Source organism: Neolamprologus multifasciatus, chromosome 5, assembly GCF_963576455.1.
Source record: "Neolamprologus multifasciatus chromosome 5, fNeoMul1.2, whole genome shotgun sequence".
In the NCBI taxonomy this organism is placed as follows: domain Eukaryota; kingdom Metazoa; phylum Chordata; class Actinopteri; order Cichliformes; family Cichlidae; genus Neolamprologus; species Neolamprologus multifasciatus.
In genome coordinates this window covers 10,143,279-10,215,367 of record NC_140443.1, presented here as the reverse complement: position 1 = coordinate 10,215,367, position 72,089 = coordinate 10,143,279, and the positions used below count along the sequence as shown (strand labels likewise).

The 72,089-nt window shown below is 37.7% G+C and overlaps 1 long non-coding RNA gene across 1 annotated transcript; it reads right to left on the bottom strand.

The window, feature by feature from the left end:
* Positions 1 to 18,656: 18,656 nt before the first annotated feature.
* On the bottom strand, positions 18,657 to 58,506 carry LOC146518059 (uncharacterized). The gene is made up of 2 exons (XR_014874178.1): positions 58,044 to 58,506; positions 18,657 to 28,477 (listed from the first exon to the last, which is right to left on the bottom strand). It is a non-coding gene; the product is annotated as an uncharacterized LOC146518059 (long non-coding RNA).
* Between the last annotated feature and the right edge of the window lie 13,583 nt (positions 58,507 to 72,089).

The window sequence follows — 72,089 nt, the reverse complement described above, 5'->3', positions numbered from 1 at the left end:
CCCACAAACCTTAAAGTGCACTTGAAAAGCTCACACAAGAAGGCTAACCTAGCTTACCTTGAGAAGGTAAGGGAGCACACTCAACCCTCATCCCCAGAAAACAGAAGCTAACCCCAGGCAAGGCAGCGTGATGCATCCCGAGACAACAGGACTGGGATATCTACACAACTGTGTGAGTCAATTACCTTCAAAAAGTTTATCAATTCACTTGAACCAAAATTACGAACACCCGGTGCTGCAAGAGTTAATAGTCTCATTGGGGCCAAGATATACGTTTTATAGTTGCCTGGTATCAATGGTTGTTCATCTGCCTTTATTCATTTATTTAAAGAACCCATAGGTGGGAATGTGAGTTGTCTGTCTCTGCGTGTTAGCCCTGCGACAGACAGGCGACCTGTCCAGGGTGCAGGGTATGGTAGCTGGAATAGCAACATACCCAAGGATAAGCAGAAGAGAATGACTGATATGATGAAACTGGGATTTTGTTACACTTAATTATTGCAAACACAACTAAAACTATAACTGAAACTAATCAAAACTAAACTAAAACTAAGGATTTTCAAAAAATAAAAACTAAACTAGCAAACAATTGGTAAAAACTAATTAAAACTGATATAAAATTGAAAATCTGAAGTCAAAACTAAATAAAAATAAAAACTAATGAAAATTGCAAAACTATTAAAACCCTGGTTTGAATAAAATAAGCTAAATCACCACTACGGGTTGTAGCCAAGAACACTGTAAAACAACTGACTGAAGTAATTGTTCACTAGCTTTTTTGTAAAGTGGACAGCTTCAAATTATATAACCATCCATCCGCACCTAAAACCAGTTTCGAATCACCAGTTAACTTAGCAAGCAAGTCTTTGGACACAGTCATATAAAACCATATTTAAAATAAAGAAAACAACGAAAAGTCAACTAATACATCTGTTGAAAAATTACTATTGGAGATATGATAGATTTTAACTGGACTATTACTTGTATAGATGGCGTCAAATGCACCAGTGTGAGGCACATGTGCAGCAGATTCTTGAGATCCCTAATCAAGTAACCTGTCTCAGGTGTGAAACTCACACAGCTGAGGGAGTGAAAAAGTTGACCTTTTGTAGTCAGACAGCACCTTCTCTGCACGTATACATTTCTGTGAGAGCCCACCACTCAGAAAAGTAAAAATGAACTACAATGATGAGGCACACCACTTAGGGAGCGAAAGACGGAGCTGTTCAAGTCTTTTCAAGATGTAAGTGCCACCAAGCTAATAGATAAGTTGACTCTTGCCTCACTAATACAGCTGGAGTTAACCACTCATTCTTTATTGGGTCTTGAAAACAAGCTTTGGCATTTCATATACAGCAGCTGATTGAACTAAAATAAATAGTAAATGTGTCAATATTTGCTGTTTTTAAGTTAGATTTGATTTCTAAGCAGAATTATAGCTCCTAACAGCTCAGATTTGCTCGGAAATCCCTCAAACAGCAGCTACCGAGTCTAACTATTCATCATTTATGGTCTGTTCTTTGATGCAAGTCCTTTTTGCTGAATGGGTGGTGGAGCAACAAACCATTTCCCCTTTAACAAGGAGAGATGGTTGCTAAACCTATTGTACTGTATATATAGCAAATCCTACATTATACAAACACTGCTAAATCGAACAAAGCAATTTTATTTCTGAAACTAAATCTCACATTGGAACAGGAAAGCGAGCCGAGAGTATAAAGTGGTGCCCTTGTTAAAAAAAATGTATACCAGTGCAGCATCTTCATAATTGGTCCTGTAACCTTGTTTTCCGTTATTGTTCAGCATCAAAGTGCCACATGATGCATTGGCTTGTTTGCGTTTTTCTGAAACTTCTGAGGTGAGCGTGGTCAAGGTTGCAGCACTTATTGTATCTGTTATCTAAAGTTCTCTTCATCTCAAGGTTCAACTTAGTATGTGCTAATAATGCTCCACTGACCTTTGCACTGTTTGTTGTTCTTATTTGATTGAAAAAAAAAACAAAACAAAAAGATTGTATCCGTAGGTTTGATGTTAGGCAATCCCTAAGATATCTGCGTATATGGAGAATGGATTTCTGCATCTTGTCCTTGTCACATGACCACATTAAATTATCATCCATGTTCTTGTACTCAGCGCTTTACTGCTAATATGATTAATAGGAAGATCTGGGTTTTCTTTTTCTATGTTTAAAACCCCCCCAAATAAACTGGAATATCTTTCTTGGTAATAAGAAACATCTCTGATCCCTAAATATATAGCCAGAACTGTGCATAGTAAGGAGCACATGTGTCCGATGTATGCATATTTTACTGGAAAACTCTGCAGTTAGAAATCTATATCTCAGTCGTTGCCTGAAGCGTCCTCCCTCTCCATCGCTATGAACATAAAGATGCTGAGCATGCGTGGCTTGTATTTTACAGCAAACGTCTAATTTGCCAAGAAACAAGAGACCAGAATGTGAATGGCAGGAGGACTGAGGCAGGGAACCATCGGACACAGTGTGTGGAAGCTGGTAGGAAGCAGAAACAGGCCTGGGTTTTGGCAGGTTTCAAGTGACAGAATTTGGATGCAGTCGGCTTTAGGCACAGTTGTTGATTTAGAAATAACAGGGATGGCCCTCCTGGGTAACTCCTCTTCTCTTCCCACCCTTGGGCTCCATATGTGAAAATTGCATTGAGTGGGAATTGGCCAAAAAGCTGATTTTAGCCAAGTAGGGGTTCAGGTATGACAAATATCTAACAGATTGCTGTGACTGTTCAGATCTCTGGTTGCATGATGATGATAATAAGCTGTTAAAAATAATACATACACAACCATATACAAAGAAAGTAAGCATAGTAAAGTACTCGGATTAGTCATAAAGCATTATCTAGCTCCTGTGTGAAGGTATAAAATAATAGGTTTGACTTTCACTGTCGTGCTGTTTCCATTAACATTTATAGACATGTGAGGGTTATTTTTCAAAATACTTTTCACCCAGAGTTTTAATTATAAATGCTGTGCGTCTCACACTCAGTATCCTAATGGCATATTAGCCAAACACACTTTCATTTTCATGGCAGAGCAAGGGATTTTTTGACTGCACCTGTTCTGAAAATGTGCACGTAATCAAAGCACATTCAAACATCCTTTTGATATCTGAGGTGGCTCTGAGGGCTTGGGAGCTGGTTCCCACAGGCAGAGTGCAGCACTTTTGAGCCCTAATGATGTAAACCAGTGGAAAAGAGTAAGTCTGCAGTGGCATCAAGGCTTAATTGCTCTTGTACGTAAAGCCATTCTCCTGTTCTAGGACTTAATGAGAGAGATGCCAATGTGTTACAGTCAACTTACCTCTTCATGTGTTACCGTGATGATAATTAGAAATCACTTGGATGTGTACCAGTTTGGAGTGGGCCCAAATCAAACCAACAGATCAATGTCTAAGCAGGCGATGTTTGTGGTTAGACTGGTTGCAGCAATGAAGCTTGAAGAGAGGAGAGCCTGTGGCGATGTAGGCAAAACATGAATTGCGTTGCCTTCCATAGCACATGCACATGCCTCCATGCACCTGTGCACCACTTGCATTTTTAAGTGCACTGGTCTCTGTTCTTCTATACACTCCGTCAATGTGTGTGCATAGTACAGAGCATTGTATCAAGGACACGCTCTAATCTAGTTCTAGACTTTCTTACGATTTCTGTTTAGTCTTAGACAGATTTAGAACTCTATTAAAAATACAGAATATGTCTAATTAAGCTAAACTGAGTTAGTCAAAACACACTGTTAACACGGTGAGAAGCATTTCTGAAAGAGATCACTCTCTGCACCTTTTGCTCTGGACTGTCAATTTCACTCAAACTGCTTATGATGATTGTAGGACATGAAACATTCTTAACCTGCACGTCTTTCTAAAATGTTTTATGTGTACTGGTGTCAAGGTGTACTTTAGCATAAAAAGCTTGTAATTAAATTATTAAAAGACACAGAAACATGTGAAGAAAATCCTTTTTTAATCATTACTGTTTGGGCCAAAATTTGAGATTGAACTGCAGTAAGAATACCCCAAATGTTGCACTTTTACCCTCAGAGATGATCATTTTTTCTGACCCCGAATACAAAAATGAAAACATTGTAGAATTTTGTGCTGTTCAAGTAATTTTTGGTACATTTTGTACAAGTCAAGGAACACAGAACATCAAAAAAAAATCAATGTATTTATGATTTATACTGAGATTTATTCTTAGAGAATTGAGATGAATCTAACTGATGTTAAAATGGGGATCAAAAGAGGGATATGAGGGTCACAAGATTATAAAGACACATAAGCTGCCATTTTAGTGAGTTTTGGAAACTCATGTGAAAGTCCCACACATTCAAATTAGTCTGCTTTAAATGAACAAATAGTCAATCTTATAACTAGATGGCAGCTCTGAGATTTTTTTCTCTCATATAGCAGTAAGTATTTAATGGTTGTGATTATTTTGCATGGAGATCCTGAATATGCTTGACATTTTCACTTTCAGTATATAGTTAAATGAATATATTTCCTTGTATTAGGTCAAACAGAACATTATATTTTCTTATCATGGATGTTTTCTCCAAAAATGTGTTTTAAAAACAAAAAATGGAAGCCTTTGTCATTAAATGATGCAAAATGAAATTGTAGAACAGCTACACCTTCAAATGAAGAACAAACATACATATGAACAGTTCATAAGGGTTGATGAAATGAAAGCATTAACCTTTCAGTAGTTTAGATGAAAAAATGTAAATATCACAAATGTGGATGAAATCATGTTTAAAAAAGACAGTTGATCAGGTGATACAGTCACTGAATTCCACGTCTTATCTTTGACCTCTTTTTTTTGGGCTTGCTTTGACTATATGCATAAGATTCCTTTTCTGCTTGTATCAACTTTGTGTAATGAAGCATTTGGTTGAATCTGAGTATACAAACTGTATGAACATCCATGCTGTTGCTTCTGTTTGTGGCAGTGAAATCGCAGACAAATGCCAGTTACATTGGCAGTCACACATGCCCTAGCTGCAACAGAAGCACCACATTCTTTTACAGATGAGGTGGTATGCTTCAGGTCATGAACTTTTCATTTTTCTTTCTCTCTACACTTTTGTTTATTCGTTACCTTGACAGAAGTTTTACTTTTTTAATTTGTCAGCTGTGCTCCTCATATTTCTGATTTAGATTTACCAGGAGTTTGTATCGTATCATGAAGTCCTGGGGTGTGTACTGCAGGGTTTGGGGTTATCCAAGTAACTTTGGGGTTAACCCTGGGTTTTCTTTCTTCTTATTAGGGCCCTGTCAGGGCCTGGGTCTGTGACCCAGTGTTTTGAATTTATTTGGTGTTGTTGTCTTATGTTAAAATAATGTTTCGTTTGTGTGTTGTTCTTAAGGTTGTAGTTGGGTTGGTTATTTTGACTTATGAGATAATGTTGTCTTAGTTGAATCTTAGTCTGGTTTATGTTTTAGGTCTCTGTGTTTATGGAGTCTCTTTGTGTCCTCTGTGCAGTCTGTCTTGTCCCTCATGTTAAATGTGTAAGTTATGCCCGTGCCATCGACTCCCTTTTCTGTTCCCAGTTACCTCCTTATGTTCCGTCCGTCCCCAGTCTGTCACATGTTTTATGTCTACATGTTCCATTGCCAAGGCTATGTTGCGTGTCTGTGTCTCTCCATGTTTCCTGTGTTATTTCGAAAGGTCTAGTGTTTCTTTCTAGCTTTACTTTAAGTCACAGGATGATTTTCAAGCTTCGGTTCAGATTCATGTTTCATGTCACAGTTTTCATAGTTAATCCTAGCTTCCCCAGTTCAGGTTATAGTTTAGTTTTGCCATTGCCTTTTATTTTTACATTCCTCTATCAGCCATAATTAAAGACTTGCTTTTTGTTAAAACCATTTTCTGTCTCTCAGAGAGATTTTTATTTTTATTTTTTAAATTGCTGTATATAACTTGATTTCTCTATTTTTATATGTAGTTATTGTTTGCTGCAAGCACATTTAGAACAATTATATTATCCTATAAGCATGACTATATGAACCTAAAGCAGGGCACTTATTTGTAAATTGGTGGACTTTACATCAAATTCACACTTTGCCTAGTTTAAGCCTATATTTGAATTCTGTTTTGGTATATGTTCTTTGCTCTGTTAAACACCAATGATGCTGCAGCAGAAAGAATAAAAATTAAAAATGTTTTGTGCACATTTAAATGTTAATATAATGGACTACTCATTACAGTCGATCATGATATTGATAAGTCTGTTAACTAACCACAGTCAGCATTTTTTTTGATTACTTTCCTTTCTGCCTTCAAACAGGCAGAACTTCATTAATTTAGTGGCACTTTTCAAGTCTTACTGACCAAAGCACTTAAAGCACATGTGCATTTATAGTGCTTTTAATACTAAACTACTGTGCATCGCTTTTCCTTTCGCACACACTCACACCCCTGATTTGTCTGCAGCAGCTGTCTTACTTTCACTTTATATTCTAGGTATAACCTCTATATTTTCCCCATAGTACATTTTTATTTTCCTTTGTAAAATAAAACAGAGTTATTTAGCCATAATTGTAATTAGTCAGCGTCACACTTTTCGTATTAATGTGCAAGGAAATAATGAATTAACTCAAGTTGATAACCAGCTTCATACCACCTCCTAGTACAGGCTTCTTGTCATGAGTCTTTTGCTGACAACACTATGGTTTTATTTTCTTTTAAGCCTCATTCACTCCTTTGCAGTGTCACCCTCATACTGACAGCCAAATCCACCTGCAACTTAATGGCAACTGTCAGCTTAGTTACCTAAGCACTAAATAATAGTGTAAAGCTACTGAAATTAAAGCAGAAACATTTTCTTATTATAGAAAATGACATTAAAGCAATTTTTTTCCCATGCCCTGTTTAAGTTATTGTTTCTTGTGAGTTTCAAATGAAATGGTATTTGAATGACTACAGACTGTTATTGTTGCTCTCCACCTATCATTACCTGAACCACTGAAATAATTGGGTATGACTACACCTGGTGGTAGTCCATGACCCAAAGGTACAGGTGCAATTTTCCCATTTCATTGCGAACACATAATAATTATGTTTATCTGATCACTCATAGAGCATCCGTGCAGAAACAAAGCATTTGTGATCATTTATCCTTCCGAATGTCAGCCGTTACAGTGCAGCTGTTAACACTGAAGTGTTTTCCTGTCTCAGCTCTCTGCAGATTGGTTTGAACCCTTTCCATCTGACGATGTACTGTCAAAATACAGTCACATCAGTGATGTGCTTCGTGGATTTACACTTGAGAATTTATCACCTGACTAGCTAGTTTTGCATTATTCATTGAGCAGGGAGAGTGAGACTACAATCTGAATGCAGACAGCGTTGTATTCACACTCAGCCATATGACAGCATTCCCTTCACAATGCCCTTGTTAAAACTCTGCTTTGGGTAACAGGAGGCAAAGACAACCCATAGCCTCATTACAATCCTGGCTGCATTTGTTGAACACTAACAGTGGAGGGGAAAAAATATGAACTGTCATTTTAAATCCCTTTGCAAGAGCTTCCGTTCGTTTACAAGAAGTGGAGTCACTCCAAGTGAACAGCCATTGGATCCTTGAAAACTTGTTCCACCAACAACAAAACTTAAAGTACATTTTTATGTTCAAAAACAACAAAAAATTACTGCACCACATTTCCTGTCTTCCGTATGTTAGTCTGAGCTTGTATTAGAAAAGGATTAGAGGCAGATTCCACTGCTCAGGACACCTTTCATGTAACAAACACAAATTCTACTTCTGTGTTGGGATTCTACAGGGTGGGCCATTTATATGGATACACCGTAATAAAATGGGAATGGTTGGTCCTGTCCTGTTTGTGGCATATTAGTATATGTGAGGGGGCAAACTCCTCAAGATGGGTGGTGGCCATTTAGAAGTTGGCCATCTTGGATACAACTTTTGTTTTTTCAATAGGAAGAGGGCCATGTGACACATCAAACATATTGGTAATGTCACAAGAAAAACAACGGTGTGCTTGGTTTCAACGTAACTTTATTCTTTCACGAGTTATTTACAAGTTTCTGACCACTTATAAAATGTGTTAAATGTGCATTGTGTTAGATTGTCAATGCAACCCTCTTCACACACTGATAGCAACACCGCAGGAGAAATGCCAGCACAGGCATCCAGTATCTGTAGTTTCAGGTGCTGCACATCTCGTATTTTCACACCATAGACAATTTCCTTCAGATGACCCCAAAGATAAAAGTCTAAGGGGTCAGATCGGGAGACCTTGGGGGCCATTCAACTGGCCCACGACGACCAATCCACTTTCCAGGAAACTGTTCATCTAGGAATGCTCGGACCTGGCACCCATAATGTGTTGGTGCACCATCTTGCTGGAAAAACTCAGGGAACGTGCCAGCTTCAGTGCATAAAGAGGGAAACACATCATCATGTAGCAATTTCAAATATCCAGTGGCCTTGAGGTTTCCATTGATGAAGAATGGACCCACTATCGTTGCACCCCATATACCACACCAAACCATCACTTTTGTTGTTGATCTTGGAGGGATCCATCCGATGTGGGTTAGTGTCAGACCAATAGTGGTGGTTTTGTTTGTTAACTTCACCATTCACATAAAAGTTTGCCTCATCACTGAACAAAATCTTCTGCATGAACTGAGGGTCCTGTTCCAATTTTTGTTTCGCGCATTCTGCAAATTCTGTGCGCCGATCTGGGTCATTCTCGTTGAGATGCTGCAGTAGCTGGAGTTTGTAAGGGTGCCATTTGTGAGTAGCTAATATCTGCCAAAGGGATGTTCGACTAATGCCACTCTCCAGTGACATGCGGCGAGTGCTACACTATAGGCTCACGTGTTAACCTCTTCGACATGTCAATGGCTGTGAACAAAGAGAAACTTGTAAATAACTCATGAAAGAATAAAGTTACGTTGAAACCAAGCACACCATTGTGTTTCTTGTGACATTACCAATAAGTTTGATGTCACCACCCATCTTGAGGAGTTTGCCCCCTCACATATACTAATGTGCCACAAACAGGACTTTAATCTCACCAACCATTCCCATGTTATTACGGTGTATCCATATAAATGGCCCACCGTGTGTGTGTGTGTGTGTGTGTGTGTGTATATATGTATGTGTGTATTTTTCAGATGTGCAATGCAATTTCAGATGTATAGTATATACAGCTGCTTGAAAAATAATCATATTTCTTCATGTGTAGATGAGTTGCGTGTCTTATTTATGTGTATTATTGTGTGTTTTCAAATAAATGATTCTTAAAATTAGTTTGTATAATTTCTTTTGCTTTAAACTGATATTTATTTCCATTAATTCCTTGGATTTCATTTTTTTTTTAAAACTTTTTTTAATGTGTGTTCTTTTTCTTGGATCTCTCAGCCAGTTTAATATTTTGCTGTAAGATGGCAACAAAATCTAATACAGTCTATAATTCCTGGCCATGTGGTTCACATGATAGATTATTGCAGTGCAATTTTAACAGATATAGAAATACAGTCTATCCCCCTGATCTTCAACTGCTTGCTGACAAATGGATAAAAACTATAACATACACTATTAAAGCTATTATACAAAGCAATTCATCAAGTTTTATCAGCAGTGACAGCCTGTGTAACGATTGGCTGGCAGAACTGATCTTGTCTGAATAACTGCCTCGTTATACCTTACCAATATTCCCAGGGGATTAGGGGTTTTAGCCCTGTATACATCAATGAAGTATCAGCAGTCTAGAGCAGTCTTGTTAAAATATAATTGGCTATTCTTGTAAGCTCTATTCATACACTCGCTTACCATTAAAGTACCAACTGCCCTCCCAGAATACCTGACATACTAACCTTTTCACAGTTGTCTCTAAATGGCAAAGTTATATATATATATATATATATATATGTGTATATATATATATATATATATATATATATATATATATATATATATATATATAGAAAAAAGAGTCAGAGCAATGTACCTCTGGGCCCAATTTTCATGTATATTGTACCAAACAGATGCCTGTAACTAACAGAGATCTCTTAGGCCATGATTTATTTAGAATGGTTTAAACACTAGGGATGTAATTTTGTGCTAACTAAAATGGCATTTATTGACTATGCAGCTTATTTAATTACAAGAAACCTACTCTAAACCAGTCCAACTGTCCCTCACAATTATAGTTTACCCCTTTTAATGCTACAGTGCTTAGGAATGAACTAATCAGTGCAGTCATTGTCAGAGTTCAGTAGATATAATCCCTTTAATTTGTGTTGTTGTATAATGCTATTCATCGCCATCATTATCATGCTAAAATGTTGCCAGGGAAGGATCGTCATATTCTGTATCTGGTCTATATTAGCTGAACTGACCACTGACTACTGCTAAGAACACACGCAGTCTCAGTCAGGCTAAGAGAAGATCAGCAGATTGTTCTTTTCTTTTGTTGGATCATTATGACAGCTGTGGTCCCAGGCTGTTCGTAGCAAGTCTGACTGACAGGCTCAGTGCTGTGGAGCTGACAGGCTTAGCACGTCCATTGGCAGATACAGATGTCACATGCACCACAGGTCCATCTTGCAGCTGGGAATAGAGTACAGGGCAGCCATTACCAAAGGGCCAGAGAACACACAGGGCAGCTTTACAAAGATACCCAGTGACTTGAAGGCTGAACACATCTTCTTCTTCTTCTTTTTTTTAAGTTGCCATGTGAGTCACAATTGAATTCAAAGTTTAAACTGTGCTGTTTGTTGATGAAAAGCATATTTGAATGATTGCATGCTAAATAAACCCCACACCTATTAGATGCTAGGCATGTCAAATATCCTCCCACAACAACCTTTACAAATGCCAGAAATGAATAAAGACGGGTCTTATCCAAGGATGGCTCAGCAACTATACAGCATGTAAAAAAAGAAGTTGTAAAAGCTGCTCAGTTTAACTGACTTATGTGACCTAATTGGATGTGACAAAGTTCAGCATCTCTTGGGGATAGGATTAAGAACACATTGTGGAATGCAGCCTGTTCGGACAAAATCGATTATGACACTAATCCTTGAAGAATAATGAGTATGATCATTTATCAGAGACGCCGCCGGGGAAAGTCCATTGTATGATGATAAAATGATGCTTGGAGGGGAAATTTGAAATGGTCCATTTACTAATACATGGTAGTAATGATAGAAACCTTCTCTGTGAGGATAATGTGCAGTGCCCTAAAGCACCAGCTTAAGACCTTTTCAACCCACGGGTGAAAAGGCCAATTGAGAAAACCAATTTAACTAATACAGTTGAATCTGTGTGAAATACCTGATGCAAAATACTCGGTGACACAGGTAAGTTGCCTGCTCCTCTGGGAGGATATAAACTCACTTCCCTCAAGCTGCAGTGCTTAAATAATTTAACACATAAAAGACTACGTGAGGGATGTGTTGACTGAAAATCAATTGGATGTCCACAGTCTCATATGTCTCTTTCGCAGCGTTGGCACTAGCACTTCTTTAAAAGGTGCAATAGGTTTTCCCTGCAGGGGCTCTACTCAGAAAGTACTTCAGGAATCCAGCACATAGCAACAGTGCACTTCCTTACAAAATTTAAGAGACAGGTCACTGAAGCTATGACTTTCAGTTATACCAGTCTTTAAAATTTTAACCTTGACTGTGGAAAAACAGAGGCAACAAAGGGACTACTCTGAGCCTTATCATGAACCAGTAGTGAACAAAAAATTTACAAAGCGAGCCCAAAACTTTTGTTTTGTATAATGTTCAGTAATCTCGTTGGATTGTAATTATGGAAGAGGAGTTCATTTGAGAACAATGCTATTTTGGAATAATCCCTTCAGACACTACCACAGACTCATTATAATCCTAAAAGTCATAGAGGCTTTGCAGTTGGGACACAAAACTCCAAGCAAAACAGACTGAAGTAGCCGCGCATTCTTAACTCAGACACACTGGTGCTGCTCAGTTTCTTGATGAAGGTGGTTTGTATTCCCAGTAGGTAGAAATATTCTCAATATTACGCATGTATTTTTCCTTCTTGTGTCAACCTTGCCCAAACCCACAGGAACATCTTGATTATTGTTTTTTTTTTTTTTTTTTATCAAAGTCTCATAAAAATCATAAGGAGCTCTTTCAAATACACAATAATGTCTATTTTGTGTCATTTATGACCCCTAATTTCTTTGCTTCCAAGGTGAAATATTTTCTTGGAAACTGAAGAAGTAGAGAATGAAAGAAGTGTCAGGCTTGCAGCGGATGAACAGTATGTGAAAGTCATATTTTTAAATAAAATCTAGCAAAGACCTGACACAGAACCTGAGAAATGTATCTGACCCTTTTGTTTATTAATCTAAAGTTCACTGAAGAAGCATCATAAATGGTCTTTGTTCAAGGGAGGCTGCAAAGAAGCCATTCTTAAGGATAGGAAATTTGGGAAAAAAGATTGAAGTATGCCAAATTATACAAGAACTGGATTGATATTAAGTGGCAGTGGCATGGAGTGATTAATCCACCATACAATACTACAGTTTCTTTTTGGCATGACTGATCCCAAACACACTCACAATGAGGAAACATCATAACTGGATAGAAAAAAAAAACCCAGTCACAGTTAGTAACTATCAGTCATGGATTGGCCTCCCCAGAGCTCAGACTTCAACTGAGCTTTGAATGTCCTTCAAGAAGTATGAAGAAGTATTCCTGACAACAACTTCAAGAAATGACCAAAGTGAGTTGAGGCTGTGTTGAAGAAAAAGGGTGGGCATACTAAATACTGACTTTAAATTTGCCAGAAATGTACAAACTTTGTTTTTGCCTGATATACTTTATTTCTATGTGCACATTTCGATGCCTCTCTACAGCGATTTTTCCCTTTTTCCATCAATATATAAAGAACTGAGGGGTAGCTCAAGACGTGCTGTACATCATAAACTGCTTTCAGTGTTTTCTCTGCTCAAAATTCTATCACCCTTGTTTTTCTTTGTTTGCAAATATTTATACCTGAATAGAATTTCAAGAAGTCAAAACTCCAACACTACTTACACAGTACTGTATACATGTATAGCAATAGTTTTGTTTTTTTCTTAAATAAATGCATTACAGGTGACATGACAAGAAGGAATCATTTGTAAAAACCAGCAAGAGCCTAGTTCAGCCAGCAGGGCATTTATTTATAAATTCCCTCCATATCAAGGCTTTCTATATGTCTCAGCACAGCCCGAGTCCACGGCTTGTTCAACATGCACCTATAAGAATTTTAGGGCGTTCTGACGCAGATAATCAATCATGTGTTTGAGATTCAGTAATATTTCTGTGGTATGTTGTTTGAGGGTCCTGTAAAATATGGCAATGTAGCATAACACATTGCCATATTTTACAGGACCCTCAATGTGTTATGCTACATTGCCATATTTTACAGGACTTTGATTTTCTTGGGAAGGAAGGATGACAGACTTGCCACCAACATTTCAACATATGTGGTGCAAGTGCAATGAAGGGTCGGTGTTTCAGTTTGCCTGAACGTGTGTCAATATTAGGGGTGGGTTTTTATAATCGATTTATCGATTAAAATCGATTCTGGCTTGGATAACGTAAAATCGATTCATTAAAATCCTGAATCGATTTTTTAATATAAATTTATTTTGTCCGAAATGCCAGAATCTCTGGTGAAATCTCATAAAATTTCAACAACCACCAAACAGCTAAGACAGTAAATGAGAGCAGGAAAACGGATTCTGCACAAAGACTTAAACACACAGCGCAACCGCGGATCAGAATCAGTTAGATGTTGCCTTTCTCACGGTCGGGGCTGAAAACCGACAGCTCGCTGATTCTGATCTGTCGGCGGGTCTGCGCTTTGTGTTCACGCCCTGTTTTGCTTCGATCACGATGCACAGATCTCTCTCTCTCTCTCTCTCTCTCTCTCTCTCTCTCTCTCTCTCTCTCTCTCTCTGCATTATTCGCTTGCTTGTTACGCACAAGTCTACCGTTGTTTACAGCGCTGTCGGCCGTTTTTTTTTTTTTCGTTTTATATACTTCCGAAAAGAAAACCTAATTTCTGCCGTTCAATACTGAACAAATTTAAACTTTTTAAAATTATGCAAAATGCAAAACGCTTAGCCGTGTCTCTAATAAAACTGCTGTAACTTCAGAGGTAATGTTCATGTGTTGATTAATGGTTTTCTTTCGTTTTTGATGTACTGCAGAATATTTTTATAAAATCCCAGGCCAGGAAAATCGCCTTCATGTTTTTATGTGTTTTATCTTCAGCTACTTTGACACAAAGGCATCTGCTGTGACGCTCACACCTTTGATAAAGTCTTGTGTGTGTCAGCTTCCTTTTTATAGATACAAAAATATGTAAATGTACTGATCTGAATTATAATATTTATGACTGTCAAAATTTCCCAGATTCAAATCAAAGTGAATCGAATCGAATCGAATTAAATCGAATCGTGGATCGAATCGATTCGGGGCCTTGTGAATCGGAATTGAATCGATTCTAGAAATCAGTGATGATACCCAGCCCTAGTCAATATGATAAAAAGTTGAAAAAATGAACATGCGAACACAAATAAAACAAATAAACATCAAACATCCAGTTCTAAAAACTGATTTAAAAAATATATTTAGGTGCCTCTAAAATTGTAAAATAAAATAAATAAATGGACGTCTCTCCATTTAGAACCCATGTAAAGAATGTTATATTTAGCTCACAAGCAGGTGTTTAGTTATTGTGGTGTGTTGGGTTATTAGACCAAAAATAAGACCTGGTTTGTTCTATATCTTGGAAACTGTCATGGAAAAATAACATGGAAATGAAGTAAGGCCTTTCCTTTGTTGTTCTCCATCTTTTCCTGCACTCAACATTGAAGCATCATGGATACAGCAGCGTTTGCTAGATGACTCAATTTGTAATAGCACCAAAGCTGAATTCTTGATTTATGAACAGTCAGGGATCTACAAGAGGCTATTAAATATAGGGAACGAGGAGGAGTGAGGTGTATGAATGTAAATTAAAATCCAGGATTTTCCTGTGCAAAGATGCTTTTTTGTATGAGAAGTATTTGAAGTTTATACCATAAATGGATGATTAAAAAGTCATTTTTTTGTATAAAATTTCTAGTGTGACCATCTTGCAGTACAGTCAAAGTGTATTGATGGTGACAGCATAAATTAAGACAATCATTCATGCAGCACCCGGTATGTAAATGTCTGCTGTGTGTGTGTGTGTGTGTGTGTGTGTGTGTGTGTGTACACTGATTATATAAGTGTGTGAGTCAAAGTGAATGAAAGGCAGGCTTATGCTGGTGGGGAACTGTGTGTGTTTATGAAATACATCCAAGCTCAACCTGAGTTTGTTGATTCAACTCCACGAGTTTGGACAGAGACATTTCACAGAGCATAATTCTGCTTTGCAAAGCCACCAAAACTCAGCGAGGCATACTTTCAGGGCCCTGAAAGTTCCACAACGTCAAACACGCTGATCCAAGCATTTCCATCTCAACAATGGTTGTAGTAATTTAAATGATCTGACAGGTACATCCTCTCTCTTGACAGATGCAAGTTATTACAAAGAGTTTGTGATTCACATATGGGCTGAGCTGAGACTATACCAAGTACAGAAGCACAATCCTTTTCATTCACGTATTCCCTTGGATATATACTTTTAGACCCAATTTAAATCTGGTGCTTGTAAGGGGACATACGATAAAACAGATGCTTAAACAAACAGCTGCTTCTTGGTTTTCACCAGCTGCTTAATACAAATGCCATAATGGCCTAAGCAGTCACATGTCGTACTGCGTTTTTCAGTTTAGAATTTGGTGTCAAAATGCATGAAGTGAAGAGAAACTTTTTTTTCCCTACTAACACCACCATAATCCAATTTTTGTGTTATTGCTTACTACAAGATTTCATAGAGCTCAGAGGTAAAATTGAAAACAAGCATCGAATTTGGTCTGCAAATCAGTCACGACATTTGCAAACTTTCCTGATATCAGCGTTTAAATAGCCTAGTCTAGCAGCTCAATCCAGTATCACGGCAAAATGTGTAATAGACACCTCCCTGTGCTGTTACTGCAACTTCTGCATGCGTGTCTATTTCACGTTTTAGAGAGGCAAAGCTCGAGATGGGATATCAGTTTGAGCAGCTACGGTGTAGAGGTAGCAGTGGTGGCCCTTCTGTATTCTCATCAGCATTTCATCAGCACCTTTTTTATGAACAGAACAGTGGATGCCACAAAACGAACAAAAACGTACACGCCAATGCATCTGCAACCAAAGTTGGCAGTCAATCTATGCTATATTGTATATCCATGGCCACAGGGGTATAAAATTCAGAGTGCTTTTACAAATATTTGTGAAAGAATAAGTCACTCTCAGGAGCTCAGTGAATTTCAGTGTGATATGATGCCACCTATAAACAAATCCAGTTGTGAAGTGGAAGCGATTGGGAATGACAGCAACTCAGCCATGAGGTGGTAGGCCACATAAAATCCCAGAGCGGTGTTAGCTGATGCTGAGGTGCAGTGTGTGCAGAGGTTGCTAACTTTCTGTAGAGTGTGTTTTTATAGTTGTTATATTGTCTGATGACACTGTTCCAAGTGTAAAGTTTGGTGGAGGCGGGATTATGCTATGGGGTTGTTTTTCAGGAGTTGAGCTCGGAACCGTATTTCCATTGAAAGAAACTCAACATTTGTTGAGGGGCCAACTTGACATTTTAGACAATTTTATGCTCCCAACTTTGTGGGAACAGTTTTGGGCTGGCCCCTTCTTGTTCCAACATGACTGTGCACCAGTACACAAAACAAGGTCCATAAAGGCATGAGCCTGTTTGGTGTGGAAGAACTTCACTGGGTTGCACAGAGTGCTGACTTCAACCTGACAGAACATCTTTGGGAAGAATTAGAACAGATACTGTGAGCCAGATCTTCTCTTCCAACATCAGTGTCTGACCTCACAAACGCATTGTCAAAAAATCCCATAAACAATCCTAAACCTTCTGAAAACCTTTCCTTGGAGAGTTGAAGCTGTTATAGCTGCAAAGGGTGGGCTAACATCATATTAAACCCTGTGGATTAAGAATGGGATGTCACTCAGGTTCATATGTGTGTGAAGGCAGACGAGCAGTTACTTTTATAGATATAGACTATATAATTAAATGTGGTTAATTGTACATACAGGCAGGTTTGGAGTTATAATTTGAGTGGAGATAAATAATAGACCAGATGTGTTCTTTCTGTGTGTGACAGAGAGAGACTGTGTATTACAAGAGTCACTCTCACCCACGCTAAGACTTGTGGATCACCATATCACTGAATACACCCTAAACACAACTAGAATGCAGATGTTCAATTGTAGTGTTTTCATAGCATCTTAAATCCTCTCTCTGCATGCACTGGTTCTCACGTAACCCAAAGCCTGCTAAAACATCGAGTCCAGAACAAAAAGGTGAAAGCTAACATTTCCACGTTGTCAAAATGTTGATGTGCTTAGCCAAAAGATTTTTAAACACATCTCTGTTGGCCATGAAGATGTGTTCTTCAGTGAATGGTGATTTTGAAGCTCTTAACATTAATACCTCCATAGTGGAATGTGTTGAGTTAGCAGGGCTCTTGACCTAGTACCCACATCCATTACAGTAGCTTTCAAGAATGAATAATCTGTCATTCAGGTTAAACTGAAAGAATGTATTTGACAGTGATTCTACCACTCAGCATTATTGACCTGTGCCTCCCACACAAGTACATAAAGGTCAGCATAATGTCTCAAAAAATAGTGGAGAACAGAGAACAGCTTAGCTTAAGGCTCGCTGTGGAGACCTCATGTAGTCTTTCAGAGACATGACAAGATGGGGTTGAAGGTCAAAATGCTATTTTAGTGTGGCATTTTCTCTTGGCCCCGATGTCTCAGGGAAGCACAGGCCAAAGAAGCTGCCAGGAACCAGCTGTTTTTACTAACCAATGTTTAAAGGCTTGAAACTTTGTCAGAACCTTGCTGATATGGTGATATGTTTCTCGAGGGTTTCTTTCAACTGGCAGTTTTCTTACTTTAGTCAAATTATGTGGTCTTGATATTTTGACCCAATGGCATAAAATCTTGTTACTAAACATAACTGACTTGTTTCTTTCTCTTTACTGCAGCAGCAGGATTTGGTTGGTGTCATTAACCAGCTGTGAGGAAAGAAACCTAACCTAACATGCGGACACTAAATTTGAAAAAACCCCCAACAATTTTAGCAGCCTGAAACTATCGTAGAAATCTTTTTTCTTATATCAGCTGTCTTAAAAACATACCAAAGACCCGTACTTCATTTCTTACCAGGGTACATTGCCATTAGGCTGCCGACCTAATGCACTGCAGAGCAAGTTATGTTCAAAACTATTGACCAGTAACTCTCTTGCAAATACTATGACCAAGATCACCAGGACCAAGGAAGACATGGCCTAGTTTTGGCCTCTCATGATAAGCTTTAAATAGCTTTAGTTTTTTTTTTTTTTTTTTTTAAATATACCACTTTTCTAGTCTCATCCACTCAAAAAGCACACACACATTAGTGCATTGTTTTTCCTATCACACACGCTCTCATTCTGCTTTAGCTGCAGCAGCTGTGTTGTAGTGAACCTGTGAACCTTTTTAAGCTCTTTTGGATGTTTTTGCATTTAAGATTCATTCCTATGGTTGCTGTGTGTGTGTGTGTGTGTGTGTGTGTGTGTGTGTGTGTGTGTGTGTGTGTGTGTGTGTGTGTGTGTGTGTGTGTGTTTTAATTGGTCATATGTGACCAGGAATGATTTGTGTATGCCCTTATAACTGACTTAGACTAAATCAGGAATATGTAAACATCACTAATGCTTAATGCTCTAAAAAACACAATGCTGTTTCTAAGTGGTTGATAGTAGGATAGCTTCAGCCACATAGAAATTATCAGTAGTTTCATGGGTTTATAGCATTCTGTAAGTCTTTAGAAAGAGTATGGTTAAATGTCTACATTTCTTGAATGAAGGTATTAAGTGCTGTAAGGCTAGACAGGTCCATTGTAGCTGAACAAAGTGGTGATCTCGGTGATTCACACATGAACTGATGGGTAAACCTGATGCTCCAGTAATTAATTCTTCATTCTGTCACTGGTGAATATAGATTATTATTCCCAGAACAAAAGTGTACAGTACTGCCTTTAAGCATTAACCAATCTCTTCCCAGTGCAACACGTTTGATGTAAGTGGCACTTTTTAGTGTTGACACATGATGCATCGGCGATGATTTCACAGAACACATGTGAAAACCATTTACTCAATAGTGTCTCAGCATTGGAGTATGTGAAAAGAAGTGGATGAAGAAGAGAACTGAATGAAAAAGTAATGGACATGTGTGCGCTGAGTACATGTGCTACTATATAAGAACGTTCCACACAGTGCCTTGAAGATCTTTGTCAGTTCCAATGCATTCAGTCCTGCATGTGACCATTTTAGTACATACTTGTGGCTGCAATATAGCAATGCACGTTTTTGTTTTTGTTTGTTTGTTTGTTTTTTTTACATATAACCAGGGATTTGACATTATAAAAGCTCTAATTTGTGAATGGTTTATGGTATACTGGAAATATTAATTATTAAACTTGTTCCAGTTGAGATGAACCATATCGGCTTTGTAAGAGGCAGGGGCATGAAAAAATAGACTGTTCTTTTGTGGAGTTAAGTCAGATGGTCATTTTAAACAATGTAAAAATAAACTCTTTTTTTTCATTCAGTTTACAAGACTAAGTTGGAAGAGTGAAAACATACATTAGTTGAAGTTAGTCATACTAATGTCATAACACTATACAGTGTTTATACAATGCTCCTGATAAATGTGTAGCCAAATGATGTGCCCGAAAACCAAAACACTGACCCATTTCTATCCCAAACAGCCAAATTTAGATCCACAGAATGGAACATTTAAAGACTTTACAGATGGAAAGTAGAAAATGTAGAGTCTGATCATGATCCAAAGGAAAATCTCCAAATGAGATGTGGGTTTAAATGTGAGATCCTAATATAATTCATGCTCTGACAGAAGCTTTATGGTAAAATGCATGAAAAGAAGAAATAATTTCTTGTTGCAGCTTGCCAGTTCTGGAACATACTTTCATAAAATTACCATCCTTTTTAAGCCTTTTATCTTTTTTTTTTTTTTTTTTACCTCTACTAACTTTAAATTTTGTTATTTTTCATCTTCTTTTAATGCTTAATTTAACATTTGAAGTTGGAGAACACTGGCTCATTATTATGCCTCTAATATTTGTCTCTAGTCAATTGTTCTACATGACCAAACACTTGGTGCCAACGGGAAGGAAAAGGTCCCTTTTAACAGGAAGAATCTTCTGGTAAAATCAGGAATTGCAAAAGTAATCTATAAACACCTGGGAAGTGAAAGGCTAGGAGAAGAGAGGATGGAGGATGGACCATGGGAGGTCACCCAACAGCTGAGCCTTTAGCAGCATAACTAAGGAATTGTTCTGGATCACCTGATCGAGCTTGAACTACAAATTGTATTAAAAGAAAGAAGGAAAGAAACAAAGAAAGCTTTAGGCATAATCTTAAAGCTAGAGAGCATTTGTTTCACTAATCCAAACTGGGTGCTGGCTACACAGTAGGGACTTGAAAGGCTTTGCTTCCCATCCTACTTCTGGAAACCCTATGAACCACAAATAAGCCTACAGTTCAACAGTAAAGTGCTCTATTAGGACTATGTAGTCATTAAATTCTAGATTTAACAGGGAAACACAGAAGAGAATCAAATATGGTAGAAATGTGGTCTAGCTAGTAACTCCTCAAACCTCAAAGCAACTTCCATCAACTCTGAAAGGATGTTTCTAGTCTTAACAATATTACACTGATAAAAGAAAGCAGTCCTACATATTTGTTTACAGCGCATGGTGTAGGGCATTGTGACCCAAAGGTTCATCACAGTGTTACTTGAGGCCAAGGTAATGCCATCTAGAGGAAGTATCTTGTTACACCATATTTCTAAGATTTTTAGGGCCAAGTATTAAGCTCAGTTTTTTTCAGAATTTAGAAGATAATAAATACAATACATCAAGGCCTTCATATCTTTAAGACATGCCTGTATTTTAATTAAGAGATTAATGTCATCTGGCTTCATAGATAAATACAGCAATGAAAATTTAGATTTCAGAACCCTGACGAACTAACTTGTGTGTGTGGAAAAGACTCTCAATTTACTTGTACAAACTGAATCTATCAGGAAATCATTCAAACCAGTGCAGGGCAATTCCTTTAACACCTAGCGTGTATTCAAGTTACCGTGGTAAAGTGTTGATTAGTAAAATATTGTTATCAACAGCTTTGCATGGTGCACTGAGGTCTGACAGGACAAGCACAGAGCTGAGTTCACTGCATCATTAGTGACTTCAATAGTGCTATGATGAAATCAAATCAAAATTCTGGATGAATCTCTTCAAATAAACCATTCCTCTGCAAATGATCACATAGCGATTGCATTATCAATACAGTTAATAATGAGCTAAATCCTTTTAATCACAGTAAATGGTCTTGTCGTTTTTGTTTCCAACTCTTGTTATCTTTTCAAAAAAGACACATCTCTGAATGAATGTTGTTAAATAAATATGCACAAAAAAAATATTCATGTTTTTTTTTTTCCCAATGATGTTCATGTTTCATGAGATGATTATAATTTTATACTTGTGTTATATTTGCATCTTAGCAAAGGTGCCATTATCCCTTTTGAAGATGCTGCAAAGGAGTGGGCTGTGTGATGAGGTATTGTCTCACTTTGTTTTGTTGAACTGGGTATTTCTTTTGAACAGTCCAACCAGAATGTACTTCAGATAATTACAAGACATATACACACACACACCTGTGCGTGCACACACTCAAACACAAAAACAACAAACCCCCTGAAACTTCTAGTGTTCATTAATGAACAGAAAGATAAAACATTACGTGTTAGTATGGAACAATGAGGAAGTAGAGGCCGATCAAGCACAACCTCTGATTGCTAACTCTGAAATGTACGAGTGATTACAAACACATCATCATCACCTTAGGTGCAAATTAATGTTTTTAGTTTTACATGAGTGTCAACTCATGCACAGCTCACTTAAGATACTGACGTCAGCTGCCAGTGTAATTACTTAACAGAGTACCCTGCACTGAAAAAAACATCAGTTTGATTAACATGAAAAAATAGGCACAACAATTGCATGCATTAACATTATGTTTATTCAGGATTCGTTTTCTAATTTTAATTTGTTGTATTCAAATGACTTTTATATGATGTTTTTTTATTCATGTCGAGTCTTTACAGCTATCTCACAGCTCAGTATGCTATTATTAAATGCTTACATTTAAACGATTTTATCTTTACTGTATTCAGGTACCATATGCAATGCAAATATGTTGTTTCAATTTAATAATTCCAACACATATTCTATTATTATGTATGTTAAGCCACTATCAACATGTTTGCTATGTTTGCATCAGAGTTATCAACATAAAGCTACTTTTATAAATACGACTGGCCAACTACTGCAACACTAAAGTTATTTTTATGCAAAAAAGTTTCATTTTTGTGATGTTTTCAAAGAGCTATTGGGAAGATATAGTTCTATGGCAACAGGTATAAGTGAAATTAGTATAAAATGTGTCATAGCAAAGTAGTAAAGCAGGATTCAGCATACTCAGTATTTTCTTTGAAAGTATGCCTTCTACTGTAGCTCCAAGATCAGATGGCAGCTGTAGTTTCTCACAAGGTATACTTAAATTCAGGAGAATACTCTGAGATAAAGGTAAGTGTATAGTAGTCCAAATAATATAGCAGTAGCTACTACAGAATTATCTGACCCTTATAAGACCAAAGGACAGCCGTGATATCTTGTGGTTTGTATCTATGTTTTAAGAGCACACTATTTTCACTCTTGTCTCCTCAAAGCATCCCTGGATGTGAAATCACTAGAATTTGAAAAACAGTGCTTTAGAAGTTTTAACTTTACATCAAATTAAAACTGCTGGCCCAAAATGTCAATTTGATAAGCTAACTGTTTCATAGTCAAAGTCAGTCAGGATTATATTATTGACACTCCCATTGAAATCATCAAGAAAGTGAAGGCATAATGTAAAGCAGCAGGTTCAGTAGTTTCCAAAGAGTGCATCCATTAACTGAAGTTTCAAGTTAGTGTTAAGAGTGCATTGTCTTTGTACCTCTAATACATTTACATGTGACAGATTGTGAAGTCTGTGTTGTGTCAACCTTTGACAGCTGATGTCTTCGAAAATCACTTTGCTGGCACGTCACTGCTTGATGTGTCTTTGCATTTAAGGGCACTTTACTATTTAAAGAAAGTTTTTCTTTCCATTAAAAAAAGAAAAAAAAAGGTAAATACAGTTTTACTCAGAGTGAAGTCAAGACTGATGATTTTCACAGAGCAGGTATCTGTTCATCATCATCATCATCATCATCTGCAAATGCAATACAATAGAGATGTTTCAGCAAGCCAGTTGTATCCACTACACTACATTAGCTTATCTGTTATCGCTGATACCTCTACTTACTACATGACACTGATCCAAGTTTGTTGTAGTCAGTTAATTTACAGAAGAGAAACAAAATCTAAAATGTTTCACTTAGATCACATTTGCTATGATTATCATATTGATCATATTATTTGATAGCTCTCATTGTTAGCTGGCCAGAGCATTACGTTTGCCTTTGATGTTTCTCAATAACCTTCTTAGCCACAAGAAGTCCCATACAAATGTATGAAGACTCTACACTCGTCCTATTCTGTCTTTATTTATTTATTTATTTATTTATTTATTTATTTCTTCTTTTAAAGTCTAGCACTCCAGACCTATAGTAATGTTTTTAAGCAAGAAACAAAATGGACGATGGTGCAGTTAGTTTCCCTCCAAAACACCTTACCTGTGGCAGAGCTTCAGGAGAACACATAACCACCTTCTTTCAATTCACTATGATTAACTCTAAAAGACTGAACCCCTTTTAAGATCATATGAAAAGTGCACACTTATTTTTATTTAGATGATGCTTAGATGAAAGTCCTGCTGGACATATGAAGATCATGTATGTCAATTTAGCAGTTACCCGATTACTGTACTTTACATGTGTGTACAGCAGCTTGAGCCAAGAATGAATTTGATTAAGTTTGAATTACCACCACAGCAGACTTCATAATATAAAACATTATTTATGTTCTCAAATTGTTGCATTTGTCAAATTACTTTGACCTCTTCATGATGTAAATTGATCTACAAATGTATCAGCTTAAACAACGTATGAATATTTCAGTTATTGTAGCACAGAGAACCATGGAATGTGGCTTATGGTTAAATTATGCATCCTAGAGTGGTGAGCTCATTAGCCCCCAGGAGGTCCCTCTAAATAGACCCGAGGCCTCATCCAGGCCTCCATTTAGAGGCTATAGAAGGAAAATAGGCATGGAAACCATGCTAATGGTTCACAACCTGATGAAAGTGAACTGATAATGGCACAATAGTCACACAATGATTCAAATTAGATGCTTCTATCTCATATTGTATTGTCCATTTCTAACTGCAGGCTAAGCATCCATCTGTAAGTGATTCATAACAGCTCTTTATGAGTCACATCCTCCCTCAAGGATTGTGTGTAATAAAGACTGCTGAGGAGAATAAAGTGTTTGATCACGCATCAGTCCGTTGGCATGACAGCCTAATCCAATAACTGCTCCTTAAGGAGGTCACACTGAAAACTTCGGGCTAGTTGCAGACAACACAGAAAAATATAGATGATTATTTCCATTATTCACCATTACAGTTATGACTACTGTTATAGTGAGGCAGATGCGTCATTCCATAACTGGTAAGAAATTTAATTTCTAGACACACAGTATGACCTGCCTTTGGGGGCCTGCTGGTATGAGGAATCTGTATGATGTAATAACTGGCAAGAATCCTTAAATCTACCCTGATAAACAGCGATTCCTGTTGTAGCTTATTGTATCATAACAATCCCACTGCTTCCTGTGGTTATTGTCAGCCAAGACTATGTGTCACCTTCCAACTGAAGACTTAAACTCAGTGAAGGTGTAGAGTCCCCCTGGGAGTCCCATTACTCGTAACAATCCCTGCATCTCACTACTCAGAGGGCGGGCGCATGGCGTGATATACACCTTCACATTAGCCCCTGACAAGAAAGGGTTGTTTTTGATGAAGTGTGTTGCTTTGGTGACAGCCTCCTCTCTCATGAAGAATATTTACACAGCCACAAGTGGAGGGCTGTAAATAAATTGGCTTGTGGTGAACCGCAAAGTCACCAGACCTTTACCTGCAGAGAAAGCAGAGGTCAGGGCCGATGACAATCTTTCTTGTCTCCATCTTACCATAATTGCAGCAATGGATCTATACAACGCCCTGAAAAAACAAGTTATTTTAACATATTTGTGGATTGTTGCTGAGTCCAGCTTTTTCGATTTAACTCACTGTGACTGCTCAGAAAGCTTCTACAGCCTGTCAGATGTCACTGTTAGGAAATGTAAAGAGGGGAGCTCAAACCCCTCAAAACATGACTATCCAGAGTTGGGACCAGGAAGCAGAGTTGCAGTCTTACACGCCTCTCTGCAGCTTCTCTCCTCCTGCTACCCCCCCCAAAAACCCATCTCCATAGAGACTGTGTCTGCTTCCAAAAAGACAAAAAACAAACTAAAAACCAGCAACAAACAACTTAAACGATCACAAAGAAAGAACAATACAGTATCCACATCTGAACCAAAGAGTAAAACAGTGAAATGTGGATTATTAAATATTAGGTCTCTCTCCTCCAAGTCTCTGTTAGTACATGACTTAATAATTGATCAACAAATTGATTTACTCTGCCTTACAGAAACCTGGTTGCAGCAGGATGATTATGTTAGTTTAAATGAATCAACACCCCCGAGTCATTCTAACTACCAGAAATCTCGAAGCACAGGTCGAGGGGGTGGTGTGGCAGCAATTTTTCACACCAGTCTATTAATTAATGAAAGACCAAGACAGACTTTTAATTCATTTGAAAGCCTGATGCTTAGCATTGTCCACCCCAGCTGTGAAACTCAGAAACCAGTCTTACTTGTTATCATCTATCGTCCACCTGGGCCTTACACAGAGTTTCTGTCTGATTTCTCAGACTTTATATCTAATTTAGTTCTGAGCTCAGATAAAATAATTATTGTGGGTGATTTTAACATCCATGTAGATGCTAAAAATGACAGCCTCAACATGGCATTTAATCTGTTGTTAGACTCAATTGGTTTCTCTCAAAATGTAAAAGAACCCACCCACCACTTTAATCACACTCTAGATCTTGTTTTAACATATGGCATAGAAACTGAACATTTAACAGTGTTTCCTGAAAACCCTCTCCTGTCTGATCATTTCTTGATAACATTTACATTTACAATAATTGATTACGCAGCAGTGGAGAGTGGACTTTATCAAAGTAGATGTCTTTCTGAAAACGCTGTAACTAAGTTTAAGAATATAATCCAGCCACTGTTATCATCGTCAATGCCCTGTACCAACACAGAGCAGAGCAGCTATCTGAACGCTACCCCAACAGAGGTCGATTATCTTGTTAATAATTTCACCTCCTCACTACGTACGACTCTGGATACTGTAGCTCCAGTGAAAACTAAGGTCTCTAATCAGAAGTACCTGACCCCGTGGTATAATTCTCAAACACGTACCCTAAAGCAGATGACTCGTAATCTGGAGAGGAAATGGCGTGTCACAAATTTAGAGGATCATCATTTAGCCTGGAGAAATAGTTTGTTGCTTTATAAGAAAGCCCTCCGCAAAGCCAGAACAGCTTACTACTCATCACTGATTGAAGAAAACAAGAACAACCCCAGGTTTCTCTTCAGCACTGTAGCCAGGCTGACAAAAAGTCAGAGCTCTGTTGAGCCAACCATCCCTTTAACGTTAACTAGTGATGACTTCATGAACTTCTTCACAAATAAAATTTTTATCATTAGAGAAAAAATTACCAATAATCATCCCACAGATGTAATATTATCTACAGCTACTCTTAGTTCCATTGATGTTAAGTTAGACTCTTTTTTTCCAATCGATCTTTCTGAGTTAACTTCAATAATTACTTCCTCCAAACCATCAACGTGTCTTTTAGACCCCATTCCTACAAAACTGCTCAAAGAAGTCCTGCCATTGATTAATTCTTCGATCTTATATATGATCAACCTATCTCTAATAATCGGCTATGTACCACAGGCCTTCAAGGTGGCTGCAGTTAAACCTTTACTCAAAAAGCCATCTCTAGACCCAGCAGTCTTAGCTAATTATAGGCCAATCTCCAACCTTCCTTTCATATCAAAAATCCTTGAAAGAGTAGTTGTCAAACAGCTAACAGATCATCTGCAGAGGAATGGTTTATTTGAAGAGTTTCAGTCAGGTTTCAGAGTTCATCACAGCACAGAAACAGCTTTATTGAAGGTTACAAATGATCTTCTTATGGCCTCTGACAGTGGACTCATCTCTGTGCTTGTCCTTCTTGACCTTAGTGCAGCATTCGATACTGTTGACCATAATATTCTATTAGAGCGATTAGAACATGCTGTAGGTATTACAGGTATTGCACTGCAGTGGTTTGTATCATATCTATCTAATAGACTCCAATTTGTACATGTAAATGGAGAGTCCTCTTCACACACTGAGGTTAATTATGGAGTTCCACAGGGTTCGGTGCTAGGACCAATTCTGTTTACATTATACATGCTTCCCCTAGGCAGCATCATTAGAAGACATAGCATACATTTTCACTGCTATGCAGATGACACCCAGCTCTATCTGTCCATGAAGCCAGATAACACACACCAATTAGTTAAACTGCAGGAATGTCTTAAAGACATAAAGACTTGGATGGCCACTAACTTTCTGCTTCTTAACTCAGATAAAACTGAGGTCATTGTACTCGGCGCTGAAAAGCTTAGAAATATGGTATCTAACCAGATTCTTACTCTGGATGGCATTACCTTGGCCTCCAGTAACACTGTGAGGAACCTTGGAGTCATTTTTGACCAGGATATGTCCTTCAACGCACATATTAAACAAATATGTAAGACTGCGTTCTTCCATTTGCGCAACATCTCTAAAATTAGAAATATCCTGTCTCAGAGTGACGCTGAAAAACTAGTTCATGCATTTATTACTTCCAGGCTAGACTACTGCAATTCATTATTATCAGGATGTCCAAAAAACTCACTGAAAAGCCTTCAGTTAATCCAAAATGCTGCAGCAAGAGTACTGACAGGGACTAGAAGGAGAGAGCATATTTCTCCTGTTTTGGCTTCCCTTCATTGGCTTCCTGTTAAATCCAGAATTGAATTCAAAATCCTGCTCCTCACATACAAGGTCTTAAATAATCAGGCCCCATCTTATCTTAATGACCTTGTAGTACCATATCACCCTATTAGAGCACTTCGCTCCCGCTCTGCAGGCCTACTTGTTGTTCCTAGAGTATTTAAAAGTAGAATGGGAGGGAGAGCCTTCAGTTTTCAGGCCCCTCTTCTGTGGAACCAGCTTCCAGTTTGGATTCAGGAGACAGACACTATCTCTACTTTTAAGATTAGGCTTAAAACCTTCCTTTTTGCTAAAGCATATAGTTAGGGCTGGACCAGGTGACCCTGAATCCTCCCTTAGTTATGCTGCAATAGATGTAGGCTGCCGGGGGATTCCCATGATGCATTGAGTTTTTCCTTTCCAGTCACCTTTCTCACTCACTATGTATTAACAGACCTCTCTGTATTGAATCGTATCTGTTATTAATCTCTGTCTCTCTTCCACAGCATGTCTTTATCCTGTCTTCCTTCTCTCACCCCAACCGGTCGCAGCAGATGGCCGCCCCTCCCTGAGCCTGGTTCTGCCGGAGGTTTCTTCCTGTTAAAAGGGAGTTTTTCCTTCCCACTGTCGCCAAAGTGCTTGCTCATAGGGGGTCATATGATTGTTGGGCTTTTCTCTGTATCTATGAAGCGCCTTGAGGCGACATTTGTTGTGATTTGGCGCTATATAAATAAAATTGAATTGAATTGAATGTGTGTTATGGGGGCTGTGGTTTTAAGCAAGAAATGCAGATTGGTTTGGTGTATTTGCAATTGCTAATCATCTAAGAAGTTGTTGTTACTTTCTTTATGTTTATGGTTAGCACACGTGGTTGATTTCATTTCTCTCACCATTTGTTCATTTTCACCAGCTGGTTGGGAGAGTTTAGATGCCAAAAACTATTTTACTGTGTTTAGGCAGTGAAATCTACCAATTCAGGAACAGATAATAAACAGATTATTTCCCTTTCCCCTTTTGGAAACCCTGCACACTGACAGAAGACTTAGATCAGTCTTTGCAATGACCCAGTGTGTCAAGGCAATCACGCGATGAGCACTATGTGAATATCCCTCTGACAGCAGCAGCTTTGACAGTACTGCAGGATTTGGTGCCATGTGAGTAAAAATCCTGGTTTTGTGGTCCAAAACCAGGATCTTGGGAATCTATCATTTAAAATACAAAAAAAAAAAAATCTTTGCACAGAGCTATATACTGTAAATTAACACAATGAACACCGATCTTTATCTGGCTAAGGGTATAGAATAGCCATGTTCTTAATGAGCTGCTGAATAGATGATATTCACTGATTCATTCAAAAGACTCTTGACACGGTCATGTTTTTTAATTTGAAAAACAAAAACGACTTTACCTTCAAATGCTTGTGCACAAAGAAGATTTAAAAAAAAAAAAAAAAAAAAAGATTTTTACCGGCAATGTCCTAAAAGGAAAAAAACAGAGAAAAAATGAATGTGATATTTGACTTTGCAACTTTCATTATTGTGATTTTCTTTTTTCCATTTTGCTGGAAAACAATGCAATTAATATTGTATGAGAGCAATGTGAAATCACCCACTGTCATGACACTCCAATAAAATAAGCCCCATAGTACCCAAGCTGTGAGGATTAAAAATCAGGTGCTCGAGGCATTACATCTGATCACCATTAGTGTTTGGAACTGTAGACACATTACATTTCTGTGTAATGCGCTAACACAAAGCAGTACTTTTGCTATATTTATGCAAAAGTTTAGTCGAGTATTAGAAAGGACAAAAATAGCAAAGTTGCCCAAAACATTTGATGGGCGGATATATCCATGTTACTTCTTAGTGAATGGCCGAGAATGTTGAAGACATTCAAAGAAAAGAACACAATGTGCCTGGGCAAGAAAGAGCTGTTATCCACTACTGCAAACACAACAAAAGCACCTGACGCCAACCAAGCATCCAAGGATGTATTTTCAAAAGTGAAGAAAAGCAGAACTGAACAGGCTGTAGCACGGCTTATAGTTAGATCTTAGGAAAACTTTGGCTAGTTTCTACTTTGCTGTTGGTAGAACTTGGATATTAAAAAAAGTATGTTGGCCAATATAAAGTTTCAGTTTTTTTTATGTTAACTGAAAATTATGTGACACATACAGGTGTAGGTTTGTGGAAGGTTCCATGTTGCACTGCCATTGTGAATACAATGGCTGAGATGCATCTGCCTAATCGCATTTTATTTATGCAACTAGAGACCGACCACATATGTAGAGTGCTTTAAAGTTACTTTTAATTTAGAGATTGCAAATATATGATCATTTAACAGTTTTACATCTATAGTTTCATCCTATCTTTCTCATCATGTCTTTTCCCTCTTCTTCATCTGGCTCCTCCATCACCGCTCATCTCCTGAATTAATTAAAAAAACAACAACAAACATATGGACTACACTGTACATTAGTAACCCAAGTCAGGTTTCTTGTTGTTGTAGTTCACCAAAATATCCCATTTCGTATGTTTTTAGTTTCTGGAATTGGGTTTGCTACTTGATTATGGAACTACATGGTCTTGTGTTCAATAGCATTTTGACTGGAGTTTTGACGAGCAGCACTTTTTATGTATGTCACTGAGAACTCTCTGCGTGTGTGTGTCTGCACACATGTGTGGTGTTATTGTCATCATCGCTTGCTAACCTTTAATTAACCAGACAGCATATTTTCCTACAAGGCTCTGTGCTTGCTGTAGGCCATCTGTATCAGTACAATAATTTTAATAGTCTACAGTATCTCATGCATAAATCTTTTATATGAAATGCAACCTGAATAGTGATCAAATGAGGAAAGGATAAATACATGCTGTTCTAAACTGCCCATCTTACTTGCTCTCCTTCTCCCTTAAAACATTCCCTGGTAAGGCAAAAACTCAAACAAAGCAGTTCACTCAGCTAAAGAACTCCCTCTATTTGAAAGATTAGATAAGGACGACAAGTTGAGTGCAGCCTTTTGCTGTCTAAGGTGAGTTTGAGCACACAACAATTCAAGAGTCCATGTATGCAAAGACCTGACAGACATATTTTGGCAGGTCCACCCACAAGCTTAAAACATATTTTTATGACAGGTAGTATTTGGTGATATAAAGAGCAAAATATATATTTCTTAAACGAGCAGCAAAGGTGTGGAATTTTCATGTCTGCAGCTACTAAAATTTGGGAAATAATTACAGGCACCTGACATTAGTAGTGATTCACTTTGTTTCTTTGTCAGCAGCTGTTTCTCTCAGTGGTGCAGTGAGCTGTTTCCCCTGCCTGTCAGGGCTGCAGTTGACAGGGGCACTTAGAGTGGTCACCCTGAAAGTACATCCTTAAATGAAACACTCTGCACTGTCTGCAATATGTCCGTGGTTGTGTTGTGGCTTACTTAGCAGTTAGTGATAGTGTCTTGCATGACGCATATCTTTTAAGCAGAAGTTCCACAGTCCTTAATTAAGCAAAAGTTATTTCTGGAGGAAAGTAATGTGCTGACAATCACACAGTGTTTACTTCAATCAGGCAGGTTCACTTGTGCTACTGTGCACACTGTAATTAAAGTCTGCCTGGACTCACTGTAGAGTAGATTAGGACATCTGTTCATTTCTTTTCATTGAGAAGTGGCTCATGGTGCAGGGACTTACTCTGGAATGTTCACGTGTCATGGAATACTAATTAATATAGCACACACAATCAGCCTACAATCATGAGCTCGCAATATGTTAGACATATTGGTAGGGAAATAGACATCACCATTCGCTCTCTGCTTTTTCCTGGCAGAATCCTAAGTGATGCTGCATCTCCTTGAAGAAATGAAAATCACAGATCATAATGTTTTTTTTATTACAAGAAATTTCACAGAAAAAAAAAATCCAAGTCCTCGTTTCATTGATTTTTATTAGTTTCCCTTCATTACGATGTGGTCTTTTCGTGCTGTGTGGGCAAACTAATTATATCAAATACACAAACTGCACATATTTTGTTCATCTTGTTTATTTGTCTAGTGTTTAAAATTGGCATGTCTCTTTATTTTGCTTACACTTTGGCTTGCTGGCTTTATATCTGGAAGCCAAATCATCAAAATAATGAATATTCTACCCACAATAATGCAATGTCAGATTTATGAGCGAGCATCAAGCAGAGTATCTGAGTTAATTTATCTATCTATCTATATTTTTTTAAAGGCAACTGCAGCTGACAAAAGTGGGATGTGAATTTTGGGACCACATGGTGAGCTTGTCTTCATTTGGCCCAGCAGGGGTGCCACTGGCCACCTCTTCCATTCTCTGAACCTTTTGTCAGAGCACCACTTATCTGTTCACCCAGAACAGTGGCTGGCTTCAGTCTAGGTTCATCCTCTCCGTCCCCTCATGCTGTTCTGCGGCATTCCTTTGTGAAGAAGAGGGCAGGCTAATACCTGTGCTATTTGCAATGCTCAGGAGCATCTTATCGCATACATGCAAAATCCCTGGCCTAGGAAGGGAGCAGCTAGCCCTGTGTTGTTGGGAAGAGGCTGAGGCTGTGGTAAGCGGTGGCAGGAAGGCAGCCTTATCTTAGTGTGAGCAGCCATGGCACCCCTCCCTATCCCTCTAAACTCCACACATCCTCTCAGATTAACAACACCCATCTCCTCCCTGCACCCCCTGCACTTCCCCTTATCCACCTCCCTGGCTCCCAAGCGTCCTTGAACAGACATCATTACTGTGATTATTATTGTTTATCAGGTTGATGAATACAGAACAAAGCATTGTCCTGCTTTGTTCAGGAGTAGCTTTGTTCTGGATTTTCCGTTTGTTTGTGGTTTTATCATGGAGGTAACAAGGAGAGCTATCAAGTGTATGCTAACAGGCCTTCTGGGAGGAATGTTTCCACTGGACGCTGAGCAGGAAGTGGTAACATATATATAACACCCCTGATTTAGAACAGCTTGCTAGTTTACCTCGATCCTCTCTGTGCGAATTACTGCAATCCTGATGTTTTGTGTACTGTGGTTTATGTTGTATTCCTCTGTGCACTGTTGTACGAAGGAATGATGCACTCAAACACACACACCTCTAAATATTCTAAATAATATTACCCTCCTTTAGTATTTAGCCATGTGCTTTGCTGCTTTGTTGGTCTGTAAATAATTTTACAATGACCCAGTTTGTTAAAAGCACGTTATAAATGAATTTTGCTAGCTTAGAATTGACTTGTTATATGTTTACAGCTCCCACAAAACTGTATGCACAGTGGAAAAATCCATTTTTCATTTTCAAGAAATCTGATTTGGGTTTTCATTACTCAGTTATTCTCCACTGAAAGCTAACCTGAGGGCAGTCTGTCATCAGAATCTGCACAACTCTCCTGGCAGCATGATTCAGTCACAAACACAGGATAGAGGATACAATGCCAAAGGTTAAGGAATTATATTTCATGTCATGTTTAAAAACAAACTTTTTAATCCTCATAAGCCAAGCTCTATTTGTCTTCTCTCTCTGTATAGCAAAACACATTTTAAACTAAGAGTAGGGCATCTGTTGATTTCCGAAGACAAACGGGCATCTTAATTAAATTCAAAGTGGTTTATGCAAAGACATTATTCAAATCATAATGTCTGAGAAATTAAGTTGGAATGCATTTGAAACATGAAGTCAAATATACTGGAAGGGGAGCAAAATGGTTTAATTAAATCCCTATAGTCGTCATTAACATGCAGGCTTCTGGAGCCCTGGTCACAGATTACATGTGATGCGCTAAAAAGCTGACGAGCACTTTTATTCAAAAGTTATTAACTTTTTAAGCACCCAATTACGTCTGCTGGATTGCAAGCACACAACTTATAATCTTCTAAGGCAACTCTGGCTTAGGATCATTGTCCCTCTGAAGTATGGCCAATTAAGCCTGGTTGAGGTCTGACAGAGGAAAAACAGACCTTGTAATATCAATAATGTCTTATTTTTTTTTTATTCCCAGAGTTAAAGCAATACAAGGGCTACAAAAAGCTTAGATTCCTTCAGTTACTAGATGATTCACATGCAAAACAAAAAGGGAAAATATAGTAAACAATCACATTAATTATTCAGCTTTCTTGCAAGGCATGAAAGCATATCAAATGATAGAGGTGATTTCCACAGACTCTCAGCTTTGCCATCCTGACAGGTGATAGAACGAAAGGAAAAGATTCGCCTGGAAAAAAGGAAATAGTTTGTTTTCGATTTACTCTGTGTAGAACTCTGAGATTCGTCTCTGTACTTATCTTTTGACTACACTTTATTTATTCAATACTTCATCCCATCTCTTAAGAGAGAGCAGAATATCTGTTTGCCTTTTACAAAAGAAAGTGCTGACTTATAGCCCCCCTCAAAATCCAGACTTCATTCCATACCCTTATCCCAGGCTTATTATAGTTTCTTATATTCTCATTAGTTTCTTTATTGTTTTAATTCAGTTTCCATTCAGTGAGTTTCCAGAGTGCATTCTCTTATCTTTATTAAATTAGCTTATGTGTTTGTGTTTTAATTTTATTTCATTATAACTGTATAATAATTTGCATAATAATTTGTCATGAGTAAGAGTTTATATTTAAGAATAGTTATAGAATACTACAAATATGCCATGTCACATTTGTGCTTCCACAGTGTAGTTTTAGGTGGTTTTCATTTTTTTCCCCCAGATGTCTTGTTTTTATTTAGCTAATAAAAACAAGACATCTGAAATCTTTTTGGGGGTTTTGTGTGTGTTTTCCCCCGGCACACCTAGCTTGGGATTTGGTTTACTCTAATAACCTTGTCTTAGAAAAACAATCAACAGCATCATCAAGCAAAACTTAAAAGACAACAGTAGCTCAATTGCAAGGGGACATAATACCATGTAGTACCTGTTACACACAGAGGGGTGTTTTGTTTACAGGAGACACTCTTTATGAAATTGGCATGTTCATGTGCTGTATCATTTTGCAGTAGTCAGTCTTGGTATTTGTCAACTTACTGGAATTCTGCCAGTCAGGTGGAGGAAGCTCATGGGGTGAAGCTGTCATTGCAAAGACTGGAGGGGTCATGAGTAACTTGGGTCAGCTGTCAGCCAAATAACAGTGTTTCAATCCTTGACTGCCTCCCAGGGTGTACATCCCAGCGGCGCACACTCCCATGCCAGGATACAGTGTAGCACAATGCTATGATGGCTATTGGTGGGATCTAGCCATCGGCCTGCTTTAGACCTCTCAACCCTACAACCCTAAGAAGCTCAAAGCCTTTGACACCGATAGCACTAAAATAGATAAAGACATGTGGTTGCATGGAGACAGCAAACAACATCGCCTAAGTCTGAGCACAATTGAGAGAGGTCAAAAATGTATTACTTTCATCTACCAAGATAAAGATTAACTATTGATCTCAAAAATGCCCGTAGTGATTCTATTCAGCTTAAAATCACAGTGTGATGAGACACACTTTTTTTTTTTATTAGTGATTTCAGAACATTATGGTGCTTTTTCTGACATAATAACTAAAAGCTACTCTTCCAAGAGAATAAAAATGCAGTGGCGGTCTTACACGCTGTGCAGTATGAATCTGTTTAATATATATTATTGTAGCTATAGGGTCAAAACTTCTGTGTAATTCTACTTTTCTTCATCCCACAACTCACATATTATCACTGATTTAAAATAACACACAGCACACTTGGTTAAAAGAACATGGGCCAAAAAGATACTTAAATCCCCCATAAGCTACAGTAGCAACCAGGCCTGACAGCAAGTTTTCGACTTAAAGCTGACGTGAAAGTGAATAGCTCTCACCCGAGCCCCTGGTTTGTCAAAACTATATTTGCTTTTAATCTTCTTATTGAGTCCAATGCCGGCCTTTTAAAGACCAATGGAAAAAATGTAAATCACATACAAATGAGGAGTAATTCTGATTTCCTCACTCCACTTGTCCCTCACTGACCATATCCAATTTTCTGAGTTATATTATCAGGCCTGGTGAAGTGGTCAGCACACTAAAGGAGCTAATATCTGTCAGACCAGCTGCTCTGCCATTGCACACAGAAAGCCTGATTCATACTTTGCTCTGTTACCCCATTTAAATAGACAGACTGGAGCTAATTTTAAATAAAGTCTAATTACTGACATGGTTTTGAAACGAATAGAAACATAAGCTGTGGCTACCATCTAGTAGCAATTATTCGGTGGCATTATTCATCTTAAATAGAGTGAAACAGACTGTAGTGCATTAATTTCCTTTCAACTTTCTTTGGACTAACGTCAAAGTTCAGAGTTCATATAATATTTTTTTTTTCTTTTACACTTTGATGAAGTTAGGCTGTTCAAATTACGTGAATATCTTACTTCAGAAAGGACTGTCGGTAGTAATGAACCAATCTCCTGCCAAGTTGCACCAAAATTAAATACTGAACCAATTAAATGGGAATGATTCAAATCTATACGATTTATATGGCAGAATAAGAGTGTAACACAGATGGCTGATTAGGTATTTTTCATCACTAGTTCTTACTCATTATAGACAAAATGAAAGAACCAGATATCAGAAAGTTGAAGAAGACCAGGAAAAATAGTAACAGATGGGTTGCATATAACAAGAACAGCAGTGTATCATCATATAGCTTTGCATATGACTGAGCGAACAGTCTTTAACAGTCTTGTTTTTCTGAAACTAGAGTTTTAAGTTCCAGCGATGAAATTTTAAAAGAAAAAAAATAATTCATTCGATGTTTGATAAATGTATATACAGTTTTGCTTTTACATATCTTGTTTTATAATATGAACAATAAATATATAAATTGCTCAAAACACCACATTTGTCTGCAAAAGCTAAGATATGAAAGCGAATTCAAAATTGTTAAATTGTTCCATTTATTGTATGAGTTCATTTTTGTTCACTTTTTTTTTATTAATTTCTTCATTGAAATGTGTCTGTACCCCCCTTTTTAGTATCAATTGTGACTGTAAAAAAATGCAATAACAAATATAATCTGCAATTAAATTGGAAGTGAGCAAGATATTATGGATTGTATAGCTTGTGGGTAAAGTGCAACGTGTCTTTACAGCTGAAAGCTACAAGAAAAGTACAGAAATATTAAAGTAAAATAATAAAAAGCTTTAAAAAAACTTGGAAGAGTCGAAAGTGACCTTTTTTTTTTTTTTTTTTTTTTGCAAAATGACAGTGTCCTGACCTTCCACCCACCCGTTTTTCTCTGAGACATGTTGGCTGTGTAGCTCACTGGAAAGAATGTGGGAGGTGTAAATGTTATCTTTTTCCCTCACACAGTGAAATCCTTGCACCTCAAAGGTTTTAGAAAGTTACAGACATACACAGAACAGATGCTCCATCAAAAATATAGATCACTGAAAACGTAGATGTAGACCTGCCATTTGATCCGAGCTGAGGAAGTGCTATAATGTATTTATAGTAATGTGTTATGTCTGGAGCAGATGTGGCTATTACCACCAGATCCTTCCTCCAGAGTGCTGAAAGACTGATATTTAAGGCATCCTCATCCTCCCCTGGATTCTCACCAACAAATGTTCTCGTTCACCTATCAAATTTTAATGAAGTCTTTACGTGTATCAATGTGACTTAAGACATTATTATTTTGAAAAAGGAATTATATTTTTTTATTAAAAAAATGAAATAGGTAAATGAAATGTTCTTTACCAAAGGTACAATCAGCTTTCTACAAAGGCTTAATCCTTCAAATTCTGAAATAAATACCACTGAATTTGTGACTTTGAAGCAGAATTTCACACATACACTGCAGCCCTAAATATTAGCCAAAGGGGGTGCATGTGAAAACTCCAATGTCATTTACACAATACTAATAACTTTAGTTTGTATAGAACCTTTCAAAACACAAAGTTGCAAAGTGATTCACAGTTTGAATAAATATGCACATTCTGATCTCATAAAGATTAGAGAAAAGCTGACCTATAAAAATGAGTTTTTCAGCAATAGTTTAAATTGTCGTTCGTTTTCTGATTCTCCAATAAAAAGCCTGTACAATGTATGTTTGTCCCCATGTGAGAACAGAGCGGATAATTGGTGAATTCACAGAGAACACCTGGAAGTCTATCCACGTCCTTCCTTCTGCAAGCTCTACACAGGCAGCACCATAACCGCACCATTTCCAAAAAGAGCATTTCCTGTTGTGTGCTGCATAACATAAAAGCCCCTTAGACAGGGCAACTTCTAAAAATGTCCCATCTGATTCTCCCAACACTTTATCGAGTTCATGTTTGGAAAAATGTGTTTATCCCTACAGTATCCCATGTTCAGTGACCAACTGTACAGCATAGCTGGAAGCTGACATGGTTTGGCCTCTATGGATGCTATCATAACACCTGTGTGGTGAGTGAATGTTTTTATAACTCATCCATATGGATACTGGAATCAGGGGGATGGCTTATTTGTTCCACAGGTGCCCTAACAAAGAAAGTCATCTCAGCTAATAATAAGTCACTGACCCACTATTCTGTATGGTGTGGTTTTGTTTTCACCTTCTGGAATATTTTTAGTGGAATTATCTGACAAAAATATGACTTTCTGATTGTTGAAGCTGGTTCAAGAAATTTGTGCTCCAATTTTGGTAAATGTATTGTCTTATTTAGCAGGCATGTGACATTGTGCTTAGGTTTAGTTAAATTTAAGTTAAGTTAATTGTGTTTTGCTAACCAAGTTTGCCGGCCCAGCAGTGGTCAGAATGCTAAAATGTCCAGTCCAGAAACCAACAGTTGATTTCTGGTAGCTAAGCCCATTATCTACATATAATCGGTCACATCACACCCCTATATTAAACTGAATTTTTTTTACTTCAACTACACATTATCTAATGTGTGAGAAGTCTGGATTATTTTAGCTTAAGTTAAATGTTTAAAGTCACCATAATAAAGTATATAACAATCCAAGCAAGGAATCAACCAAAAGACAACAAATACTTAGACTGAGTGTTTAGAATATTCCTATTGAGCAAGTGGAGGAGACAAAACTATTGCCTATAACTGTTAATTGTAAATGACCATAGTCTAAACATATTGATAGTATTGAAGGCAAAATGGGTGGAGGGCCGTGAGTGGATAATAGAGGTTTAAAATTAATGAACCAGAGGATATAAAACAGGTTCTACATGTATTACTTTTGTCACAGCTTGATTATTCCAGTGTGATCTGTTCAAGTATCTCAGAATGAAGCTGCAAGATGTGCATTGCAATGTGCTTACAGAACTATTGTAAAAGATAGCCAGACTAGATTATCATACATAACTGTTGAGCAGAGATCGGCCTATACGCTATTAGGTTTAATGAGTCACACACTAAAGACAAGAATGGTGAATGTATTCTATTAAAGACTGTTTTTACATTTTAGTCAACATAGTTATCAAGCACCAGCTGCAACAGAAAGTAAATGTACATTGTCAAAAGTTAAGCAATATACAGAAAACGGTAATTTAATGAGTTATGAAACAGTTACCATCTTATGTTGTACATCAGAGTAATTTAGATATTAGAGCAGTTTAAATATTAAAACAGTAATCAAAATTAATAAGAACTTTAATTAAAATTGTTTGGATAAACATGTCAGGGAATAGAGATGCATATGTGTCTTGTGACTATGAGAGCAAATTGATCTTGGAATTAAAATATACATGCATGTAAAATATAGAAATGTGTAATTGGGATATGCACCAACATAAATAGACACAGAAATAGAAAAACAAATATAAAATTACAGTGGAGAATAAGTATTGTTTATTAGAATGTTTATTTATTGTATGAATGTCAGTTTCCTTCTTTTTATTCTCATTCTTTTATCAGGTTGTTTTTATGTTTATGTGTTAGACTGAGTGTGCAAGGACCGCATGAAGAGTAGCTAAGGCTCAGGCTGATGGTAATGAGGAACCTGATTAAACAAACGAACTACAGAGATGTCGGTTTAGACTGTACTGAGTATTAGTCCTGTAGCTGCGTTAAATTTATAAGCCGTAATCATCACTGTGAGGCAGCGATTGGGAGTCTTGAGAAAAGTGTTCACATGTAAGGCAATATCAGAATCAATGTAGACATCGCTTTCCTAAATCTATAAAATGAAATATAAGAAATTAATACAACAAAGAATGTAAACTGACTGAACTGGTAATAGTATACTGAAACAGTGAATGGTCAAAGTAAATTTGTTAAAATGCATTTGTATTATTCATCTAGTTTTTTTTCCACTGGTCTTATTTTAACACAAACTGAGTCATCAGACTCCTGCATACCAGTTCTTAGCTTGACTGCACTTTCCCTCTCTTGCTCTCTTTCTCTTTCTCTCTTGCACGCACGCACGCACGCACGCACGCACACACACACACACACACTGTGGAAAGTGACAAGAGACGGCTGGGGCGAAACAATATAAATCATGTTGATGACGTTTGCAATTAAACGCAAACGCACCAAAAAAAGCTGTTTGTGTAGCAACTCTGAAATATTTCCAAGCTGCTGCTGCTTTGCTGTCAGCTTCCTCCATGCTACCTTCTAGCTGCTGTCTCCATGTGGCAAAGCAAACAGAGAAATGAATTAAACAGATTGGCCCACAGTTATCCATAACACAGATCTCCAGCTTTTCGAGCTGGGATTGGACCGAATTCCAATCCAAATGTCAGAATGGTTCATCCCTAATTCAGACAGACATTCAGACAAACTCATAGGATGAAAACTTACCAGTCTCACAGTAATAGCTGGTTTTAAATTAATTCCCATAGCTTATTATGTTAGTGTAGTTTTCACTACTATAATTTTTTGAAAAGAGGTGGTTATTCCCCCCTCCTCCCTCCCCCCCCCACTACTTTGAGATTTTAAAATGCTCCCCAGTGTCAAGACTGCCAAACTGAAGCAATAAGTATTGATGCAAAAAATAAACTGTGACCTCTGTCAAAAGGAAAGGTCAGAGTCCCAAATTCTCTGTCCCAAAAGGCGTCCTGTCAGCTGCTATCACAAACAGCATTAACCCAGCTTGGTGGCACTCCTGTGGAAATCCCACCAGCAATTTTCACCATCTAAATGAACTGTCATTCTCTTGTCATAGTTAACTCTAACTGATTCCCAGCCGCTAATCTCCTAAGCTGATATTCCAAAAGGACACAAAGATTAAAAAAAAAGAGAGAGGGAGAGAGAAAACTCGAGGAATGATTTCACATTTGGGTCATTTGACAGTCATTGTAGTTCATTTCTGAAGGTTTAAGGCTCATGGCAATAATATTATTCATCATTCTGTATAGTGTTTAATGGACATTTTGACATAATCTCCATTTACTGCGGATTTTAAATGTACGGCACAGTTAAGTGGTGGACACTGATGGCCATATTCCTTTGGTATTCAACTGCCATTCAATTTTAATGCACTGGCCATGTCTAGTGTGTTGCTTGTTACTAACTTGTTTAACAGTTAAAATGTCCAATTACACAGTTGGATGACCATTAAAACTACATAAGCATGCAACATGAATGAGCCATTGAAATTGGTTTTGCTGTGTGAAATAATCTTAAATTCCAATAGCATTATGCAAATGATGATGAATATTTAGACAAAGAAAGTGATGCTGATTTTCTTATGACTTCGCCACATATAAGCTTTGCCTCTACTAAGCGAAAAACAGAATATATAAATTGTAAAGTTTGCTCTGCGAAAGTAGCTGCAGGCCGAAACAAAATCTTTCTTTGCTTAAAATATTTGCTGTCATGATCATCCATGTTCTTTGCCCCATCCCCTACACCCCTTCTGGTTGTTAGCCCATTTATAACAGTACACATGTGCGATTGATACATGTCTTTGAGACACAACCGCAGAATACTTGCATCAAAAGTGAGGGTCCTCTTCCCAGACTGCCAGTTTTGCCCTGCTGATGTTTTGCTTACACAAGCAGTCGCTCCCATTCTCATATGCCTGCATCAGTCATATGAGGGTAGTCTCTCTCTGGTGATGGCTCTGTAAATAATATCCTTTCACACAGGTAAACAACGTTCCACTCCCGGCACACGCTATATTATTTCTGCCTCAAAATATTTTTTTTATTTAACAGTAATAGTCTCTTGTGACCCACGTCTGAGTTTGCATCTATGGGGAACCTTTAGTACAACACAGGGAGAGTATGAAAGTAAAGAAAAATCAAGTATTTTTATGAGCATATGCAGATGTGTTATGCCAGTTCAAAGAAGTTGCTCAAAATGCGCAGGATCTAAAGTTTCAACCTTGTTCTGTGTATTCCAGTATTTTTAAATCTCTGTTGGGGGAAGAAAATGTTTTAACCAAGTTAAAGGTAGAAGGAAAGCATTCGGTCAAAGTGCTCCTAACGCCTGTAAGCACAGTAAATAGATATTGAAAGCATATAGTGGTATCTGGAGAAGGTAACGCCTGGTGTAAGAGCTGATAAGAAACTGTTACAAGTGCCATAAGTAAGGTTTTTACCACTCCACAGCACAAAATAATCTTAAAACATCTCTGGTGGCCTGATGGGGTTGGTGATCAATACCAGTGACACAATGATTGCCCTGCTGGGTGCTGAGATCTCTGGATTTTTCAGTCTATTCTTTGTTCAGAATAAACATCGGTTCAGCTGAACTTGCACTAGCAGACAATGCTACAAGTAATGTCTGTTTGATTTGTCCTCTAGTTAGCTTGTTTACATGGCCGTGATTGTAAAAGTGTAGCTTCTGTTTGTGTCAATTATGGTAAACTAACTGTGACAGAGACTTGTTGACGCCACGTCTTGTCATTGATAAAGGCAGATAATTTATGATCACTTATTACCCATTTAATTAAGGCATGTTGTATTATCCCATTTATCATGGTTAATGTGCAACTCCCACCAAGGGCACAAGGCTGGATTTATTTGTGCCATACTGAGGCTTGTTTAGAGCTGGTGTAATTCTTCTCACCTATCCTTTTATCAAATGACATTGCAACACTGATGTTTTTTGTCTAAGTTCTATTACGGAACGATACAAGTGTTCCTCGATTCTTCAAAAGGATCTCATTAAAGACATTTGATAAGTACCCCTCTCCCCAGGGTATTTCAAGAAACTCATTAAATCCCAAGTTAAAATAAAGCCCCCAACATTCACTGTCACATTACCAGAGTCTGAGACATCCAAGGGCTGTTTGTATGTCTGGGGAGTGGCAAAAAGAAGCATCAGAGACGTGACACACAGTGTTTTGTGGGAGTGATTAGTGCTGCAATATGGGATTTAACAGTGTGAATACATACTTTGTAGGAGCACAGTCCACTCACCCTCCTTGACCTTCTCCAACAGAGGCGCTTGACTAAAACAAATGATGAGCATCTGCTTTGGAGTCAGTGTAGGTGACAGAGAGACACAAACTCATCAGGCATCCAGGATCAGTGGTATATTTTAACCCAGGATAAAATACCCTCAGTGCTTTTGGTGATCCAATAGATAGTAAAACAGTTTCCCTACAAGGATTTTGACCTTGGCTGGATGATTCCCTGCTTACTACAGAAATGTCTGGGGGGCACACAATGTAGGGCAAGACAAAAATGTTATCTATACCATATGAATAAATCTGGTGTGTATGTGTGTTTCTAAGTTTTGTGTTGTGCATAAGTATATATAAGTATGGCAATTTTCACAATAAAAGCCTAAAACATCATTGTGCCATAGTAAGATTATAGGCTTGAATACTAAAGTTTTTCTGATATGTTTTCTGATATGTTTATTGATTAGCATTCAAATATCTCAGTGAAGACAGAACAAAGATTTACCACAAAGCAAGAAAGCATGAGACAAGGCTAATCAAAAGGTATTGGCTGAAGCATTTGCTTATTACGCCAACCCTTTTAACAAAAGATCTTTTAGCATGCAGCTCCTGTACACAGGGCTCGAAGCAAATAATAAAATTCAATTCAATTCAATTTCATTTATATAGCGCCAAATCACAACAAATGTCGCCTCAAGGCGCTTCATAGATACAGAGAGAAAAGCCCAACAATCATATGACCCCCTATGAGCAAGCACTTTGGCGACAGTGGGAAGGAAAAACTCCCTTTTAACAGGAAGAAACCTCCGGCAGAACCCGGCTCAGGGAGGGGCGGCCATCTGCTGCGACCGGTTGGGGTGAGAGAAGGCAAACAAAGCAAAAACAAAACAAACAAACAAACAAACAAACAAGAAAAAACACCACCACCTTAGTAAGTAACTACATCAAAGCAAAAGAATCAAGAGGTTTTCTGTTTTTTGTTTTTGTTTTTGTTTTTGTTTTGTTTTTTTGCTCTTTTCATTCTTGATATATATATTTTTCTAATGCTCTATTTTTAAACATATTTTTAAACAAGGAAAATGAACTACACCTTTTTAAATCACTGTCATAACTATTCCACAGGTTAACTCCTCTAACAGAAACACATCTCTGCTTTATATTTGTCCTTATCTTGTTTTTTTTAAAGAAATCTGTTCCCCTTAAGTCATATTGACTCTCTCTGACTTTGAACAGCTTCTGAGTACTGGGGCAAAGCAAGTTATTTTGTGCTTTATACATTATCTGTGCCATTTTATATTCAACTAAATCATAAAATTTCAGGGTATTCAGATTAATAAACAAAATGTTAGTTGGTTCTATATAGTTTGATTGGTTTATAATTCTTATAGCTCTTTTTTGCAACTTGAAAATAGGAAGAGTGTTCGTTTTATATGCATTACCCCATATCTCCAGACAGTAAGTGTCATGTTTAGTCTCCAGACTAAACATGTGAGGATGTGAAGTTAGTCTGAAAAGATTTTTCCCATTGACATAGAAGCACTTTTAATTTATTTACCACAGTCAACTGCTGGCCAATGTTGGGTTGGTCAACATTCGTAATTGACCGAAAATCTTTCCAAAGAAAATGAAAGCTTTTTTTCTGTATGAATATAGCCATAACTACATTTAAATCCTCTACTGCAGTCCTTTATACGTTGCAGTCAGTGAGGTGAAATAATTTTACCTGTTTTGTAAACTGCCAGTATAGTCAAATAGTGCTTAAGGTTAAGGTCTATGATTCATTCAGTTATAATTACACTATTTTAGTCATTTTAAGTACGATTTTCCATCAAAAATGTAATATTTATTTCTGCTTATTAATTACTAAAGGTGTAGAAGCTTGGGAACGGCTGTGCTGAACCAGTTCTGCCATGTTTATAAAAAACAAAAATTTGCAGTATGTAAGTTTAAATCACAAAGAAAAAACAAGAATAATAGTTCTGACCTTTGAGTGCAATCTTTTAACTTGTCACAACCGCCACAGAATGTGGACCTAAATACCAAGTAACTATTGTAGCCTAAAGCTTTCCTCGTAAAACATAAATCACAGTTAGTTTGAACATAATACGCCTTAAGCAAAGTAACAAAATGATCATTGCATCCAATTACATCCCACTTTATGAAAATGCTGGACTAGATAAACAAGACTGGCTTACTAATGATCACAGATGCCTGATTATGTTTTAAAAATTGTGGTGCAAACTTGGAAAGATACATAATTGGTGAGAGGTCTGGGGATCAAGAATCATCCTCCTGTACTCATCTAGCGGAGTTAAATTGAGAGTGAACATGAATGCATCAAGAAAACTATATCCAGTTAAGGACAGAAGCAAAGTATTAGAAGAATGGCTGTTTAATGCTTGAAAAAAGTTCTAAAACATTATGTAGTCTAAAATGTTAGCCGTAAGAAGGCGATTCATTTTGAAGATGGCGAAAGGACGTTAGCAAGGACGAAAAAAAAAAAATGACTGAAATATTTTGGACAATTAAATCTGGTAGACAATGTCAAACCACAGGTTTTTTATTTCTGTCTCCATGAACGAGGCCATCTGAAGAGTCTAACAAGTGCAACACAGCACATCTGAAATAGTCTTGCAAAATCCAATTAATAATCCTTGTTTTCTAGTTTTCTGTTTTCTAGCACCATTAGTTGAATGAATGAATGAATTTATCATCATAACATCAATAGGTAAGGGTGATGCTTTGAACAAAATGAATGCATTTGCTCCTTTTACTTCATGTCACATGGTCCTCTATATTTTTTAGTGATTAATTAAATCGGCAGATTTAAAATAGTTCTTCCTGTCTGCAAACACAAGAGGTGGGCAACATTTCACAAATGAAAATGCTAAGCACCACAACTGTAGATGACCACAGTGAACTATCTAAGTCCATTGGTTGGGATTAGAAAAATTAAAGTATTGAGCATTTCTGTAATTTATTTTTAGTCATGTCCAATACATAAAAAGAAAAAGGCTTTTAATCCAGCATACAAACTATTGAATCAAACAATGCAGTATTCTCAAATATAAAAACAATATTATCGTTTTAGTACAGATATGTTTGTTACCATTACACATTTTTATATGAAAAAGCCAGGCTCAATTGTTTCTAGCAGACAATCCCACTACAGTGGCCTTGTAGCTCGCACTCTATCTGCCATGACGTATTTGCTTTGTGATGTTTGAGAAGAGTGAGACGTGAATGTGAATCAAATACACATAATCACAAAACACCTGCTTCATAATTCACCATTGATGGTGCATTCTGTGGCTTAGTTCAAGTCTACTGTATTTTTAAAAGAACTCAGAGACTTAGGGACAGAGACTTGAAGCAATAGATAATGAGGATTAGACATATGTAATTATAATTGTCTTGCTACGTTGGGTGAGCATATTCATGAATACCAAAAGTCCTCAACAAAGGAGTTATTCTGTCAGGCCAGAGGTACCGAAGAGCTATTGTATGTGTCTTTTGACCTGTTTTAAGCTACAGGATAAGAAGTTCCGGATAAAAAGTTCACTAGTCTAACAGACAGAAACTACAATTTAGCAGGTTAAATACAATTTGATCCAACTATACTCAAGAAAGACAAACAGGATAAGAATTTGTTTATCTCCTGTTTATATACTGTAACATACAGTGCATTCAGTTGATTGATAGGAGTCATTAACAGTCTTAAGGCTAAACAATTAGTTAAGGGCTTTTAGAAACAAAGGTCAAATGTCAGTTAACTTAGTGAAAAACATCAGTCTTTCTTTTTTCATTGACCCACTTTAATGTAGCATTGTTGTTTTTTTATGGTAAGAAAAAGAGATGGGAGAGGGACTCCCAAGTAAAACTGAGGGGAAAAGTACTAAGGCAAAATATCCTAAGCAGTACAGTATAATACTCTAAAAAGACTAAATATTTTCAGTATGTAAAAACAAATGTTGGACGATTTTTTTCTCCCATGGGATAGTGACCTTAGAGAGAAGATCAAATTGTCTCAAGTGAAAGTCACTAACAGGTGGCAAAACCATGAATATTTGTTACAGTAAATGAAGTTATCCAATGGGAAGTTATCCATAAGTCAATCCAGTATTCAGATTCTCAGCTCAACCAAGATCCTCTTATTTCTGCATACCTCAACTCAACTCTATACCTTTTCCATCCACTGTAGCCCATGCATTTAAATAGGATATTTAACTGAACTGCACCAGCATTTTGGTATATATGATGGTCACTTGTACAATTCTGGAAAGTCGACCTCACAGTTTGAGCCCTGGGATATAACATTTTCATTTATTTATGCCTTATTCCAAATCCATATCAAGTGTCAGTGAATACTGTATCTCTTATGGGGTGGAAAAAATATGTTGAAACTAAAGTTGCTAAGAGTGAAAATCTGCTGTATTACCATTCTCTGAGTCATTTAAGACTTTGAATACTTTCAATGGGCTTTGATTTGAATTTTCATGTCATTTAATTGCTGATCATCATCTTTAAAATGTCTTGTAGCACATGTATTTTTAAAATACACAGCATGTGCATCGGAAACCACAGTATTAATGCGTAGCAGACTTAGAAACAAATTACTTTCCTGTTGTTCCTGTGGGCTGCAAAACTCCCTCAGGGTTTGAGGTCATGCCCTTCAGTTGTCTGGTGGAAAAACCTGGACACAGTTTGACAGCTGTAGGAAAAAATATATACAACTCACAGACACCGCAGAGCCATGACTGAGCAAGAGAAATTACTTTTTGCCAGCATCCAGCCTGAACAAAGTCAGATAGAATACAGTTTCATTTTGGTACACATTTAGGAATTTTAGATTGTGTGAATTTAGCAAATGCCAGACTTCATATGTTATTGCCAGTAGTTTAGCTTTAATATCAGATATTAGCATTAATTTTCACATTTTAGATGTAAGAGTGACAAAACTGTTTTTTTTATCATCGTAAATTTTATAGTCTTACAGTTCTTCACCTTAATGCAGAAAGTATTAATCTTAAATGGACATTTGTAAAGGTTACTAGGCTTTTGTGAATTCCTGGATGATTACTAGTTGCTGCACAAGAGGGCATGACTAATACCAATATCCCTGCAAAGATAGCCTCTTAAACCTAATGAGCTTTGAAGCCAGAGGCTTGACCAATCAGTAATGTATGTGAAGTCATTTAGATGGAAACTAAAAGCTTTGAACTTAGAACTTAATCTGTGTCCCTTGAATCTGGTGTCATGCAAATATCTACATAAAATAAAATGTGTTATTGATGGAAAGTTAAGCGTGGTCTCCGTTTGACACCAATTTATGAGGCACAATATCTCACTAGATATTTAGAAACACCTAAAAATAAATAAATAAGAAGGACAAATCGGCAAGCAGTGAATGTAACAAAATCTGCATTTAACTAAATAGTATTGATGACTTCGTCCAGACCATTTAGTTGTGTCAGCACACTGTTGCAGATCACTTGCACTGGAGGACCCAAATTAAATACAGGGATTTTAAAGGTTACTTGAAGATTTACTTTGATATTGTTTTATTACTTCTGCTATTATTTTTTCTTACACATACAATATGTTCAAATAAAAACATCACATTTGACAAATTACTTCCATTTTGGTCATAATACACTAATGATGTTCTTAATGTATTGAAATAATGTGAAAGAAAGCTTTGGCAAAAGTTCAGTCAAGAAAAAAATATTTTATTTCACATTATCAGTCTTAATTCTTCTTTGGGTAAATAGTTTTTTTCCACTGTTTCTTATTTTCTTTGCCTTCTTTACTTTCCCAATCTGTTCACTTCTTTAAGACCTCTGACTAGTGATTGTTTTCTCTGCTTTTGGATGCTTTTCTTTAAATAGCATTGAAATTCTATTTGGAGTTACTGGTTTACTGCTGTGCAACCCACCAACTCTTCATTACCATCATATCATCCAAAGTGCCCAGGTAGATTCAGTTGAAAATTTCCATTAACCACCCGCTGTGTTTACTTTACTATCACGAGCATTTAAATTTGAGGATGGGGGGGAGGGAAGGTTTTCCTATCCCATCTTTTTTAATGAAGATTCATCACACTGATATTTGGTGATTGCCAAAGGTTTTCCTTGTTGCTAACCTCAATTATACATCAAACATTAGAAAGATTAGAAATTAAATGGGGGGCTTACATGCTACAGTGTATTACATACCAGCATTGACACATGTTTTAAGATGTGGTAGTTGTGATTTGAAAGGACTAGAATAACAGTTGTGGCCAGGCCGGCCTCTGGCACGCTGTACAAGATCAAACCAGTCACTGTGCACAAATGAGAATAGCAATCCTTTGCTTCTCAATATGTGGCCAAGTAAAAGAAACTCTGAGGTGTGCAGGTCTCTATGCCCTCTCACTGGCCTGCTTAATGCTTAATCAGCCACCCAGTGTGACAAACTCAACTAAAACAGAAGCTGTCACACTGAGCTGTAAAGTGTTGGCCCGACTGTGTCAAGTCTGTGGAGGATATTTCATAAAGAGCTCCTGCTAAAACACCAGCTGGACACTGACGACCTTTTCACACAAACTTTAAGCCAAGGTTTGCAACAAGGTTCACGTTTTGTAACTGTGTAGGCATTTCATATCCTTATCTTGGTTTTAGATTTCAGTTATGCAAGTGCGCTGTAACCGATGAGTACGGCCAGCACACTGTTGACATATCATCATCCACGGAAAGCGATCTTTATGTCCATAATTTGTTAGACAAAGACTTTTGTATAACAGTATACTGGATTTTAAATAAAACAACCAATATGTGATTGAAGTGCAGACACTCTCTCTCTGAGAGATTTAATTTATTGATGGCCTCCTTTGGTTTCACTGACATCTTTTTCGACCTCAAATTTAAGATTACAGTGAAAAGCTATAAAATAGAAATTCAACACCTCGAATCAACTTCACATATTATGTCTGCTTCATTTTTTTTCTCAAATAACAAGGGACCATTCCTCACCTGGCCACCAAACTGCTTGTCAGTCAGTTGTCAGTCATTTTTGAGCCTGAGGCACTATGTATGAAAATGAATGTAATTCCTAAACAGTTAATGCAAAAGTTGTGTGAAACCCTTTGACTTAAAGCTGAAAAAAAAAAACCCACTTTAATATATATGTATATAAAATTCAGTGTGGTGTTGTACAGAGGCAAAAATACAAGAAATTATGGACCTAATTATTATTATCACATTATATCTACAAATAAGCTAATAAGCTTCTATAACCGATGAATAAACATAGGAAGAGTCTGCAATTGGTCTTAAAGTCTAAACCCTCAAAAAAATAAAAATAAAAAAGATTGATCATATATCTGCTTTTTGGGCTAGACCGTTGCTCTCGGGTTTCACAAATTTAGGTGTGAAAGCATCCTGACTTAACTCCTTCTTTTATTGAATAACCTCTCTGGCTGAAGGACGATTTATATAGGAGACAACACATTTGGAATGAAAGATGGTGTTCTTTTAACTAGAGTTTCTTTTTTTAAACACCCCAACCGTTTTTGCAATGAAATGTGTCGGGTCAGCTTGAGCCATCAGGTTGCGCCAACGCTTGTGTCCATTAACAGGAACATCGCAGCTCTGCTAGTGCAATCCTCCACCTTAGTCTGAAGCAAAAGAAAACATGAGAAAAACGTCTTACACAGAAACAGATCACAGACAATAGATGTAATAGAGTGTATCCATGGCTGGCAAGAGAAGCCCACCTAAGAGCAAGGGATTTACGCAAGCACAACAGTAACATATTCAAAGAGAAGATGACCAGTCAACACAATTTAGCTAGCTCTAGCTATCTTGAATTGCAAGGGCAAAGGTAAATAATTTCAACGAGTATTAGAGAAACCAGACTAAGGTCCTCCTATCAAACCAGAACTTTTGTCTTGTAGATCACAGTTATAAATTTTGAGGGCTGCCATGAATATGTGTACAAGTGGTTAAAAAAAATCCCCAAAACAACCAGTCTTCTTTTAGATGAACCAAACAGGTCATGGTTACATTTAGTGCATTAAGGGCAATGAGGCAGCATAAGCATAAGCAGTCCTAAGAGGTCATGTGCAACATGTTACTAGACTTCAAGGACAAATTTACATCTTCTGCTAGGAAATGAGTGATATTTTCTTTCGTTTTGTCATAAAAACCAAAACTGAATAATAACAGTCAAAAATCAAGTATAGTATTTTTCTTCTTTTCTGGAAAAAAATACAATATTTCCAAAAAGAAGTTTTATTCTTTTTTCTGTCATTAAAAATAGATTATAGCAGGATTGTTTGTCCTTAGCCATATGATGGTTCACTGTTTTCTAGCTTGTTCAGCGTGTGATTCTAGATTCGAGGACACTTTTCAATGAACACTTTTCTACCTAGGTGTTACAGATCTTTTTGTTCACTGTGCTCAAAGGAGCAGTCAATGCGCTCACTCATTTAATTATGGCTATGTGATGTACTGGCTAAAAGCTATACCTCACCTGGCTTCCCTAATCTGATGACAAATAAGGGTGGCATCCATCTCACCATGTCAGAAATAGTAATGACCACAGTTTCTCTTCTCTCTTTGGTCTATATTGATGCAAGACAGCCATTCGGCATCAACTCCCCGTTCATCCTTCCTTTACTTTTACCATTTATCACAGCAACTCCCAACAGATGAAATCGTTTAACACTGGGCACGAATGTTGATGTGCACTCTCTCCTTCTCTTAAAGAAGAGCCTCTGTGATTTCAAGTTCAGAGCATGGCTTCAAAGGAATTTGTCACTGGGATGGACATTTTAATTGGATCATTAACTTTTGGAAAGACTCCTTCAGATAACTTGATGAGTCAGTTTTTCTGCCCTGACCAAAGCTCAAACAGAGTCTTTTACACACACAGCTGACAACATCTTCATATGCACTATCTCCACCTATTACAAGTGACTCTACTCACAAGAGTATTACATGGTGCCCCTGTTTCTGCCCGTCTGGTTCAGTAGAAAGGTCAAAAAATATTGGTGTAGATTTTTTTCTATTAAGGGTTTAATCTATTAAACCCTTAATAGATTAAAAATTTGCCGTGGAGCTTAATATTTAAACATGTATGCAGATGTGCAAAGTAGATCAGTTTGCACTTATAAAGATAAAAATTAAATATGGGCATATTTGTTTTTCATTTCAGAAGGCCTGTTGCCTTTTCATAGTATTCACAAGAGGTGTAAAGTTAAGAACTGCCAAGAAAATGTTTGTCTTTGCATGTCTGTGATCAGTGGAGATGAAAACAAAATTCTGAGCATGTCGATTCACTTTTATGTCCCGATATTTGCCACAATATTACTCAAAAATGTGTTGATTGCAAATCAGTCCAAGTGAATGTGAGACGGAACACAACGTATGCTCTTGGACTTTAAAACACTGCCACTCTACAAGCAATACAAACAGGGAAGGAGAGTAGTAGAGAGATTTCCAATTCTCAAAACCTATTGAAAATTACTCTTGCTAGACAGATGAGGTGAGAATGAAAATAGAAACATACAATGGAGGGAAGACTTTCTTTTTACCCTCTTTGCCTGTCATCAGTAATCACTGAGGCAGGCAGGAGAGAGTAATCTCAGAGAGGGTTCAACAATTCTGCCCATCCTGAGATTACATTATTTTCCCAAATTGCAAGTGAAGCCTCTCAATCCACTAACCAATGAATCAAAAGTGTAGGTAGGGAGCAGAGAGCTGTGTATGGCGTGTCATCTAAGACAAGGTGTGTGTGAGGCATTCCATTAAGGAAAGAACAACTGGGAATACTCTGTGTGGAACATAAAGGCAAAGCAGTGCAATGGCAGCAGAAAATTATTTCTTAGAACCACACTGCAAGCAATCCTTATCTCTTAGAAATGACTGCATGATGTAAAACGTGTTAATAAATATTTTCGAGCATTGTTGAGAAATATAACACTTTAAATGTGTATGAAAATCCATAAATGCACAAATGTATAGAAAAGGACTTGATGTTCCTAAAAGTATTACCAAACCCATTTCATCATGGCAGACCATTATTTCTGATTTGATATGAACCAAGAACAGAAAAGGTACAAAGGTTGTTCTTGCCATTTGCTATTTCATACATTTTTAGTCCATGTGTATTTATTTACTCAAGGATGATTTGCTTACTATGTAAATCTCACAAATAATCATGAGATATGTGCTGGATGAGTGTGCAGCTCCGGTTTAAATGTTTCGATTAAAAATGTAATTACAAGTGCCTCATTCTTTTGTAGTGTGCTATTTGAATGGACTGTGTAACGTTAACTGCATAACTGACTGTTTTGTTCATATCCAGAAAGTAAATGTGTGCATAGAAATAGAATCAAGCCCCCCCAAATGTATTACAATGCAATGCAGAGTCAAGGTGTTCCTTAACTAGACAGCTGTTTAACTAGAGTAACTGGGCTCAGCTACATATGGTAGACAAGTTCTGCTTCTGTTTTCTGCCATAAACAGCAATCTTTAGCTATATATATATTAGGGGTGCAACAATACTCGTATCGATATTGAACCGTTCGATACAGTGCTTTCGTTTCGGTACGCATATGTATCGAACAATACAAAATTTTTAATTTATTTTATCAACTTTTCTTCTGACGATGCTGTCTGTGTTGAGTGCTCAGTGGATCTGCGCTCGACAGTGCAGCCTAGGCGGAGTAGTCGAACGCAGATTCACTGAGCGCAGGGCAAGCTAGCGAGACAGAAGTTAAGCTCTCCTTGCAACATGGCAAATTGAACCTCCCCCACCCTCATTCAGATCTGGCGTTTGGAACTATTTTGGTTTTCATGTGATGTATGGCCCTGAAGGTAAGCGCGTCATGGACTAAAGTAAAACAGTATGTTGGATGTGCCAGCAATGCTCAATTACATTGGTGGGAACTAGTGTGTTAGCGCAGTTAGCTCGTTAACGTGTTGGCCGTCCAGCCCCACGCACGGGGCGATCCGCGGTAGCTCGTTAACGGAGATTTGCCGTGTTGTGGAGTTAACGTCATTTCAACGAGATTTACGCTGACAGCACTAGTGGGAACACAACGAATATGACTGCACATTTACGCAACATCATCCTAGTGCAAAGACAAGTGGAAGCAGACAAAAACAACAAGCACGCATGCTACAAACTTTACCCGAGTCATTTAGACAGCCGTTAGCACATGATTCTCCTTATGGGGACCTGATATGTTTAATATGCTGCTGAGAATATAGCCCAGAAGAAGCGTATAGTATAGCTTTTATTTTGGAAAGAGACATTTCTCTGTAATAAACTCTCTTTTCCAAAGATGAGTGATTCCTCAATCAGATACAGGGCTCGCAAAATCGCTAGCCCGGCTAGCCCTCTGCCCTGCCCGTCGGCCTATCGTAGGAAGGAAAAATATATGTCAATGCTTTTGCATTCTTTTGGAAATGTAGCTGGGTAATTATGTCATTGGCATCGATGAGCCACTGTCAATATGTGACATCTTGAAATCGCGTTTGAATTTGCGCTTGTTTTTTGCTTTCACTTTGCAATCGCACGAACTGTGTATAGAGAGCGACAGCACTGATTGGTGAGTGACGATAATTTGCGCACCAATTCCTCTGACATCATCTTATCAATCGTTAGCTTACTATGCAAACATGACAAGTGAAGTCTCCCGCAGCAAGCTTAAACATGTGAGAGGTTGATCGCGCAGAGAATCGCTGAGCGTTATGTGAGTGCCTGTGTAAAAGCAGCAGGATATATATTTTAGTTCTGCTGAGCCAAATAAGACAGGTCAGGGTGAAGAAGTGACAGCCAAAGAAAAGCTTACCACAAAACGGAAAGGTTATGACAAATCAGACTATAAGGCAAAAAGAAAGTGCAGCTTTATGGTTTCATGGACAAAAGAATTTCTGTGGCTGCAATATGACGAGCTAAATAACCAGGGGTGCACATAAGTGGTCCGCAGGTGCGCATTCACTGTCAAAATAAAAAAAACGCACACAAGATAAGAAGTTGCAACGCGTGTTTGCGTACATAAGATTTTCTGGAGGAGGACAGACATTTGTTTAGAACTCTTAAAGATGTCGAAGAAGCAAGCTCCTTTAAGCAATTACTGTGATGTTCCTCCACCTCCAAAGAAATGTCAGGAGTCCAAACCACAAAAGAAGCGCGTATTCTCGGAAAAGTGGTTGCAGGAGGTGAGCTGGCTTCAAACAACTGATGAACGCACAGAGATGTGGTGCAGAATGTGCCGTGAAAATTTAATAAATGACAAATTAAAAAGGCATGAACATTTTTTTTGTATCGAAAAAATATCGAACCGTGACACCAAAGTATCGAACCGAACCGTGAATTTTGTGTATCGTTGCACCCCTAGTATGTGTATGTGTGTGTATGTCTGTATATATATGTATATATATGTATATACACACACACACACACAGAGTATTATGTGTTAATTACCTTCTAGTTATGTCCCCACATTTTACACACAGTGCCAGCCACAATGGAAACAAATAAAATTCCAGGACTATTTTCCCTCCTGGGTCCCCACTCTTTGTTGTGCTTATTGTTTGTTTCAAAGGCAAACATATTTATGTGTCGAGATTCTCTACTTATTTTTCCTCCTTTCTGAAGCGTTAGAGAATCTCCCTGCTGAATGGGCTGACATTTGTACTCATATTGATACTATGGTTATTGTTCTTTATGTTGAGATGATTATTTTTATTCTCTTACTGATAAATTCAAAACTGCAGTAGTAGAAATGTAGAGGAATCAACACTAATGGGGTATAGCCATCTGTAGACCGAGCTGTCTTAGCTAATTATAGGCCAATCTCCAACCTTCCTTTCATATCAAAAATTCTTGAAAGGGTAGTTGTCAAACAGCTAACAGATCATCTGCCGAGGAATGGCTTATTTGAAGAGTTTCATTCAGGTTTCAGAGCTCATCACAGCACAGAAACGGCTTTAGTGAAGGTTACAAATGATCTTCTTATGGCCTCTGACAGTGGACTCATCTCTGTGCTTGTCCTGCTAGACCTCAGTGCAGCGTTCGATACTGTTGACCATAATATCCTATTAGAGCGATTAGAACATGCTGTAGGTATTACAGGTACTGTGCTGCAGTGGTTTGTATCATATCTATCTAATAGACTCCAATTTGTTCGTGTAAAGGGAGAGTCTTTTTCAGACGCTGAGGTTAAATATGGAATTCCACAGGGTTCAGTGCTAGGACCAATTCTGTTTACACTATACATGCTTCCCTTAGGCAGTATCATCAGAAGACATAGTATACAGTTTCACTGCTATGCTGATGACACCCAACTCTATCTGTCCATGAAGCCAGATAACAAACACCAATTAGTTAAATTGCAGGAATGTCTTAAAGACATAAAGACCTGGATTGCCTCTAACTTTCTGCTCTTTAACCTCAGTTTTACCTGAATTATTGTATTCGGCCCTGAAAACCTTAGAAATATGGTATCTAACCAGATTCTTACTCTGGATGGCATTACCTTGGCTTCCAGTAACACTGTGAGGAACCTTGGAGTCATTTTTGACCAGGATATGTCCTTCAACGCACATATTAAACAAATATGTAAGACTGCTTTCTTCCATTTGCACAACATGGCCAAAATAACATCTCTGATGGACAGAGTCTCCCACCCCATGCATGTAAATGTTGCTGAACTGCAGAGCTCCTTCAGTGACAGACTGCTGCATCTTAGATGCACGAAGGAGCGTTTCCGCAGGTCCTTCCTCCCTGCAGCTGTCAGACTGTACAATCAGAACCGCTACCAACAAACATAGATGTTTACATCAATGCTGTAACTGCAATAAGTTAATTAACCGATTCGCACTACAACCTGGTGTGCCTCTTATCTGTAGTTATTTTTATTTAATTTAATAACTGTACAATACTCTCTGTATATAGTAACCATTGTCCTTAATGTAACATGTGTCTTTTTGGCTGCTGTTACAACCAAATTTCCCCTTGTGGGACAATTAAAGGATTATTCTATTCTATTCTATTCTATTCTATTCTATTCTATTCTAACATCTCTAAAATTAGAAATATCCTGTCTCAGAGTGATGCTGAAAAACTAGTTCATGCATTTCTTACTTCCAGGCTGGACTACTTTAATTCATTATTATCAGGACGTCCTAAAAACTCACAGAAAAGCCTTCAGTTAATCCAAAATGCTGGAGGAAGACTACTGACAGGTACTAGAAAGAGAGATCATATTTCTCCTGTATTGGCTTCCCTTCATTGGCTTCTTGTTAAATCCAGAATTGAATTAAAAATCCTGCTCCTCACATACAAGATCTTAAATAATCAGGCCCCATCTTATCTTAATGACCTTGTGGTACCATATCACCCCATTAGAGCACTTCGCTCTTGCACTGCAGGCTTACTTGTTGTTCCTAGAGTATTTAAAAGTAGAATGGGAGGGAGAGCCTTCAGTTTTCAGGCCCCTCTTCTGTGGAACCAGCTTCCAGTTTGGATTCGGGAGACAGACACTATCTCTACTTTTAAGATTAGGCTTAAAACATTCCTCTTTACTAAAGTATATAGTTAGGACTAGATCAGGTGACCCTGAATCCTCCCATAGTTATGCTGCACTAGGCATAGGCTCTTGGGGGATTCCCATGAGGCACTGAGTTTTTCCTTTTCAGTCACCCTTTTCACTCACTATGTGTTAATAGACCTCTCTGCATTGAATCGTACTTGTTATTAATCTCTGTCTCTCTTCCACAGCATGTCTTCTATCCTGTCTTCCTTCTCTCACCCCAACCAGTTGTAGCAGATGGCCCCGCCCCTCCCTGAGCTTGGTTCTGCTTGAGTTTTTCCTTCCCACTGTCACCAAAGTGCTTGCTCATAGGGGGTCATATGATTGCTGGGTTTTTCTCCGTATTTTTGTAGGGTCTACCTTACGATATAAAGCGCTTGAGGAAACTGTTTTTGTGATTTGGCGCTATATAAATAAAATAGAATGGGATTGGATTGGATTGAATTGAATAGTTGAGCCTGCAGCTATTGTGGCTAATCCCAGTAGTTGTTGGATGTGTCGATGCAACGTGTAGTTACATTTCCCAGAAGGTGCATGTCAAGTTACAACGTAGGTTATGTCCTAGGGTTTCAGAAGAAGTTGTGGTTCCCACTGAGCAATGTCAAGGTCAATGTACCCTCAGTGTTAACATCATTCTGGGTGCTTCACTACCTTTGTGTTAGCATGCTCTGTGTTTGTTAACAGTGTTGGGACGGTTAGTTTAAAATGTATTCCACTACTGATTACAGAATAGATGGCCCAAAATGTATTTTGTAACGTATTCTGAATACTTTGGATTACTTGATATATTATCATGCTTTTTACAACAACATGAATGTACTGTTGCTGTGTGATTTATTACCATTACTGAACGCAACTCACCACCAAGCTAACATTGTTAGCTGGTGTTAGCTTAGGTTAGTTCATAGACCGCAGACTGTTAGACTTGATGGATAGCATTAACAGCCTGCTAGCTGCAAATAATCATGTGAAGTTCTGAAAGAAATACCAACTTAATTTTTAAATCTCAAAATAAAATTAGTAACAGTAGGGTGGACATTAGGTAAGGCTGCACATTTTGATATTGTATAGAAAACTATTTTTGTATGTTTTTCTTTCTGTGTGCGTTCAGAAATGCACATGATTATTTGCAGCTAGCAGGTTGTAATGCAGCCTTCATTAATAGTAATAAATCACACAGCAATACTACATCGAAGATACTGAAGTGGCACATAACCTAGGTAGCTACCACATTGTGTGACTGATGCCACTAACATTAACAGGACGCTTACACTGAAGCCTCCTATTTAGGGAAAGCCTAACATATGAAACAGGAAAACACCACCATGTAATCCATTTATTTCAACAAAGTAACTGTATTCTAATTATCACCTATTTAAGTGGTAACTGTAACGGAATGCAGTTACTCATATTTTGTATTTTAAATACGTCACACCGGTACATGTATTCCGTTACTCCCCAAAACTGTTAAGAGTCTGTGGTGTGTTAGCAGTATAACGCAATTGTTTGTGTCCTGGATTCAGTTTGCACTTTAAAATCACACTCTTGACCTTTTGTGCAATTAAAGTATAAGTAAATGTTCATATATCCACTCCTTAAAGTTGCACCATTATTACCACTATTTTCTTCCTACTTGGAGATGCTGAAGAACCTTTTTAATGCAAGTACTGTAAGCAGCATAATTGTAACTATAATGTGATTAATTAATGAAATTGGTATAATGCATTACATTACTGCATTATTAGTGCGTGACTACAGTAAAGCATTACTTTGTAATGTGTAACACTGGTAAAAGATCTTGATGGGTTGACCTGAAGTAACAAGAGAGAAAGTATTGGTGGGATTTCTCACTAGTAACAGGTATAAAGAATACTATATTGTCAAAGGTGGAAACGGATATCTCCAAAGGGCAAAATGATATTAGTATGTTAGCAAATCGAACTCCAACTACATGTTTTTTCTTATCAGCATTCTATTTTTTCCCAACAAATCATGACACCACAGATAGATTTTTAAGCTAGCTGTTAGATGAGAAGAAAATAATGGTAATTTGACACCCATTACAGACTATGTCTCTGATTAGAACGGTTTGATTCTGTGGTTATCACATTTCAAAACAAGGCTAATGACTGTAATTTTTTTTCCATAGTGTCCTCTATGCACAAGTGTACCTCACCAGCCACCAGACACATAGATAAAAAGGGATCAATGCATTTTTTTAAGAAAGAGGGAATGATGAATGGATCTAGTTTGTATTTCTGAATGATCAAATGGATCCTAATTGATGAAAAGGCACGTTGTGAAGACATGAAATACAACAGAGACTTAAAATGACACAAGAAGAATATTTGTGTAGCACAGTAATGCTTAGTCCTCTATTCTATTTTAAAGAATCCATATCAGTTTAGTTTCCTTGGGGACAACAGATTTAAACCAGCATGTTTGGATGCCAAGTCAATAAGTCTGAACTACCAAGCAAAACAATCTACAGTGATATTGACTCTGATATTCTGTGGCATCTTTCTTAATCTCTAGAGCAAATCCTTAAAGACCCTTGGTTGTGATAGATTTTAAAAACAATAATCACTGTTTTTTCAACATTTCCCACTGTAACAAAGAGCTTTTTGATCATGATAATTCAGTCCTACATTTGTCAACACTACTAACATAATTCATAACTAATTGTCTGAACAAGCAAATTCATACTGGACAAAAGACATGTCAATTATGTTGTTTTTCATATTCTTCTTCATATTCTTGTTTCAAATGCACAGTGGTGATAGAGTCCATGTGAAGAAGAACAGTAAAATCATTTTGTCTATTCCACAGAAAGAAAAAACAAACACTGTGCATGTATAACCTCAGGCTATTTTAAGAGATAAAATGCAATTTTAATATGTTTGCCATTCTCCCTGTTCATTATTGGTGTTTCTTAGGAATATGAAAACGACTGTCCTAATTCAGTAAAACATATCTCAAGGCAAAATTACTGGAAAATAAGCAAACATATTGCCTGGATGTGATAATACCAATTAAAATTAAGCAAATGTTTTAGTCCCTGGATACAGGCAACTTTATGATGACACAGTAGGAGTGACAGTGTTATGAAACTTTTTTTATTGGTAAATGATTCTGTTAATGGGGTCTGCTATCTGATAATAATGTAAGAATTAAATAAAAAATATGCAATTAAATGATAATTCTGCAGTTAAAACGAAAACAAACAAATAATAGTAGGTACCTGACTATATCAATATCTATCTGTGAGGCCAAATCCTAATGATTGTTGGGACTTTAAACGTTAGAAGTGTTGTATCATGCTCACCCCAAGTTCTTGTTGGCAGTCAAAAGTGTGTCATATTTACTATATTGGGAGATTTATTGAACTAAAAATAATAAATAATCTTTAGTAAGATAAATGTTTAAATGTTGTTTCGATTAGAACACTGGTGATTTTTGTCATTAAGTATTTGTAAGTTGTAGGTACTTGACCTTTATTTAGTCAGGTTAGCTACTGTTTATCTCTATAGGTTTACAGTGGCTTGCAAAAGTATTCAGCCCCCTTGAACTTTTCCACATTTTGTCACATTACAGCCACAAACATGAATCAATTTTATTGGAATTCCACGTGAAAGACCAATACAAAGTGGTGTACACGTGAGAAGTGGAATAAAAATCATACATGATTCCAAACATTTTTTACAAATAATAATAATACGACTAATAGTTGTCCTATGGACAGATTCCCCCACCTGAGCTGTAGATCTCTGCAGCTCGTCCAGAGTCACCATGGGCCTCTTGGCTGCATTTCTGATCAGCGCTCTCCTTGTTTGGCCTGTGAGTTTAGGTGGACGGCCTTGTCCTGGTAGGTTTACAGTTGTGCCATACTCCTTCCATTTCTGAATGATCGCTTGAACAGTGCTCCGTGGGATGTTCAAGGCTTGGGAAATCTTTTTGTAGCCTAAGCCTGCTTTAAATTTGTCTAAGGGCAACTGACTGCACTTAGACCAAAGGGGGCTGAATAATTACGCACACCCCACTTTGCAGTTATTTATTTGTAAAAAATGTTGGAATCATGTATGATTTTCGTTCCACTTCTCAAGTGTACACCACTTTGTATTGGTCTTTCACGTGGAATTCCAATAAAATTGATTCATGTTTGTGGCTGTAATGTGGCAAAATGTGGGAAAGTTCAAAGGGGCTGAATACTTTTGCAAGCCACTGTATATAAGAATTTCAGAAAGTGATGTACTGTTGTTTATGTAGTACCTCACACCTCAATAAGTCTTTAAAGTACATTTCATACACGTTAAAGACAGATGTCAGGTAAATCAGCATTCTCCAACCCCCGGGCCATGGACCAGTAACAGTCCGTGAGTCGTTTGGTACCAGGCCGCAAGAATTGAGGCTCGGGTGTGAAATTTATGGTTTTCAGGGGTTTTATAATTAACTCGGTTTCCCTGGGTCTTTTCCCGTGTTGTAGTGTGTCTTATTTTGAAATAAATATTTACGTGATACCATAGCGACCAGAGAGCATTAAGGGGCAGAGAGGAGGATGTTACTCTCAGTGTTGTTGGCGCATTTCAGGAGGACGCTGCTAATAAACTCATACAATTATACAGTGAATTTGCATTTATTATTATGTGAAAATACTGTTTGACATTAAACCGGCCCGTGGCCCAAAAAAGGTTGCGGACTACTGAGGTAAATGCCAGAAAAATGATATGGTATGGTATGCCACCTGATGGCATAATCTACACAATGTCCAAGAAACAAAGAAATTACAAACTAATACTAAGTAATTTAATCATAACAATCTTTAATTTGTCCAAAAAGCCCTTATTCATGAACTCATTTTGTACCTGCATACCTTAATTTAACAAGTGCACATTCTGTGATGTATTGTGTATTTCTAGTAACTAATAATTACACTATACTCTTACTGTATTATTCAAGGTTTTTGAAAGAACTGTATAAATAGAACAGAAAAATGAAGACTGACAAATTTACTTCATAACAACAATACAAACAACACTAAAGGTAATTATCTGTCCGGTCTTGAAACCTTCTGCTGGCCCATTCCTACAGCAGGTATAGACATCTGGAAAAAATGGGCATTTCAATGACCTTCATAGTAATTGGAGTTCAGCATCAAGTAAATGGTCTGAGAAGTGGTGATCCTGTCTTAATGCGTAACTGACCACAATAAGTCACACTGATTGCATTTTAATGCTGTGTGGCAAAAACAACAACGTTAATGGTCCGATGTTGGCACGGTATGCCAAATGGTGACAGAGACTTATATGAGCCACTGTGGAGACAAGTCAATCAGTGTGAGGCTGGTGCCAAGTACTTGTTGTCGCTTTGTGTCTCTGCTGGAGGAAGGGGTCACACTCATCATGCTTTCCACTAATACATCCTGTCCCTCACATCCCCTAATACCTGGCACCTTGACCATGTCAGCTGATCAGCGCCTGTGACTCATCCATTGCATATGTTGCACAAACAGCAGCTGCCTCATTTGAATTTTTTTTGAAGTGAAATAATTGCTTCGCTGGACATTGTATTTAAAGGCTGGGTTCGAATAATGAGATATGATCTCTGCAGCCCTGTTTCACCATAATAGGTCTGCCGTGATTGATAGGGTTGCTGATCAATATGATTCACTGATTGCTTTGGCAGGTCCTGAGACTGCTGGCTTTCAAAACTCATTTTCCACCTCATATTCTGTAATCACAAAAACCCACATATCAAAATGTCATGTGTGATATGAAATGAATTCTGTGATGTAGCACTTCCTTGTGATTGCTGATGCACACAAATAATGGGTCAGATTTAAACCTTTTTTTTTTTACTTTTTTGGGAGCTAACTACTTGTACCACAATACCAGATTGATTTTTGAGTTTGTAGGATGTGGAAATATGCGCTTTTTCTGCTGTCCAGCAAGTTTTGAATTTGTTCTAGCCAACTTTCCAACTTCTGAGGTCAAGGTCTAATACGTGCTTCACAGCTTGCAGAGGTGAATTTTCCAGATTCGACATAAGGTCACTGAAAGCCTAGGCTTATAATAGTGGTCAGAAGCTAGCTTTCACTCCTGAGCAGAAAAGGACAATGCTTTCTTTACTGCAGCTCTGCATGGACAGGGCTAAACAAGTCATCAGTCACATGGGTGAAAAAGGTTAAGGGTGCACACTTCCAGATCAGGACTTGAGAGCTGACTGATGGGCTATTGCTATAATGCGCTGCCACTGTGGTTAGACATCTATTAATGTCATATATTACAAATTACCTTTATACCACTGAGCTCATGGGCTGTGTTGCTATGCAAAATGATATTTCATAGCACTCAAATAGTTTTAACAACCCAATTAGTTATGAATTTGCAATTTTAGAAAGCTTTACAAAATTATAGCACATTGCAGTTTGGGTGAGAAATAAAAGGAAAGCGAGATTTTTGATAGATCACAAAATGTTCCTGCCCTTAACAATCTTAAATGTCAGTCTGTGTCTGATTTTGTGTTAAACTCATGCTGATTGCACCAGACTAAAGTCGAAATCGCTTTGTATACAGCATGTACTTCAAAAGTGAAGATGAAGTTGCTTTATTCTTCTTCCTATATGCCACTTCAAGGGCATGCTGTACAACAAATATCATTTAAAACTTCTAAGATCTGCAAATACAGTTCAGCTGTTTTTTTGTTACATTACATTACATTCATTAAAGCCCTTTGTTAATCAACATGTAGCCCAGTTATACTCAAATGAAGCATTAAAAATAATTTGCGGTTAAATAAAAAATAAAACAAAATGAGGGTGTATTTGGGCAAAAATACACCTAACCACTGTGCCCATCAACTGCACAAATGTCCCTCATCCTCCTCAACTTGCTTTACAACCAGGAAACAGCAACCCTGGGTTGCTTGCTATAGTTTCTTTTCTTTTTTTTTCTTTTTTTACTTAACCCATCCTTAATTTTTTATTTTATTTTTTTTTCCCTTTAATTTTCTCTTCTCTGGCGCCGCCACCGCCTCCCGCGTGGCTGGCCCCCTGAACTGTCTCACCCTATGTGTGTGTGTGTGTTTTAAAAAAAAAAAAATACAATATTGTAATGTATAATATTTAAGGCAAAAAAGAAATTATACAGACAGCGGCACTTCAAGCTGATTTTAAGTGCACACTAGGTGTTGGACTTGCTGTTTTGCGCCTCTATGAATACATGGTAATATTTCAGTCAGATATAGCACGAATTATTCACACTAGTTGGGGCATTGTGCACAAACTGTCATCTCTGGCTTTCTGTTGTTAAGCAGGTCAGGCTTCCACTTACACACAACATGCTGCTACTCATGTCTCTTGAACTCTCACGCAAACTTTGACTTTGAGCTATTGTTTTGCCTTCCTTGTACCACTGAACAGTTCACTCAAAAAGAAAGCTCTTTCTTGAGGAGCACAGCCAGTGCCCAGACATCTGGCTTACTTGTGCACACACCATGAGTGGATGTGTGTATTTTGCTTTCAACCACCACCGTGTGTGGCTGTGAATTCACAATAAATAATCTAAATTTAAGCATGGAAAATTATGGAACACCTTTAAGATTTACAGTTGACATGTATGACTCCAGACAGATAGGTTGGGAACTAACATTTCTGACATCTGAATATTTGCACAGACTAATTTTCCCCTAATTCTTTCTGTTGTCAGACAAAGGGCCTAATGGAGTTCACGTGTGCATTTTAAATTATACTAGCTTGCTTTTATAAGCTAATAGTGGGTTGTATTGACATGTTGTTACAGTATTTCATTTCATAACATAACAAACAGGGACAAGGCAAGTGAAAACACTATTGTTACCTTGTTGTCACCAGTAAAAGCAGGTCTAAGATGTGAGGCTGCTCCTCAGGGCACTTGAATGGCATGTGTAGCTGGTTGGCAAGGAATTTGAAAGCAGCAGATGGAGTACATGCATCCAGCAGAACTACAAAATACAAATGTTGGGCATTAGATGCTTTTAACTGCGGGTTGATTCAGTGGGTCAAATTTAACAATAAATATTAAATAATAAAATCGAAAATGAAAAAAAAAATCCTAAAAAAACAAACAAACAAAAAAACTCAGTTCGATTTAGTTTTATGTACCACCAAATCACAACACTCAGTTCAAGGTACTTAATATTGTAAGGTAAAGGTCCTACAATAATAAAGAGAAAACCTATCTGTGATATGAGCAATCACTTTGTGACAGCAGGAAGAAAAAGCTCCATTTTGACAATAAAAGACCTCGAACAGAACCAGGCTCATGAAGACTTTTCAGGGAGTTTTTAGGGCAGTCCAACAATAATGAATTACATTAGTTAAAGCTAGAAATAATAAATGGATTAACTAGTTTTATTAGAGACAGGGTATTTCTGATTTTAGAGATATTGCACAAATGCAAGAAAGTAGTCCTCTACAGGCTTTTATTATGTGCTCAGACATATACTAGTCAAAAATCATTCCAATATTCCTCACGGTGTTACAGTAGATGTGAGAAACCTTTATTAGTGCCATTAGAAAGGGTACTTATCAAGGAAGTGGCTAAGGGGCAGGTACTTGACCACTTCCTGGGGTCCTACTATATGTGTGCATACGTCTGAATGCTTAAGGTTTTCTTATTTAACCTAAAAATTATTCTACTGAGTGAGGTTGACAACTAAACTTAACCTCTTAAGCCCCAATGCCCCCTGATACAGGGGCAAAAAGCAGGAGATCAGGTAGGCTTGGGGCTTAAGAGGTTAAATAAGCACTTGACCTCAACTTTGAGCAGATATCTTTGCAATAACAACCAGGTGAAAATTGCGCATAGGATCATGATGCTGTTGCTTGATCTAATTAGTTTATTTCAGAATATCAGACATTTGACTTTATATTTCTTCTCGTGAAATCAAAATAGTCTGGAAATGTGTGTGAACTGGTATCTCTCTTCACAGGTAGCTGTTTCCCTGAAATGGTCTATTGGCCCCTACTAAGATCATAAAAAGCATTTAGAGCCTGCTTAAAAAGAAAAACCACCTCCTATAGTATCTCTCTCCATAGTAGCCTTCACCTGCAACGCTGACACTAACTGCCATCCCCACAGCCCTCCAAAAGTCATGCTGACCTGGCTAATGTACTCTGAAGAAAGAAGGAAAAGCTGTTTTCAGCATTGTGTGTAAATCTAAATTACAATTTGTCAGAGGTGAGTGCATCCAATATTAGAGATGCCTAAGTAACCATTATTTACTTTTTCATGTTCTGTGGCAGTTGTGGTTAAAATAGAGGGTGAATTCAGACTGGGCTGGGGTTTAGTGAATGGTCAGCATTTTTTATTGCTTGCAGGAAAACTGCCTGTGGGGATAAAAGGACAGTGTGTGGAAAAATATTAGACACTACCTATTGAATAACTTTTTTTTTTAATTTTCTTGAGCCATCCTGCCTTACAAACCCAGGCATATACAGGAAATGTATAATGCCCCCCCCCCTTCTTTTATTTGGTTTTATTTATTTATTTATTTTTTTATTACCAAGACATTTTCCTAAGGGACATTCTCAAGGCAGCAGGGACTACAGAGGAAAAATGAAAAATTCTAACTTCTGGGTTATGAGATTTTGTCATTCAAGCGAAATAAATAAAGAATGGAAATGGGATCCTCCTGGGTTGAGTATTGGGAAGAAGACTAACAAGGTTCAAGGTCATATTGCTTATACCGCTGCCTTTTCATAAATTAATCAGCAAACTGCTAAAAGTGTAACTGCTTCTTTATAAGACTTGATTTTTGAAAATAAGATATTAAGATGGCATCAATATGTTTTCATCTGCATAGGGGATGACAAAAATGTGTCTATGGCAGCCCATTCCTCTCTGATTAACTCTTCTTCTCTTTATTAATGGATATTAGAGTCCTCCTGCTAGTTTTCTTTTGCTTTGTGTTCCTGCAGACTATAAATCAAATCAAATCAATTTATTTATATAGCACTTTTCACAGGATAAAAACCACAAAGTGCTTCACAGTAATATAAAACAGAAATACATAAAATACATTAATAATAAAACACAGCACAAATCTAATTAAAAGCCAATCTAAATAAATGAGTCTTAAGCTGCTTTTTAAAAGAATAAATACAATCAAGGCAACGTAATGATGAAGGGAGAGCATTCCACAGCCTGGGGGCCACCGCTCTAAAAGATCTATCTCCTCTGGTCTTAAAACGAGTTCGTGGGACTACCAACAGCCTTTGATTAGAAGACCTCAGGCTGCGAGAGGGAGCGTGGGGTTCTAAAAGATCAGAAATGTAAGCAGGGGCATCACAAGACAAAGCTTTAAAAGTCAGTACCAAGATTTTAAAATGAATTCTAAAATGTACTGGAAGCCAGTGTAATGAACGTAACACTGGTGTAATGTGCTCTCTTTTTCGTGTCTTGGTTAAAAGCCTTGCAGCAGCATTCTGGACTGACTGGAGACGGTCAAGATTCCTTTTGCTCAAACAAAGAAAAAGACTGTTACAATAATCTAAGCGAGAAGAAATAAAAGCATGAATAACCATTTCTAACTCAGACTTAGACAGCAAAGTTCGCAGTTTGGAGATGTTTCTTAACTGAAAAAGGCAGTTCCTAATTAACTGGCGAGAGTGTTGTTCTAGGGACATGGCAGAATCAAAGATCACACCAAGGTACCTGAGGCTCAGGTGAACAGATGAGCCAAGAGAACCAAGATGCTGTTTGATTAGAGATATCTGGTTGTCAGGGGCAATAATTAATGTTTCTGACTTCTCAGAGTTCAACTGTAAGTAGTTGTCACCAAGCCACTGTTCAATGGAAGCTAAACAATTAATTAAAGAGGACAGTTTATGGACTTCCATCGGCTTAAAAGAACAATAGAGCTGAATATCATCAGCATAGAAGTGATAAGACACCTCAGGGAACTGCCTAATTATAAGTCCTAGAGGTAACATGTACAAAAGAAAAAGAATAGGACCCAGAACTGAACCCTGCGGTACCCCACATGTCAGATCCTTAGAATGTGACATAAACCGATTCGCAGAAACACTAAAAGATCTGTTGGAGAGATATGACTGAAACCACTTCAAAGCCAGACCAGACACACCAACTACGTCCCGGAGCCTGTTAATCAGGATGGTGTGGTCAATGGTGTCAAAGGCAGATGTCAAGTCCAACAAAACCATGACTGAGGATGCTCCGGAGTCAGCTGACATCATAATGTCACTAGAGACTTTAAGTAATGCATAGGGCTGGGTATCGTCACTGATTTCTAGAATCGATTCAATTCCGATTCACAAGGTCCAGAATCGATTCGATCCACGATTCGATTTAATTCGATTCGATTCGATTCACTTCGATTTGAATATGGGAAATTTTGACAGTCAGAAATATTATAATTCAGATTAGTACATTTACATATTTTTGTATCTATAAAAAGGAAGCTGACACACGCAAGACTTTATCAAAGGTGTGAGCGTCACAGCAGATGCCTTTGTGTCAAAGTAGCTGAAGATAAAACAGAAACACATGAAGGTGATTTTTCCTGGCCTGGGATTTTATAAAAATATTCTGCAGTACATCAAAAACGAAAGAAAACCATTAATCAACATATGAACATTACCTCTGAAGTTACAGCGGTTTTATTAGAGACACGGCTAAGCATTTTGCATAATTTTAAAAAGTTTAAATTTGTTCAGCATTGAACGGCAGAAATTAGGTTTTCTTTTCGGAAGTATATAAAACGGAAAGAAAAAAAAAAGTCGGCCGATAGCGCTGTAAACAAAGGTAGACTTGTGCGTAACAAGCAAGCGAATAATGCAGAAAACCATACAGAGAGAGAGAGAGAGGGGGAGAGAGAGAGAGAGAGAGAGCTGTGCCTCATGGTAGAAGCAAAACAGTAAAAGTAAGAGTGAATACATGACGATGTTTATGTGAAGCGTAGTTTGGATCTTCTTTTGCTGCTGGTTCGGTCAATATTGTTTGGAGAGACATCAAACTAACAGCTTTACAATCAGCGCATAAAGGGCGTGAACACAAAGCGCGGACCCGCCGACAGATCAGAATCAGCGGGCTGTCGGCTTTCAGCCCCGACTGTGAGAAATTCGACATCTAACTGATTCTGATCCGCGGGCTGCGCTGTGTGTTTAAGTCTTTGTGCAGAATCCGTGTTCCTGCTCTCATTTACTGTTTTAGCTGTTTGGTGGTTGTTGAAGTTTTGTGAGATTTCACCTGAGATTCTGCCATTTCGGGCAAAATAAATTTGTATTAAAAAATCGATTCAGGATTTTAATGAATCGATTTTACGTAATCCAAGCCAGAATCGATTTTAATCGATAAATCGATTATAAAAACCCACCCCTAGTAATGCAGTTTCTGTTGAGTGACTTTTACGGAAACCTGACTGAAATTTGTCATAAATTTCATGTTTTTCTAAAAAAGTGGTAAGTTGATCTGCAACTACTTTTTCCAGAATTTTCAATAATAATGGAAGCTTAGAGATAGGCCTATAATTCTTAAGCTGAGTTGGATCCAAACTGCTCTTTTTTAATATCGGCTCAACAACAGCATGTTTACAGAATGTAGGGACCACACCTGTTAAAAGAGAGGCATTGCATATCTCTACAATAGAGGGGCCAATGACAGAGAGAGCATTTTTAAACAGCCCAGCAGGTAGAATGTCATTTGCACAAGTGGTAATTTTCATTTTATCCAGCAGGAGTGAAAGGTCATGTATGGTCATTGGGTTAAACACTGACAGTAAATGAGGGGGAGGTGACCCAGAGACACAAACAGATGATATTGAAGAACCAATGCTCATACGGACATGATCAACTTTATCCACAAAGAAATTCAGAAACTCATCACTCTCAGATATAGATGTCACAGGTACTCGGTGGACCACGGGGGAAACAATAGAGTTTATGGAGTCAAAGAGTACCTTGGAATTTCTCTTGCTTGATGATATTAATTGAGAAAAATATGCTGATCTGGCTGTTTTTATGGTTTCATGTAAGGAAACCCAGAGTTCCCTAAGGTGGAGCCTGTGAACTTCGAGTTTGGTTGATTTCCAAAGACGTTCTACTTTTCTACAGATTCTTTTGACCTTCCTTACATCATCATTTATCCACGGATGAGCTCTTTTTGGGGCAGCAATGACAGATTTCATAGGTGCCACTGAATTTAAAATCTCCAAGCAGTGATTATTAAAACACTGTGTAGCAACATCAGCATCAGTGCAGCCACTAATCACATGAGGGTCCAACATATTAGAAAACTTCAAAGAAACATCCTGATTTATGAAGCGCTTATGGAACATGAGATTAGAAGGTGGTGCGTACAGTGGGAAGCTAAGACTAAAAGTAACACAGGAATGGTCACTCACTTGTACGTCTTTAACACCGACATTAGTTATGTCTAAGCCAAGAGAAAACACAAGGTCCAAGGTGTGGCCTTTAACATGGGTGGGTCCAGAGACATGCTGAATAAAACTAAAAGAGTCTGTAATGGATAGAAAGTCAGAGGCCATGCTACAGTTAAGATCATCCACGTGGAGGTTGAAATCCCCAATCATTAAGACTTTCTCCAGTTTAATAATGGAAGATAAAAAGTCCGTAAAATCTTTAATAAAAACACCAGCGGGGCCGGGAGGGCGGTAAATTAAAACACAATAAAATATATCTGAAGAACCAACCTTAAGAAGTTGTGACTCAAAGGAAGGGAAAAACTCAGAGTCCATAGTCCTGCAAGTGAAATTGTCTCGGTGAATAGTGACTAGACCACCACCACGACGGTCCAAACGCGGAGTCCCGATGAAGCGACAGCCGCCCGGG